The 72,089-nt window shown below is 43.5% G+C and overlaps 1 protein-coding gene across 3 annotated transcripts; it reads right to left on the reverse strand.

Annotated features, from left to right (window-relative positions):
- Positions 1-19,356: 19,356 nt before the first annotated feature.
- LOC114043171 (B-cell CLL/lymphoma 9 protein) lies at positions 19,357-51,741 on the reverse strand. 3 transcript variants are annotated; one of them, XM_027862178.1, is made up of 10 exons: positions 51,673-51,741; positions 47,867-48,010; positions 41,828-41,907; positions 34,805-35,091; positions 33,763-34,076; positions 32,556-32,745; positions 32,068-32,167; positions 26,095-28,336; positions 24,560-24,820; positions 19,357-21,792 (listed from the first exon to the last, which is right to left on the reverse strand). In XM_027862178.1, exons 4-10 carry the CDS (start codon positions 34,855-34,857, stop codon positions 20,675-20,677), a joined length of 4,278 nt encoding a protein of 1,425 aa, XP_027717979.1. In that variant the 5' UTR covers positions 34,858-35,091; positions 41,828-41,907; positions 47,867-48,010; positions 51,673-51,741; the 3' UTR covers positions 19,357-20,674. The 3 variants fall into 3 exon arrangements, with proteins under 3 accessions (XP_027717979.1, XP_027717977.1, XP_027717978.1); XM_027862176.1 differs by having other exon boundaries at positions 33,763-34,079; XM_027862177.1 differs by lacking the exon at positions 51,673-51,741 and adding an exon at positions 51,248-51,297 and having other exon boundaries at positions 33,763-34,079.
- Positions 51,742-72,089: the final 20,348 nt, after the last annotated feature.

Consider the following 72,089-nt stretch of genomic DNA (forward strand, 5'->3'; position numbering starts at 1 on the left):
ACAAACAAGCAAACAAACAAAATAGTTCATAAGCCCCTATTGATGTGTTTGCTTTCTCCCTAATTAGCCAGAGGACATAATTAGTTTAAGTCAATTAATAAGCATTTATCAGGCACCTCCTATGTGTCAGGCACTATGCTAAGCACTGTGGATACAAAAAGAGGCAAAAGACAGTCCCTGCCCTCAAGAAGCTTACAATCTAATGGCTTAAAGGGAAGGTATTTAACAAAGTAGAATAGGAAGCAGATATGCGATAGAACATTTCCTTCATAGATGGCAGAGCGCACTTCCACAGACCAATACACTAACAGATGGGAGAGCGAGCATGCATACAGATCATGCTGGAGGAACTCACTTGTGGGTTTACATGTGGAAGTACAATTCATGCCTCCAATTCTGAACATCACTCGACATTTTAGTTATGGAGGGTTTTTTTTAAAATTTTTTTTGTGAAGCAATTGGGGTTAAGTGATTTGCCCAGAGTCACACAGCTATTTATTTGGTTTTTTTAATCATTATTCTAAATTGTTATAATTAATTATCATTTAATTATTAATAATTAACCATCAATTAATTATCATTAATCATTATTCTAAATTGCTTTTCAGAATTGTTGAACACAGAACCATCGACATCAACAATGTATTTGTGGCCCTCTCTTTAAAGTCAATTACTTTGACTTGTATAGAATTCATATATCCTTTTGACATTATTGTTTTTTTTTCTTCTGCCAATTTTTCTTCCATTTGAGCATTTCCATGTACTGAATCTATTATTCTCTCTATCAGAACTTCTCCTCTTTTTGGAGAGCTTCCCCACTGTGTTCATTAAAAAAAAAAAAATTCTACTATGTGTGTGTTTTAATTCTGCTCAGAGAGCTCTGATTTTTGGTCTAATTTCACTTGTCAGATCTTCTTTTAACCATTTTACGTATTTATATTTTTTTTTGGCAAGGCAATCGGGGTTAATAAAGCCCCAGGGTCATACAGTTAGTAAGTGTCTAGTATCTGGGCTCCTATTTGAACTCAGGTCCTCCTGACTCCAAGACTTGTGCTCTATCTATTGCACCACCTAGTTGCCCTGTAACCATTTCATTGCTCGTTTGAATCACTCGGTTTTTTGTTTTTGTTCCATGATCTCTTGGGAGTCTGTAGAATTCTCTTTTCCAACAAGGAATTTTGGTTCATTTTCCTTCATAATATAATGCTTGTGTGTGATGCTCTGGCTTCTCTTCGAGGTTTAGTCATTCTTCCTGCTGTGCATATTATTCCCTCTCTCCGTTTATCTGCATATGAGCTAGGTTTTTATTCAGGCTTTCTTTCATGAACTTTTGATTCATTCTGCCAGTAACTTGCCGAGATGAGTTTCCGCCTCCCTCACCCAAGGATGCGTAGGACCACCCAACGCTACATCCTCTGCTTCCTCATGGAGCTGGCCTGGCTCCCTGCTCAGAATTTTCCGTGGGCAATGAGTACTGGTGCCTGTTGAGTTTCCAGGTTCCTTTCTTTGGGGCACAGACGCCCTTTGGCCTGCAAATCTGTTTTATGCCCACATCTTCCACCCACCTCTTCCACCCCATCTTCTCTTTTGCTTTGTATGACTGCTATTTGGTGGTGGATGGAAGGGGTTTAGGCGGAGTCACTGACGTGGGATGCCTTCAAGGCTTCCAACAATTTGACGGAATCGAAAACCTTCAAGATTGCTTGGATTCATTGTGTTTGGCCTGCTAAGCGTGATAGGGAAGGGGTGAAAATAAGGATGCTGGGTAGAAGCTTTCATAGGATTACAACTCATAGGGTCATAGATCCAGAGCTGATGCATTTAAGTTCATTGAAATAATTTCATGGGTTTTTTTTTAACCTTGTGTGGTGTTTCTTGCTTATCTGTTGAGTTCTATTTTTGTTCCTCTATATTTATAACAATTCCATTTTTCTGACTAAGAACCCCTCTGGATTCACTCTCCTAACTCTGGGTCACATTGCTGGGCTCAAGCCCCCGAGGGTAGCTGACTGATGCTTTCCTTAGTATTGAAGGGGTAACCTGGGCATTTCTAGCACTCTTGCTCATGGGCCCCTAAATAGTGGCTCCTCCCATTGATTATACAATAAGCAGTCAGAGTTAATTAGCTTTTAGAAAGGTCATATTTACTGAGCTAATATAATAAAAGCAATTAGTACAAAAAGCAGTCCTCCCAAAGTTTGGGACATACTGTCCTCTTCCACAGAGGGTCTGTGGGCAGGGTTGGCTCAAGCATAGAGAGCACATGTGATATATACCTATTTGTGTCTAATGATAGCCATTTCTAGGGCTGGGGAGGTGGGGTGGGAAGAAAAAAAAGAAATTTACGTGATAACTTTGTCATATATTTGGAGGGAATAGCAAGTTGTACGTGGTAGATTTGCAGTTTCATATGCAATAATCTTTTTTATTGTACTGTGTCATGGAAATGCTTCTTTTGTTCCATGAATTGAAAATAAAATACATTAATAATAAAAAATAAAAATAAATAAATTGAAAAAAAACATAACACATGTGGCTCCTGATTATTGGAATTCTTTTCTTCCTTTGTGGAGTCCTCATAAAGTTGCCTTCAAGTAGATGGAGGTCTCTTCTAGATTCCAAGGATTGATGTCCTATAGAGTCTTTGTAGCTGCCTGTCTTTGGTGTGTTTAGACTGTCTTCTATTCCTGATGCAGATACTGACATCAACTACTGCTGTTCTGGAGACCCAGCTACTGATCCCAGCCTCAACTCCTTCTACAATTCAGCATCCCTGCCCTTTCCTTTAGTACTCACCCTCCAAAGCCCCTTATCAGGCGTTCTTAATATTTGGGCTCTATGAACTTTTTTTTTCTAATGTTTTAATAACTATTTCAATAGAATTGGTTTCCTATGTATTTTGTTTTTTGTCTTTAAAAACATTGTTCTGAAAAGGGATAGACTTCCCAGACTCTCAGAGGAGTTGATAGCCCAAAAAAGGTTAAGAACCCCTATTCGAGACGATGATTGAAATCTCCACATGACATCTGTCATCATTCTATTATCCTGTAAATACTGCTCATTCCACTAAACAAAACCCAAAGCCATAGATAGAACACTATTGAAATGTGAGCCCTCATTATCATTATCATTATAAGACACAACACCTTCCTCCAAGGGCCTTATTTTCTAGTCTGGGAAATAGGAGACAACAATATCAGAGAGTATTTGATAATATAAAATTAGCCATATATGGTAGGGGGAGTTTAGAAGAAAGAGATGACCATGGTGGGGGTGGGGGTGGGGGTGGAGATGACTTCAAGGGGGAAGTGACGTCTAAAATCCGACTTAAAAGGCAACGAGAAGGTGAGGAGGGCTTTCGATTGAAGTTGAAGGCATATGAATAGAGGAGGGCATATGAAAGATGTGTTTTGTGCAAAGGTGAAAGGAGCAGGCTGGCTGGAGCCAGGGTTTATACTGGCAAGTGTAAAGGGTGAGAGACGTGAAGGCTGGGAAGGCAGATAGGAAGGTCAGGGATAGGCGAAAGAGTGCTGCGGAAGAGGGTTCAGAGTCCATGTTGAATCAGGATTAGCTGAAGGAACTGGGGATGTTTAGTCTGAAAAACAGAAGGTTGCTCAGGGATGTGATGGGTGTCTGTTACATGAAAGGGGAACTAGGAGAGTTTTGCTTGGTCCCAGAGGGAAGACGTAGAAACAATGGATGGAAGTTGTAAAGGGGCGAATTCATGCCAGTTGGAAGGAAAATCTTCCTGATAATTCAAACTATCCAAAAGTGGAATGGGCTTCCTCGAGGGGTGGAGGACTATGGGAGTGGAACGCTGCAAACATTGAAAGTGTTCGTGCTGAGGCCACTTGACCACCTGTCTGAAACATCAGAGCAAATTCTTCCACCAAGTAGAGAGCTAGAATATATGATCCCTAAGATTTCTTCTAGATGCAGCTAGGTGGTGCGGTGGATAGGAAGCCGAGACTGGAAGACCGGAGTTCAAATCCAGCCTCTGACGTTTATTATCCCTGTGACCCTGGACAAGTCACTTCACCCTGTTTATCTCAGTTTCCTCATCTGTCAGATGAATTGGAGAAGGAAATGGCAAACTACTCCAGTATCTTTTCCAAGAAAATCCCACTCGGGGTCACAGAGTCGGTCCCAACTGAATAACAAGATCCCTTCTAATGCCAGTGTCTAAGATTCAGGATCTCAAATGAAAGGGAGTTTAGGGCAAGGGGGAAAATGAAAGGTTGGGCGGCTTCTCTTCGAACCTAACATTCTGAGGGGAATGATTCCAATGTGAATCAGGCACGCTGGGAGGGCTGGGACAGCTCAGAATTCAGGTTTAGGAACAAACACGGGGCCCTTGACAGGCAGGAACATGGACCGTGATTCCACCACGATTCCAGAAAATCCTCCTCCCGAGACTTTGTTCATTTATTCATTTCGGTCACAGAGTAAATTAGTGAGATAGGCCAGCAGTGGAGAGTGGGAATCTTACCCCCCATTTGTCCTCTCCGATTCGTAGGTGGTGGTGTTGTTATTGCTGTTTGTCCTTCCTTCTGGAAGAGGACCATGTCTTCAGGGAGGTGATGCCATGACTTGCAAGTGAATTGGATTTAAGTGAGGCAGGGCTGTGCAAGGTCACCAGCCTCACTCTCTCCTCCAGAGCCATCTGGGTCTAGTGGTGAGATATAGATCAGGTCAACTAGAGATGGCCCCAGATGCACTGGGAGATTTGGGGAGAAAACATTGGCTTTGGAAGCTGAAGATGCAGCTTTGATCCTAGCCCTTCCCACCCACTTAGCATTGGCCCTCCCGTTACCCCACACCAAGCACTCCCACCTAACTTCGGCCTCTCAGAATCCCGTTTTCTTTCACAACCCTACTTAAATCAAACTTTGTACATGAAGCTTTTCCTGACTTCCATCCCAGCTGTTAGTATCTTCCCCTGAAATTAATTACTCCGAATTCATTGTGTTTGTATTTATTAACGTTTGTGTTGTCTCCTTGAATGGAATGTGAGCTCCTTGAGGACAGGCACTTCTTACTCTCATCTCTGTACCCCTAACACCTGGCGCAGTATCTGGCAAGTTGTAGGTGATTAGTAAATACATATTGACTGATTGATTGATGGCAGCCCACTTAACCTTAGAGGTAACTGGGTGCTACAGTGAATAGAGTGCTGGGCCTGGAGTCAGGAAGACCTGAATTTAAAGTGAGCCTCAGACACTTACTAGCTGTGTGACTCTGGGCAAGTCACTTAACTTTTATCTGCTTCACTTCCTACATCTGGAAAATGGGGATAATAATAGTACCTACTCCCAGGGTTGTTCTGAGGTTAAAATGAGATAATATTTTTGCAAACCTTACAGCACAACATAAATGTCATTTTCGACCTGTTTTCAATTAAATTAGCATTTATTAAGCATGGACAATGTGTAAGACATTCAGCTAGGGAGTTAGGAAGACCTGGGTTCAGATTTCACTTCTCATGCATTTATTAGCTGTATGACTGTCAACAGGTCATTGTACCTCTTTCTGGGGCTCATCTACTAAGTCATGGACAGGTCTGTGGAAAGAATTCCAATACAGGGAGTTCCCTATGCTAACAAAACCATTGATCCTTCAGCACTGGCCTATGTGCAAGGTGATGTTCTTTCCACCTTACTTTTCTCATCTGTAAAATGGAACATGGGCGGCAGCTAGGTGGCGCAGTGGATAGAGCACTGGCCCTGAAGTTAGGAGGAACTGAGTTCAAATCCAGCCTCAGACCAAACACTTGACACATACTAGCTGTATGACCTTGGGCAAGTCACTTAACCCCAATTGCCTCACTTAAAAAAAATGGAGCATGGAAAATGGGGAGAAAATTACACCATCTCTCTTACAGAGAACATCCAATGAGCTATGTAAAGGCTTTTGTAATTTCTTGGAAATTATCTTTAAATCTGTAACCAGATGGGCCTTTCATGAAAGCAACACATTTTGTGTGTTTTTTCCCCTTAAATAATAGTAACCATGATCATAATAATATTATAGCACTATGCCTTAGCACAATATGAAAATACTGTAGCGCTCCATGGGCAAGTACAATGGAACAAATATAATTATTATTAATAATAGCTAGCGCTCACTTGGCATTTTAATGTTTGCAAAGTTCTCCACAAATATTATCATTTTTATCTTATACCAACCCTGGGAGGTAGGGGCTGTTATTATCACTATCACCATTTTACAGATGAGGAAACTGAGGCAGACAGCGCTTAAGCGATTTGCCCAGGGTCCCACAACATTTTGTCTTAGGCAGGATTTGAACTCATCTTCCTGACTCCAATTCCAGCACTCTAACCATTTCGCCACCTATCTGCCTATAAGATGAAATTTAATAGGGATAAATATAAATCTCATACTCGGGTTTTAAAATATCAACTGTACAAATACATGATGGGAGAACCATAGCTGGACAGCAGGATCCTGGGAAGGAAAGAGGACTCACCAAAGAGAGACAAAATTTGACTGGATTTTTTATGAACTCCGATGCATCCTTTGTGCTTTATATGATCCATAGAGTGAAATAAAATCTATTTTGCATTGTGTGTGTGTGTGTGTGTGTGTGTGTGTGTGTGTGTGTTAGCTTGAGTGCTTGCACAGGTACAGAGAATCCTTTTATACACATCTGGACATGAGCAAAATATTCTGTTATTCTCTGGGGAAACTTGCGTTTGAGGGGAAAAAGACAAATTCTGAGATTTGGGAAACCCTCAGGACATGAGTCAAAAAGAAAGCTTTTCAAAGTCTCTGAAGCTTTAACCCACACAGGGTTAAATACCAGCTGCCTGGGCTCTGGAACATGGGCTGCCCTTAAAGAAGTTAGGCAATAGTTCATGTGGAAAAACCTGGGCACGGACAGCTTTAGGACTTAAAACTGAATGTGGCTGATCAGGTTCTATGATAATGACTTTCCCATGGTAGAAGAAAAATAGGTAGAGTTTTCAGCCAGAATGCACTGGAATAAACCAAGAGACAAGTGGTAGAATCGTAGTATGAGCCAGTATAAGTGACCGGAAACTGAGGGCAGATAGTAGCAGTATATGGAGGAGACTCAAAAAGAAGAGAATAACAAAGTCCAGGAAGAAGCAAGAGGTAGAATGAGAAGCTCAGATCTAGACAAGGAAAATTCCATGTCATCCCGCTTAATGGTCTAAGAGCACGTGGGAGTTTTTCAATTCAAAGGGCACTTATTAAAATGCATACTATTGATGCTTGAAATAAAAAGGCAAAAATGAAACAATCCTACCCCTCCAATGAAATGTACACTAGTTAGTAGATGTCAGAGTTATAACTAGAAATCCTGATGCTTAGGGAAAATTCAGAGTAGGTTGGAGGTGGAGATGGGACACCAATGCAGATAGGTGCCAGGAGCTGGAGGGGACAGCTTATCCCCTCAAAATGCATGGCTATTGCTATCCTTGTCTTTCCACCCCAACATTGTAGAAGAGTTTTACCAAAGTTAATGAAAGACTAATTATTATCAAGGCTCTGCTTATACAAAGTGCAATAACTGTGAAGACAAATAAGTTGTGAGGAGGCCCAAAACGAGTGAATCTTCACCACTCTGTTTGTATTGAAAGATCTTAAAATGCGACAGATTTCAGATGTAAAGATACATATACTTTTTTACAGCTCAGTGATTGTCAACAGTACAAGAGAATCCGATGAAAGCCTCAGAGACCCTTTTTCAGAGCAGAGAGCAAACTAAACAGTAGTGATCCATGATTCTCTCTAACCAAGTGGACTTTGGACAGTCTGGCCGAGTGTAACAGTCATGAGTCATCGGGCAGCTGGGGCGCTGGGAACTGGCCCCACCTGCTTCTGAGGGGAGCACGCAGAGAATCGCTCCCCAGGATTCTTAAAGGACAGCTGAAAATCAGAGCCTAGACTGCGGACCTAGTGTGTGAAAGGGACTGGACGGGAGGAGGGGAGGGTCTCACGAGGAATGGAGGCAAGGGTGGGAGCTGTGCAGTCTTTAGGTAGGAAGACCTTGAGTTGTGAAATGTTACTAAGGAGAAATAGGAAATAGCATTAGAGGGGTGGCACTAGAAAAGATTATAGAGGGACTCAAAAACCAGGTAGAATTTCCAGGTTGCTATAAGGAAAATTGGAAAGGCATCTGGAGAGAAATAAGGTCATCAAAGTGGATCTGTAACACTAATATTAAGCTCTGATTAGATTCCTGCTGCTGTTCACTGATATCAGTTAGATCATATGTTGTATCCCCCAGGACAACATCAACTCCTTAGTGTTTGATTTTGTTTCCCTAGTGCCCAGCATATAGCAGGGACTTAATAAATGTTAGTCGAACAGATTGTTGAATGAATAAATGAATGAATGAGTGAGCATGGTCTGAAAGTAACGTTTTACCAATTTTTTAGACCTCTTCTTTAAATGAGTACAGAGAACTTTTTGTAAATTCAATTCTTTTCCATTTATCCTACCTTCTACCAGAGCCCTATAAATTATTTTTTAAAATTTCCCTTTTAAAACTTCAATGCTATTTCAAGAGAATAATACTTTCTTCTCAGGGTTTGGGGAAAATTGTTGCCATATGCTCCTAGTTGATCTATGAGGAAATAATCCCACCACCTACTGGGTGACTAGGATGGTGAGGGCCCTGAACACTCATTAGACGAGGCTATTTAGTCTGGAGAAACAAAGACTGAGGAGGAGACAAGACAGCTTTCTTCAAATGTCTGAAATGTCGTCATATCAAAGATGGCTTAGATTTATTCCACATGACCCCAAAAGGCAGAACTAGAAACGATAGATGGAAGCTACAGACAGGCAGATTTCTGAGTAGAAATGAGGCAAAACTCCCTAACCATTAGAATGATCCCCAAAGGAAATGGGTTGCCTTGTGAGGCAGTGAGTTTCCCAGTATTGAAGGTATTCACAGAACCTGGATGACCACTTGCTGAGGAAGTTGGAAAGGGAATTTGTACTTCAGGTGTGGGTTGAATGATACAATCTCTGAGATCTCTTTTAATTCAGAGATTGTAAGGTTTTTCACTTCTGACTCTGTGTTTGTCACCTTGGACAAGTAGCTGACAGCCTTGGGCCTCTTGAAAACAATTACCCTGTGCCCCTTCAAATTGCCTTATTTGATTCAACTCAGCTCTGATTTGGTCCAACACTAAAATCATTTATCAAGTACCCACTCTGCTGCAAGGCACTGGCAAGGTTCTGGAATCGGATGATATAACACAAAACAATCTTTTCTGTCAACAAGTCTTGATTTTATTGGAAGACATTGACCTTGTTCTGCAAATAAATGTGTGTGTTTGTGTCCGTGCTAAGTGGAGAAGGGAGTGAGTATCACTCTAGGAATCAGGGAAAGCTCCCTAGAGGAAGTGGCACATAGACTGAACCTTGAAGAAAGCTTAGGATTCTCAGAGCAGAAGGGAGGAGGGTGTCTAGACCAGGGATGGGTGAACCATCTCTGCAAAGGCATGGAGTCGGGATATGGGATGCCAAGTGTGGAAAACAGCAAGCCACACAGTTTGGCTGGGCTATAAGATTTGTCAAGGCAAGAACATGAAATGAGCTTAGAAAAGGCTAGAGACAGATCACTAAGGACTTTGAATGCTAGAGATGGGCCATTGTCTGTGATATGGGAAGTCACAATGCTTAGATGAGACCTAGCCATGGACTGTCAGATTCTCAGAGTTGGAAGACCCCCCCAGAGGCTATGGAAGCACAAACAGGACTTGCACAAGAATCCTCTCTTAGTGGCCACTTCGCCCTCCCTAAAAGACCTCCAGTTAGGAGGGATGCACAATCTCCCATTGCAGCTCGTTCCACTTATGGACGGCTCCAATGGTTAGAAAGCTTTCCTTGAATTTGCACAGCTTCCATCCATTCTATTTCTTGCCCTCTGGGCCCTGGAAGAACAAGTCTAATTTACTTTTCCATGTGACAACTTTTGTGGACTTAAAGATAGCTATCATGTCCCTCATACAACTACTTTTCTCTAGGTTAAAGGTCTTGGGTTCCTTCCAGTTATCATTGTATGGCCTATGATTGAAACCCTTCACCGAACTGATTTACTTCAACTGGATACTCTCTGATTTGCTGATGTCCTTACTACAATGTGATGCCCACAACTGAGCATGGTAACTCAAATGTGATTCAACCAAGGCAGAGTGCACATCTATCATCTGCCTAGTCCTGTGTCCTTCTCTTCATGTAGCCTCAGGTCTTGGCTTCCATAATAATTCATATTCAATAATTCAATAATTGGCTTCCAGTTAATTCATATTGAACTTTCAGTTCACTAAGACCTCCAGGGGTTTTTCAGACAAACTACTATTTAACAATGTGTCCCCATTTTCTAATTGTGAAGCTAACTTTTTGAAAACCAAGGGTAAGACTTACACATATGCCATCTTATTAGATCTGGCCCAATGCTCTAACCTATCAAACCTATGTTTCAAGCCTGGGTGACTGGGAAGATGGTGGTATTCTTAATAGTAATAGAAAAGTTTAGAAGAGGAGAGGACTTGAGATGAGAGATAATGAGTTCAGTTTTGAACATTTTGAATTTAAGATATCTGTGGAAAGGTAGAAGAGACCAGGTTATAAAAGAGCTTTAAATGACAAACAGAGATGTTTATATCTGATCCTAGAGGTAAGCAAGAGCCGCTGGTCCTCCTTGAACAGCGGAGTGACATGATGAAACCTACAGTTTAGAAAAATCCTCCTGGCAGTGGTGTGGAGGATAGATGGAGAGAGACTTCAGACAGAGAGACCAGGTAGAATGCTGCTGCAATATTATAGGCATGAATTAAGGGTTGTAGCTATATGTGTGGAGAAAAGGGGATGTACATGAGAGATGCTGTAAAGTAGAAATGATTAGATTTAGCAACTGATTGGATATGTGGAATGAGTAAGGATGAGAAAATGAGGGTGACACCAAGCTTGGGAACTTGGGTGACTAGGATGGTGGTACACCAGGGAAGGTTTTTGGGGAAAGAGAGTGAGTTCTATTTTGGACACGTTCAGTCTGCTATGCTTATGGGACATCCAGTTTGAGACGTCTAAAAGGCAGCTGGTGATGTGTGACTAGCTCCAGAGACAGGCTAAGGCTAGATGAGTAGATCTGAGAATCATTTGCATTAACTGAATCTATGGGACAGTGATGATGGGAATAATAAGGAAAGGCTGGGGCATGTTGTGATGTGGAATCAGCAGAACTTGGTAACTGGATACAAAAGGTGAAGGAGAGGGAAGAGTAAAAAACAATCCCAAGACTTGGTGAAGGGTGGGTGCCACTGGCAGAAATGGTGAAGTCAGAAGGAGTGGGTTTAAGGTGTTAAATAACGAGCTCCATTTTGGACAAGTCGAGTTTGAAATGCTAACAGAACATCCGGGTAGAGATGGCCGATGAGCAGTTCCACCTGCCTGTTTAGCACTCAGAAGAGAGGGCAGAACAGGAGGTTTAGATCTGGGAGTCAGTTGCCAAGAAGTAATAGTTGAAACTATGAAAGTGAATGAGATTGCCAAGGAAGAGGGTAAAGACTGTGAAGGAAAAAAAAACAACAAGCATTATTATGTGCCTACTATGTGTCAGGAACTGTGCCTAGCATTTTACGAATGTTATTTCATTTGATCCTCCCAACAACCCTGTAAGGCAGGAACTATTCTCATCCCCATTTTACAGTTGAGAAAACTGAGGCAGACAAAGGTTAAGTGACTTTCCCAGGGTCACATAGAAAGTAGCTGGATTTAAACTCAGGTCATCTGGACTCTAGATCCAGGACAAGTATTCTAGATGAATGCTTCCAGGGTTAGGGGAACAAGAAAATTATGTTATATTTGAGGCTAAGAGAAGAGAGAATATCCAGTAGGAGGCAGTAGTTGTTCCAATGTCAAATGCTGCAGAGTTCGAGAAGGATGAGGCCTGAAAAAAAAAAGCCATCATATTTATTGATAGATCGGCATTAATGAGATAGTAGTTCGATACAACCGCTTTGTCAGACACCCCATTGCAAAAGGTTGGGAAGAAAGAGCATGGTAAAAAATTGAAAGTGTAGATAATATATGAAGAAGGTTAGCAATAAATATGAAAAGACAGATGAGAGAATAAATGAATGGGGTAGAAAATACAAGAGAAACAGGAGAAAGCTTAAAAAATTCTCTAGGACAAGGGAGGCCAGGCCATGACTGTAGGCAAAAAGGAAAGACAAACAAGAGAAAGGGAAAGGTTGATGGTACAAGGTTTTGGAAGATCCTGGAACACATAGGATCAGAAACTTAAGGAGAGGTGCTAGCCATATTGAGGAACAGGGCTGTTTCTATTACTAATGGGATAGGGGAGAGATTGGCAGATAATGCTGAAAGGTCTTTAGTATGGGAAGGAGTTGGTGAGCTAGCTCCCTGTGAAGGACAGCAATCTTCTCACTGAAGCTAGGACCCTTAGAATTAGAATAGGATCGTCAAGTAGCAGTGAGGACCCTGCTGAAGTGATCAACTGTACACTTTAGGGGTCTCGATCGAAGGTCCCTTCCAGCTTTGACACTCTCAGGATGCTACAAAGACACATTACACTTTCTATCTTGCTCCCAGAGATTTCTTCCGTGACTATGGGCCAGGAAGGTGGTTGTGCCGTCATAGAACCATGTTAATGCAAAGCATATTCAGATTATCTAAGTTATTATAAAATTTAAACTAAATGATCAGTTTTCCTGCATGATACTTAATTTTCAAGACTGTTGTGAGGCTCAAATGAAATAATATTTGTAGGGGCCGCTAGGTGGCACAGTGGATAGAGCTACGTATTTGGAGTCAGGAGGACTTGAGTTCATATCTGCCTTCAGACACTTGACACTTACTAGCTGTGTGACGCTGGGCAAGTCACTTAACCCTGATTGCCTCACCAAAGAGCAAAAAATAAAAATTAAAAAAAAAAATTTGTAAAATGCTTAGCACAGTACCTAATAAATGCTTCTTTCTTTCCTTCCTTTCAATGATTTTAATAAATGTTTTCTTTTTAAAATAATGATAAATATTTTATTTTATAGTTAGAGTAAATTGTGATTTTAATTCTTTTGAACTTAGTAACTCTGAAGTTAGAGGACCTGGGTTCACATCCCACCACTGGTGCTTACTACAGGTGGGACATTAAGCAAGTCCTTTAACATCCCTTGGGCGTCAGTTTCCTTACTTGTTAAATGAGGGGGTTTAATTATGTGGTCTCTGGGGTCTCTTCTCATTGAAGATCTATGACTCTAAGATCCTATGGCCTCTACATGAAACCCAACCTAATTTCAAAATCTCATAATGTTACTACTTGGAGGCACTTAGTCCAAACAATTCATTTTACATTTGAAGTGACCTTCGGGTCATTAGTAGGTGTGGTGATTTTCTCACTAAATCACATTTTCTCTGTTCATTTTAAAGGGCTTAAAATTAAACATTATCATGTAATTCACTATTATTGTCATGTGTAAATAGGGGAAATAGGCAGGTATAATTTTGTGGCAGGATTGATTCCTTCATTTCTCAGATGGTGGAAAATTTGTTTTGAGAATTTGACCAAAGCTGGTTGCACTGCTGCGAGTAGGTCAGCAGGGGGCCTCGGGACCAGAAGCGCCACTTAATGAGTCTCGCCCCAGGTGTGTATTTTGCTGCCCACAGATCTCCTGGATGGAATCTTTGGACCCCGGGGAGGGGGAGGCTCTCCACCCAATCATCTCTTCTCTCAAATGCTGTCTCCCACTATATATTTACAGTGAATAATGTCAGCAGAGTCGTCACTGCTAATTCTTGCAAGTTCCAACCTTGGAACCACTACTCTTAACTACAAAATGGACATTGTAGGAAACTTGAAATACAAGTCTCTAAACTCTTGATGACAAAAGGACTTTGCAAATCCCAAAGCACCACAGAAAGTGGACTATGCTTATTACCATGAATGAGTGAAGAGGAATCTTTATTTCTTTAAAGGGTTAACTATCTCAAACAGGGAACCACCAATTTCCACTGGCCCCAGCCTCTGCGCAGGCTGAAGAATGGCTTAGGTGTTGCTAAGGCTAAAAAGTCATTGGAAGCTATGGGGTGGGTGAAGAAGGGCAAGGAGAGTAGCCACACCTGGAACCACTCTTCCCCAAAGCAGATTAAATTAAAAAAAAAAAGAAAACAGGCATGAAAAAACCTCCCACAAGGGCTACCTTTACTTAGGTTCCTGAGTACCTAAAGCAACCCTTTCTGGTCCCAAGGTGGTCCAATAACTCAATTTGATATTGAGCTATGGGAACATTGAGCTAATGCACACGCCCACGCATATACATTTTTACAAATTTTCAACTGCCTCCACCAGCTGAGCCCTAAATCTATTGATGAATATATGTGTGTATATATATATATATATATATATATATATATATATATATGTATGTATGTATGTATTCAGGGACCAAACTACTCCATTGAAAATGCCTATGAAGATGCCCTCACAGAAATAAATATAAATACTGCTCAATATATATGGACTTCTATTTGCCTCAGTTTCCTCATCTGTAAAATGAGGATAATAATAGCATCTATCTCCCAGGGTTGTTGTAAGGATCAAATGAGACAATATTTGTAAAGCACTTAGCCCTGTGCCTGGCATATAGTGGTACTACACACATCAGTTACTATACTTACTACTATTATTATCTCTTGGCATGGCATAAGTACCAATGGAGCACATGGGCTGCCTATTGATTATCTGTAGGGATGAGGCTCCGGAAGGGGTTCAGAATGTGAGCTCAGCCTGACTCCCAGGAATCTAGTCACCATCTTATTCTTCCTCAGCCACTGGAGTCTCAGAACTCCAAAAGATCTGGACTCTTTGGGACTTAGGATTCATATTGACTTCATCCTTAATCATCACAGGACCCTTTAGTGTAGGTGCTCCCTAACAACTGGGCTTTCTCCAGTCTATGGCAGGCAAACCTCCGTTTTCCATTCCCTTTATCCTTGTGCATCAGAGTTAATGCCTTCTCTCAATTTCCTTCTCTCTCCTGTACTTTTATCCCTATCTACCATAGCCCTACACCTCTATAATTCATATTGTTCTCTGCCCTCCTCTTCCAGAGTACCAGCTATACTGTTAACAAACTCACTTCAGTCCTGGATTCTTTGACTTTGCACTCCTTCTGTTCTCCTAGGATATTAGAAATCTAGCTTTTCCCAGAAGATACCACACCCCTAGCCATCCTCTCAAGTAGTGGGCACCCTTTTTATTCCCACCAAAGCACTGGGTCAGGAGAAGTAGGCACTCTTCACTCCCACTTTCAGATCATCCCTTTATCATCAACACCCAATTATGTCTCTTCTTTTGAATTGAACTCCCTCTTCATCACCCAGCCTCTTTGTTGTAGTCATCTACTCTCCTCTAGGTAATTTCACTGCATTTCTTAAAAGAAATTTTTTTGTGGTATACAAAATCGATTTTTCTTCCTCCCCCACTCACCTTGGGGAAAAAAATAAACAAAACCCTTATAAAAATATTAATAGTTAAGCAAAACAAATTCCTGCATTGGCCAGTCACAAAATATACGCCTCTCATTCTGCACCATCTCCTCTGTCAGAAGGTGTGTAGAATGTTTCATCATCATTCCTCTGCAATCATAATAGGTCATTGCATTGATCAGCATTCTTAAGGTTTTCCATTATTTAGCTTTAGTGGTTATTGTACAAATTATTTTCTTTGTTATATTTACTTTACCTTGCATGAGTTCCTATAAATCTTCCCAGGTTCCACTGAAACTATCCCTTTCATAATTTCTTATGGTACAATAGTACCTACATTACATTTATACACCATAGTTTGTTCAGAAATTCCCTAATTGATAGGCACTCCCTTCGTTTCTAGTTCTTTGTTACTGAAAAAAGAAGAGTAATTATAAATATTTTATACATGTGGGTCCTTTTCCTTTGACCTCTTTGGGGTACAGACCTAGTACTGGTATCACTAATGCACAGGGTATGTAGTTCAGTAACGTCTGGGGCATAATCCCCCATTGGTTTCTAGAATGATTGTACCAATTTGCAGTTCCACCAAATGTGTTACGTTCTTTTTCTTTTCACAAGGAGTTCAACAGCTGACCCAACACCATACAAGTTGTAATACACTGTTTTTTCTTGCTTCTCCTCCCTGTCTTACTCCTCCTCAGTTTTCTTCATGGGACATCCTTCTCCTCTTGGTCACTAGGTTTGGACATCACCTAAGGCCCTCTCCTGGGTCCCATTCATTTCTCTCTAATCTCCCCCTTGGTGACTACACAACCTTCCATGACTTTGTCAACTCCACGCAGATGACCCCCAAGTCTACACATCCGGGCCTAATTACCCTATTGAGCCCCAGTCCTGCATCACCATCTAACTACATGCTCAACATCTCCATCTGGATGCTCTAAAAGCATCTCAAACTCATTATGTTATGTTCAAAATGGAAAGCATATTTCCTCCTATACCCATACTTCCTCTGAACTTCTTTATCTCTATTGATGGCACCATCATCCTTCCAATCACCCAAGTTTAAAACCCTGGAGGAGTCCATGACTCTTCTTTCTCTCTCAACTTCTGTACACGATAAGTCTCCAAGTTTTGCTGATCTGCCTTAGCAATATGTCTCATGTCCATTTCTTTCTCTCTGCTCCTGCAGCTTCTACCACATAACCTTCAAATTGGTCTTCTGCCTCTATTATCTCTCTTTTGCAATCATCCTCCATAAGGTTGTCAAAATTGCTATTCCTAAATCAGATCTGACCACATCATCACACCCTTCTCCTGATCAAAAATCTCCAATGGCTTCCTGTTGGCTCAAGGATAAAATCCAAACACCTCAGGCTGACATTTAACATCCTCCAGAGTTGCTCCCACCCACCTTTCCAGGTGGATTACATATTATTATTTTTTTTTTTTCAGATTCCTTCTTCCATTTAAACTGCTTTGTTACCTAGTGTTCCCTATCTACTACATTCTGTCTCTCACTGCCATGGTGGTACATGTGTGGAATGCACTCTACCCTCTAGAACTCTGTGTCATAGAATGCCTAGCTTCCTTCAAAAGGTGCCGCCTCCTAGATGAGACCTTTCTGGATCACCCTGTCCTGTTCTCTCCTCTCCCCCCAACTACCATCAGTACTCTCTCCTTAAAATGACTTTGTATTAATTCATATTTACTTACTTGTCTGTGTGCTGTATTCCCTCAATAGGATGGAAGCTTCTCGAGGGCAGCTATTACATGTTTCTTTGTATCCCTAGTACCTAGCACACGTAGTTCCTTGCACATAAGCACTTAAGTAAATGTTTATAGAATTCAATTGTTGAATACGTTCTTTCATCAAATCTTTATTTTTCAGCATTAATAGCTTGTAGAAAGAGATCAGGTGGGAACTCTTAAAATTACACATCTTTTCATATTTATCCTGGATTGTTAATGATTCTGGCCTTTGCTTTAACAAGTTGATGGTCTGATGGTATAGAGACAACTGATTTAGAAATGGCTCCCCCATCAAGTAACCAGTTGCTTCTCGTCTATTAAAGTACAATCAATTTCATCACTTGGGCGATGTTTGCTATGTTCAATGCCTCCCAACGCTCTTCGTGGAGAAAATATTCATGTGATTAAGTAGGGAATAACATCTTCTCAATTAGAGCTATTGAGGCATAGAACGGGCTGCCCCCAGGAAACAGACTAACTCTCCCTGGAGGTCTTTAAGCAAAAGCTGGGTGATCCCATGTTAGGTATATGCTTGAGATTTTTCTGCAGTTATGAGTTGGACTAGATGGTCTGAGGTCCTTCCTGTGATTCCATGTTGTATTGGGGTGAGGCTTCCATATAGTCCACAAGGCTTTTGACTTAATTTCTTGCTTCTTAGGCACATTTTCCAACTTATTTTTCACTATTTTCTATATCGACTTTGACAATGAATCCACCAAGTATTGAAGCCTACGTGACTTAATTTAGAGGATCTTATTAAAACTTTAACATAATTTCAATTCCTCTTTATTCACTTTAACAGATGTTTGTAGGAAAGCTGTAATTATTTTCATGGTGATCCTTGCAACAAATGCTCATTAGCACTGTAATACAAGATAACCAAGCATTCCATTAAATGATGCTTCTTGTTGCCTTTGAGTACAAAAATAAAACCAATTCCACCAACTCTTTCATTTTTCCTCTCCAAGGCAGACCTGTAAACTTCTATCCACCTTTTGTCTTGCCCTTTCATTTACAGTATCAATATTAGATGATCCAGTTTCTCTAGTACTTACGGATTGGTCACCAGACAAATGCCAACAATTAGCGTTCATATCGTCCAATGGATTGCCTAGAAATATTTTTTATACCGCTTCCGCTTTTGGCCCTTGCATTTAGTAAATTCTGTCATTCACTCTGACTAGAGCTACAGGACAGTCCCAAACACACTGGACAGACACCCTGTGAAGGATTGACAGGCTATGGACCAGATTAAAATAGAAGTGAAAAACACCTGGATAGGTTTCCATCTCTATCAATAGGAGTACACACACTGATAAAACCACAAGTCAGCAGTATACAGATTTATAACATTCAGTATGCCTTGCACAAAGGTATGCCCAACAGACCTATCCTGTCAGGATAACCAAGGAGGTAGGGCCATACATGGCCACAGTAATGCACATAAAAACATATACTTTCAGGAGAAAGTGGGCAGAAAGGTAAGGATGTTTCACTTGGTATGTGGAGAATAGGTAGGTAGAAAGTGAGTCAGAGTGGGCAGGAGAGAGACCAAGTACTCAGTAAACTCCCTATGGTGCTAGCAGGGGGAGAAAAAAACATGAAACCACAATTTTTGGCCTACAGTAACATATCCCGGATAATTTGTCTTCAAAGCAACAGTAAAAATTTCACAACCTATTCAAATAATCACCGTTACTCATGTAGTCCACCTTGTATCTTGAAGAAAATCCCAGGCAGAAAACTTGCTGGAATAGGCCCTTAGGGCAACACCATAATGTGGAAATATACCTGAAAGGGAGTTTTTAACTCCCAGCTTGGGGCCCAGCTGTATGACGTGGGGCAAATCTCTCTCCCTGTCCAGGCTTCAGTTTCCTCATTTGCAAATGAGGCAGTGGTGGGCGCTGGATCTCTGAGGTCCCAGCCTGGGAGGATGAGTCAAGATGACTCTTCCGCTGTTTGGAACATTTCCCTAGAGAAGACACTTCCTGGAGCTGGTGCTTCACATAGCAACCAACATGACTCTATGCTGAGGCACAGAGTCATTGAAATGGGTGAGAAAGAAAGACAGTTCAGTTTTGTAAGAAACAATATATTTTATTTTTCTGACACCACAGCCCTGGCGAGTGGTTTTGTACCAAATTTAATGGAGGTTACACAGAACGTTTTACGCTTGGGAGGGGGTAGGAAAGGGAAGGAACCACAAATTAAAAAAAAAAAAACAAACCCAAAAAACAAAACAAAAAAAACCCCACACACAAATAAAAATCCTGGATAGCTTTTAGCATCTGTTCCACTCCCATGTTAATAAAAATCACTTGGGGGATTCCTAATCAAAGAACAGAAAAAATACTGGGGTGGGGGGGGAAGGGAAATGGAAGGATGGAAAAGAGAGAGGCAGAGAAGAGAATAAAGAAGATTGTAAAACACCAGAGCATCCCAAGGACAGTCTTTCCCTCATGACACCCAGAGAATTCTAGGCATGGAGGAAAAGGTAAGGCTCTGCTAGATTATTTTTTCCCAAAAAATAACACCAAGTATTGCAGCTGCCAAAGAGAAAAGGAGGGCAGGAAGGCAGAAGCCAATGAGAAGGGAATCAATTTACAGAGGGTGGGCAAGGAAGAGGAGAGGATGACCATGACCATGACCATGACTGTGTGTAGGGAAGAGGCAGAAGGTGCCGACAAGCACCCAAGCTGAAAAGAAAAATAAAGGTCCTAAACTTTATTACTTTAAAAGAAAGCCCCCCCCCCCCGCCCGCCCCCTGCTGAACTTAGTTCCTTTTTTGTGCTTTTCATTAATACTCTGCTCTGAGGTCGTAGTTTGGTTTTTCTATACAATGGAGTTGAAAGAAAACAGTCCAAAGGTCTGCCGATGGGTTCTCCACCTAAAGTAAACAGCCCGGCATTCATTCCCATTCTCCTCTCACCCCAAAGACTAAAGTCTCTGCTAAATTCCCTTTTACAATATAGTACAGTACACAAAAAAATAAAACCCCAAATAAAACAAACAAACAAAAAATAAAACAAGAGTCCTGGGAGAAGCCAGTCCGAAGGACGTAAACATACAGAGAATGGTGCAACTCATGACAAATGGCGATTCTCAAAGTACAGCTACAGAGTCTCAAAAGTAGGTGCCATCATGGGATACCCAAGTCCACAAAAATAATTTTTAAAAAATAAATCTTAAAAAAAACACACCTGTTGATTAAATGAATAATTTGTTTTCAGGTAAATTCATACATTCGAGTTTTTTTTTGTTTTTGTTTTGTTTTTTTTTTTTTTCCCCCAAAGCAGCCCTCGGGTCTCTGTTGTCCTATTGCGTGACCAACTGTACTTCCTGGAGCTCCCTTAAAGCAGCTCTCAGGACCTGGAATCTCAGCTTGAGAAGGGTCAGCACATCCAGTCTTAGCAGCTTAAAACATCATGTTGCCTGGATTTCCAGGTCCTTGGCTAAATCCACCCATGCCCACATCAGCAGCCATGCCTCGAGGCCTCATCTGTGGGGGGATCATGATGTTCTGTTGGGGTCCCATCATGCCCTGCATTGACATCATCATGCCCGGAGAGCCCACAGGCCCCGGGTGGGTGTAGAGGCCAGCAGGGCCCCGATCCTTGCCAGGAATCATGCCTACAGCAGCTGCTGGGTTGCTCATCAGGGTGGGCTGGCCAGGCATTGCAGATTGTGCTGGTGACATCATCCGATGGTGAGGTCCCATCATGCCTTGCTGCAGAAAGGCAGGTGGTCTCATTGGGTTGTGTCCTGGCATGGATGGAGCTGTACCAAGGGGGATATCTGGAGTTCCTACTGGCCCTGGGCCCCCCATGCCAGGCAATGCTAGTCCCATTCTTGGGGCCTGTTCTCCTATCATCCCCTGCATGTGTGAGAACCCAGGCCCAGGACCCTGGGGCTGTTTGCGGCCTGGGACCTCCCCTCTAGGAAAATACTGCAGTGTCTGGCTAGGCTTCTCGGAGGGGATGATCCGGGACAGGTCGAACTCAGGTATTCCAGTGGCTCCAGGCCGAATCACTTCCTGTAGATCTGGATCTGTGAAAACTGAAGGCATGTTGTTTCCCAGGACGGTGAAGGAGTCAGGACCCCCTGGGCCTCCAGGCTTACAAAGTGCTGGATCTGTGGAACTTTGGGGCAGGTTGCTAGGACGGCCCAGGGCTCCTTCCCCGGGGAAACCCATGCCTCCTGGAAAGTTGCCTTGACCCCCACTGGGGCCATTGTGGGGAAATGGCACCTGCTGCGGAGGAGACTGTACTGGAGGGAACCCCTGTGGGAACCCCATTCGTCCTTGAGGTACCATGGGAGGCTCTTGGGACCCGTGCCCCATCATTGGATTATGTGACATCAGACCGGGCCCCACGGGAACCCCATGAGGAGGTATACTGGGTCCCATAGCATTTGGAGAGGGCATCTGGTTGGAGTGAGAGAGTGGCTGGGTCATTCCCATCGGGCTAAGGGTTGGCATCGCAACCCCTGGGTTTGGGCCTGAAATTCGAGGATTCTGGGGGTTAATGCCCATTCCTAGGAAAGAAAGAGAGATGACAGATGAGTCCACAGTCAGATTTAGCCCAGCGAAACAATGATGTTGATCGTTCCTTTCTGTGTGCTGAGGCTCGTGAGGGGGAGCAGTCTAGGGGCCATCCGTACCCTGCTCTTCAAAGCGCTTGCAGCCCAGCCCTGGGGACCGGCTTCGTACCCCAGGAACAGCAGGAAACTATTTAAGAAAAATCTGGTAATCATTTATTAAGCACCCACTGTGTGGAGAGCGTGTTCTAGGTTGGGGGGTGGAAGGATGGAGATACAATTGTTATAAGCCACAGCACCTGCCTTCATGGAGTTTACAGTCTAGATGTAGGTTAAGACACAAAATCAAATAGATATAATAAGCACACAAAATTACAAGATGAAAGTTGAGGGGACAAGGTTACTGACTCGCCATATGGGAAGGATGAAGAAATCATGGAAAGCTCTTGAAGGCAGCATCTGAATGAGTCTTTAAAGGAAAGGCAGAAATTCATCAGGGCAAAGAAGGCAAGGGGGAACATTCCAGACATGGGGTTCGGCACCACCAGAGGCCCAGAGAAAGCAGCGTGACCTCCACCACCGGGGACCAGAGGAAGTCGTCTGGTATGAGTGTACTGAAGAGAGTAACAAAGACGGCTCCCAGACTGCAAGGCCCTGAACCCGAGAAAGGATGCGACTTTTATCTGGTAGGCCACAGGGAGCCCCTGAAGATTTCTGGGCAGACAGTGAGGTGCAGAAGCCTTCCTTGGGCAGCAGTGTGAGAGACTGGTGAGTTGAAAGACAGTAGAGATGGGAAGGCCAGTTAGGAGGCTGTTCCAGCAGTCCAGGCTAGTGGTAAGAAGAGCCCATAATAGGATGGTGTGATGCGGGGAGGGGAATAAAGACGGAAGGGATGCAAGAAAGGTTGAGGTGGAAGAATTGACGGAACTTGGTAACCAAGGGGCTGTGAGAGGCAAAGGAGAAGGAAGAACTAAAGACAACCCCAAGGTTACAAACAGTGGAGCTGGAGGGAGGAGCAGGTTCAGAAGGAGGATGAGCTTGGTTGGGGCTATGTCATTTCTGGAGTGCTGGCAGGATATCCAGCTAGCGCCATCCTGCAGGTAGTAGAAGTTGTAGAGGCTTGACACTGGGGAGAGAAGTCAGGAATATGTGCTGGCATGCACGTATCTATATATGCAAATGTATGTACATAGAAATATGTAGATATGTGTCTATGTGTGTATGTATATATACACATACATATATGTCATCTGCATAGAGGTGGTAGTTGAAGCACTGGCGGGAAAAAACTTACTGAGACTGAAGTGAGAGAAAAAAAGGCTAAAAACCAGGTTAAACTGTATGTTATGCATTATGAATTAGTATAGGAATTCAGAAAAGAAACACATGAAAGTGTGACTTTTTTTTACTCTTGATGTACTTAACTAAGAATTACAGAATTTCTGACACTAGAGAGCTTTAATAATAGAACAGGAACGATTATCTCTGGAATGAGTTAAATACGGAGGCAAAGGGGCAGATCAGATGACCAATCCTAGGATCCAATGAATCAAAAAGAGTGCTGATTAATCCAAACATGATTTTATTATTTTGAATGGTCACATTTAGAATTTGCTTGTTATTGGGTTTAGGGCTTCATAAGCATTCTTTTTTTTTGGAGGAAAGTAGTGTATTAGCAAATTGGGGAATAAAATCTTTTTTCCACAAACAGATGACTGTCCATACAGACTTCCACTGCAGTTTCTATAGCACTTATATTTTTAGCTTTTTCTACTGAGAGTGCCCTTGAGATGAAATCTGTCACGGCAGTGAGGTTTATTATGTCCAGACAGCACGTGCTATGCTGATCTCTAAATAAACGTCATGACTAACGACTGGAATGGAACTGGATGTTTGGCTGCAGTCTTGGTTTGTCTGTACTTAACAGCAAAGTCTCACTCGACACAACCCAGAGCATTTCCTCTCTTAATGGTTTCGTTCATTTTTAGAGAGAAGAGTGAAAGTGTTAGAAAGTGGGAATGGAGATTGGTTTTTGGTCGTTTTTTAGATGATTTCAGTAATTTTTAAAAAGTGCCTTTCCAGATATCATAGCAAAAAGAAAAACTGACGATAGCACACATCTAGTGGGATTTCAGGTCCTAGTCAAGAACTGTCATTTCCTTTGTTCATGTAAGAAATAAGGGCTATCCACTGCCTGAAATCTTGTAACTGTCTTTCAAAGGAAATAACTACATAACTCAGGATGGTCCAGTCAGTGTTTGAAGAAACTTGTTTCACATGTTTCCTACTTGAGGCAAATCCCCAAGTAGACCAAGAAATTAATCCAAGTGCACCTTGGGATTTCTAAGAGCCCCTCTCTTCACAGTCTCAATTTATTGAAGAGATGGCATCTTCCTTCAGTCAAGACATTTTAATTCTTATTTGATGCCAGTTAAGGGAGATCACTCCGAGGATATGTTTCAATATCTCCAACTGTTTAGAGATGACTCAGGCCTATTAATTTCTCACCTTCCCACAAACCAGTTACCAAGAATATACTTTAAGAAACCTCTTTTTTGGGGGTGGGGTCTTTTTAGCAAGGCAATCAGGGTTAAGTGACTTGCCCAGGGTCACACAGCTAGTAAGTGTCATGTGTCTGAGACCAGATTTGAACTCAGGCCCTCCTGACTCCAAGGCTGAAGCTTTATTCACCGCGCCACCTAGCTGCCCCTAGAAACCTCTTTCTTAAGCTGTGACCATACAGCCTTTCTCTCCGATTCCTTACCTGGCATGTTATTCATTGATGGCAAGTTGGGAGATCGGGCTGGAGGGGAGTCATCATCCGAACTGGCCACAGTCTTGATGGCATCATGATAAAGTGGGGTGGAACTGGGCATTGCAAACTTGGACATTCGAGACATCATGATGGAAAGAGGGTTCTGGGAAAGGGTTGGTTCTGGAGGCATTGTGTAAGGGGTGCTAGAGGGAAGACTTCCGGGAATATTCACAGAAGCAGACTGGCCAGCAGTAGGAGGTGGTGGACCACCTATGAGAAGAGAAAACAATACAAAAAAGAGACCAAAAATTAGATCCTGCCTGAAAAAAAGGATGCCGTTGTTTCCAGGATACATGGAATAGGAAGATCAAGAATGAGCTAGATTTCCCTCAAAGAATCCTGGGAACGTAGAGGGAAGGGAGAAGAAAAGAGGAATTTTGGGGGGCACGAATCAAATGTGAAGACAAACACACAAGGTGCTTTGTGTTAGAGATGTTAGTCAAAGCTTCGTCTGAAGGATAAAGCCACCCCATTAAAATATCGAGACACAAACGGGCACACGTTTCTCTATCAATCAGTTTCGAATTCATCTTGTTTTGTGGGTATGAAAGGAGCTTAGATTGAAGTTTCATCCTAGGCACTAAATGATTTTTCTCCATGTTCTCCTCCCTAATTCCTGAAATCAAAGATGATCGAATGGAAAAGGCTGCTCTACCACACTGCTACCATCCTAGGCAGATGCTACCCACTGGCAAGAGACAAACTTTAGCCTGGTGGGAAGAACGTGCTACATTGTTTTGACTCTGATCTCGCTCCAGTGGAGACAGCATAGATCTAGTGAGTACATTATTACTGTCCTCCTCCACTAACCAGCCCTCCACTGGTGACAGCCAATGAATTCAGTCTTACATGTGAAGATAGCAGTCTGCTGAGAAGTCAGAGGCAGTGGTTTCTGTGGTCAACATTCATTCACTGGAGCTCCATGAAGAGCCCTCTCCTCTGATCTGTACTAAGTCTAGGCAGGGCTCTTACTCCCTTCACTGCCAATTTTTCAGTGGGAGGGTGGTGTCTTCAAGTAAGCCACTGGACTCTTACAGAAGCCACATTTATCCACAGCTGAATAATGTTTTGGCATAAATGGGTATTGTCTTAAACATAACCTGGTTCATCTCTATGGGGTCCTCCTGATGAATATAAATTATTTTGTGAACTAAGACACATTCCCCTCTTTCCTCTCCTGTCCTTGCTAAGGCCTCTGATCTAAACAGAAAGGACCCCGTAAGGGCACCCTCTGTTTTGAAGGTGGCACTATAGAGATCATCTTTAAAAAGGGGAGGGAGGGGTCCTGATCATATACATCATGGATATGAAAAAGAATTTTGGGGCCTACCTACCAACATCCACATTGCTGTATTTTCACGTGCACAACTAGTTTCCTCTTGATCCCAGGGTTATTTTTTGGCCTGGCTGCTCAAGATGGTGCTGGAGAAGCTCTATTGATCTTACCCTCTCCACACACTCAGGGGATGGGAAAGTGCACTGACCTGACTCGACACTGCCCATCATGGCTGGGGAAGCCATAGTGAGAGACGTTTTGTGGTTTGGAGGGATCCCGGGACTCTGTAGTGGAGGTTTTGGAGAGGAGGTCCATCCAGGCGAAGGGGCAGGAAGTGATGGAGACTTGAGGTGAACAGGTGAAGCAGCAGCGGACCCCAAGACAGGAGGGGACTTAATGGAAGCAGCAGCGGCTGGACCTGCCAGCATGCCCGCCAGCTGTGATGGAGTCTGGGGTGACTTGAGGTTCCCCGAGGGCGAGCCCAGCATCGGTGACTGGACCTGGCGCATGGTGGGAGACTTCAGAGGATTAATGCCTGGAGAATGCACCTGGCTAGCGGCGACAGAAATATCCACGGGCTTACGTCCCAGACTGCGCTGGACAGGGGGAGCGGTGTTGAGGCTGGCAGGGTTACTGGACGGGTTGAGAGGTAGTGGTGGCATGTGGCTGAGCCGGCTGTTAGTCCTTTGGTCAGGCCCAACTGGGTCTCTGAGATTCCGGAGACCACTACTGCCGCCCGGACCCTGAGACATGGGAAGGAAAGGCCTAGGGCCCATGCCGTACTCCTGCTGAGGGTGGTCCCCAAACGGCAGGGGCACCATCTTTTGTTGGGAGGGGAGCATCTCGGAGCCACCTGGCCGCAGTTTCATCATCTCCTCGGGACCCACCCCAGCCTCCCTCATTTTCTGAGGTATCATCTGTGGGTTGGAGCCCATACTGACGTTCAGATTTACATCCCCCTTCGCGCCGCCGGGAACCATCCCGAACTCCAGCTCCCGGCCAGGGCCAAGTTGTGGCGGCATTCCTTTCGGGAAGTCGGCTCTGGAAGGGCTGAGGGGCCCCTCCACTGGTATGCGAGGGAAAAGGGGATTACTCGCAGGCTCCATGTGTCGCTGAGAGCCTGGGAGCACCCTATTCATCTCAATGTTGGGCCTGATTCCTTCTATACTCATCCCGGGGGGGAGGCCCAACTGCTTCTCTGCCAGCTGTTGTGGAAACATCTCGTCAGACAAACTCGGAGGATTTGGGAAGCGTTCCCCTCGGCCGGGGCCACCGAAGACCCCCTGGCCTGGAGGGAAATTTCGGCCATCCGGAATTTTTGGCACATCATCTGGCCAACTAACTCCAGGAAGACCTGGTCTGGATGCAGGGTTAGGGACGCTCGGCCCCTCCATTTCAGAGTTCATCATTCCTGCAAACCCCGGAAGACGCATCTGACTTCCCGGCATGTTGGGGGGAGGAGCCGCGCCCCTCGGGGGCAGGGAATGAGGCATGTTTATCCCGTCGGTGAAAGGCTCTGGCCCCGTGGGCCCCCAGCCTTCACCGGAGGCCATCTGGTAGGGTGGGGGAGGGCCCCGGACCACTCCTCGGGGCCCGTGCTGATGGACCATCATGTCCTGCAGGGAGCACTGCTGCACAGCCACCTGCTCCTGCTTTCTCCTCTTCTCCTCATAAAACTCCTGCTGCAGCTTCAGCCACGCCATCTGCTCAGGAGTCATGTGATCCAGGTGGTCGGGGCCCATGGGCCCCGGCTGGGAGTTCATGGGGGGTGGGACCATCTCCTCGGGGGAAAAGGGCACCTCTCTGTGTCCCTGAGGGCCAAAGGGAGCTCCCACATCGGTCCTAGGCCCAGGCCCTTTGCCGAGGCTTTGGGACTGGGCCAGCATGGCCTGGATGGGCCCCTCCGGCTTCTTCTGTGGGCCATCAAGCATGCCCGAGCTCTGCTGGGGTCCCCCACTCTGTGCCCCAGAGAACTCCTTCTCGTCGGGGAAGAGCATGCGCTGGATGTCTCTGAGCGTCTGCAGCGAGCGCTCCCGGTGCTCCAGCTGCTCCTGAGACAGCCCGTCGGGGTTCTCTCCCAGGGAGGGTGGCTCCCCACTGGAGACCGGGGCAGGGAGAGGACCTTTGGGATCCGTGGTAGAGCTACTACTCCCCTGGGAAACTGGAGTGATGGCTCGGTTGTTAGGGGTAGAGTTTGGCCCAGAACCTTCTGCGGGCAGTGGCGTAGAATTGGCCGGGCTCCCTGCAGAAGGAATCAGTTTGCTTTCCACTCCAGGACTGTCCTGATCCAGGGGACAGGGAGGAGCGGTGGACTTGGGTGCTGGTGCCGGAATGGGTGGAGTTAATTGTAGTTTGGTATTCTGGGAAGAATTCTGGTCCTGGTTGGCTGAAGCTGGAGGCTGCTGTGGTAGTGATTTGGGATCATTCCGAAGGGTAGAGATCTGTGTGTTCTGAGGATAAAGGAGAGTTTTAAAGATCATTAGTAAATCTAACAACAAGGCAATTAGGAGAGTCAGCTGCGCTGGGGGCTACACACATCTACACTGACCGTGGTCACTTCCAGGAGATGGCCAATGCACAGCATCTAACCCACAGACGACCTAATGGCACTCTGATTTTCTTTAGCCTTCCCCATCAAAGGCAATGAGACTCTTTCCCCTGTGCTAAGGAAGTGGCTTCAATAACTTCACTGGCATGCCACTAGATTTGATGATGTCTAAAGTTCTGCCAGAGCGAATACATTTGAGTATCTATTTCAAGGAACGGGTTTGATATCACATGTCCTTATTTCCCACGACTGTGTTTCCGACTCTGGGAAGGATTAGTTTCCCAGGATGTGGGAGGTTGATCCAAACACTTTCGTTTCTCTCAAAGTTACAGGTAGGTGTTTAGACTGCCACAAAAGTCAATCATATTTCTAACAGAAAGAGAGCACATGCCTCGCAGAGGGCAAAGCACTCTAAGCAGGGGGCAGGGGGTATCGGGCAAGGCAGGCCTCTCAGTTTCCATTTGTCCTCTGTCACGTTGACTACTGGGTGTTCCTCCTTCAGTTTCCAGGGGGCCTTCTATCTCCTGGTTTCTGTTTTCAGTTTGTGATCACTGATTCCATATTTGATAAGAATTTTCACATTAACTGCAGTAAGCTAATCTGTCAGCAGGAAACTTCCGTGGAGAAATCTGCAGCCATCTAGCTCGTGGTGTCTCTCGATCTGTTCTTTCCAATGGGCAGTAGCAGACCAGCTCTTACACCTTGGCCTGCTGCCTCATTATCACTTATTAAATACTGACACTGTATTAAGTCCTGTACAAAGGTAAGGGATCCTGCAATCTACAGAAATGACTAGCATATGCTTTGTTTTGCTTTAAAGGGATGTGGATTTGGGTGTGGTGTTTGTCTAAATGCTAAGTTTGTGGAAAGTTTTAAAAAGCCCTAAGTGCAAGTGGAGAACACATTTAAAGACCCTCTGGTCACTTTGTAGATGAATGGTCATCCTGCCTACTCCTCAGCTATTTGCCAGCTTCATTTCCAACCCATTTAGTTGTACATCCCTTTTGCTCATCTCCTCATCTAATCTTTCAAGTATCTACGTGTCAATGTTTGTACATCAATAATTATAGATATTTTTTATAGGAATTGTTTCTTGAATTTAGACACACACACACAGAGATCAGGCATACATGTACACATCTCTGAATGTTTCTCTTCAGTCTGTGTTCCACAGGGCAGGATCAGGATACAAGATTTCTTTAAAGCAGGAATACTGGATGAATCTAATACAATGAAACTCGGTAGGCACGAATAGAAAGTTCCACACTTAGGGCGAAGTGTGGCTAGATTAAACTGTATCTGAAGAAGATCTGGGTAAGTTTACTGAGGCAGGAGTGTGATGTGTCAGTTGAAGCAGCTAACGCAATCCCAGACCAATCCCAGAGAGTCTAGAACAAGAAAGCTAAGAGCGCCACTGTAGTTTGTCTTAATTAGACCATATGTGAAATACGATGATCAGTTTCAGGTGCCAAATTATAGGAAAGAAATTGGTAAGCTGGCCAGCATGCAGAGGAAGGCAGGCAATAAAACTGGTGAAGGTCCTCAAAGTTGTGTCACATGAGAATCCGCTGAAGGAACTGGGGAGTCTTTACTACAGAGAAGAGAAGATGTAGGGATGACATGATAAATGTCTTTCAAATTTCTGCAGGCAGCTCTCTGGAAGAGTTATTTTCTGCCTGGCCCCAGAGATCAAGGGTAGAGCAAAGAGTCGAAGCTACAGAAGGCAGATGAAGGCTTTAGAGAAGGGCAAACTTCATAGCCCTTGAAGGTCGGGCTCGGAACTTTACCTGGAAGTGATCTGAATGGGCCGCCCCAGTAAGCAGGGGGTGCCCGGTGCCAGCGGTCTTCAAGAAGAGACTAGACAACAACTTTTCAGGGATAGAGTTGAAGGAATTCTAGACTGGACTAACTGGACATAGATCCCTTCCCACTCTGAGACTGCGCAGTACACACCACCCTGTACCTAAATTGGCACGCATGTCAGATTATCCCTTTTCTAAGGTTAGAAGAGATGAACCCATGTAGGTTTGCCCTAGGAACAATGTCCTATATAGTCTATGTTTAGTAAAAATGTTAGCTGTGCTATTGCTTGATCTGAGAGCTCTCCTATCATTATCCTGAAATTGCTGCTTCAATTTTATATTATTATTGATCTTTTCCAATGTCCTGTCCCTCCAACTAGACTGTAAATTCCTCGGGGCAAGGATACTCCCTTGTATCATGAATGCATCCAGCCCAGCGCCTCGTACATCACAGCTCCACAGATGCTCGATTTGATCTGCTACATACTGCAACCCCTGTCCCCCCCACATTGTATTCAGGACAGTAAGACTTCTACCTCATAGCCAGTAAGTAGCAGAACTGACATCTGGACCTAGGTCCTTTCATGAGGAAACTAGTGTTCTTGCTACTATACTAGCTGATAGAATATTAGCTCGAGGGCAGGATGTTTCACTTCTGTCTTTGTATCTATAGCACTTAGCACAGTGCCTGGAACAACAGTAGGTGCTTAATAAATGCTCAACGATCACAATTAGTGCCAAGTTCCAGATAGTGTACCTATAGATGGACAAAGAACAATTTTGGAAGAGTCAAAGGACTTAAAAGTGTCCAATAGGCATTTTTAAAAAACGAAAATAAAATTAAGAACCACATGGGTATGCTTTAAGACTCCTTATTGTGAAGACTGGAAGCCAGTGCGGCCACTGCTTGGCACAGTGGATAAAATACCACACTTGGTTTCAGGAAGACCTGAGTTCAAATTTTGCCACGGACACTTACTAGATGTGTGGCTCAGGAAACTCACTTGACATCTTTTAGCCTCAGTTTCCTTCTCTGTAAAACAGGGACAATTTTAGCACCTACCTTACAGGACTGTTTTGAGGGTCAAATGAGATGATCTAGGTAAAGCACTCTATAAACCTTCAAGTACTATACAAATGCTAATGACAATGATAATGATGAGGATCATGAGGATATAGTTTTTAGCTGTGGCTTTTTTCCTGGTCCTTCAAGTGACCTGAGATTTTAAGCCTTGTTTTGTGCTCAACATGTGACTTGAGATTTATGTGGGCACGCTTCAAGCATGACATGAAGAAAATCTTACAGAGGAAAACAGATTCAGTGAAAGAATGCTTTGTTCCCCAAACATCCTTCCCCCAATATTAACTGTAGTACTTACTCTGCACGCTGGGCACTGAGCTATTTTACAAATATTATTTAATTTTTCCTCACAACCACCCTGTGGTTGTGAGGTAGGTACTGTTATTATCCCCATTTTACAAATGAGTCAAACAGAAATTACATGACTTGCTCAGGAACATACAGCTAGTTAAGTGGAGCTGGATTTAAACTCAGGTCTTCCTAACTCCAGGACTAGTGCTCTATCCACTGCGCCACCTACTGGAAGAAGTGAGCATATGCACACAACAAACTACCCAAATCCCCCCAGAATCAAAGGATCTTGAATTTAGAGATGGAAGTCAGATATCCCCTGATTTACAGATGAAGAGAGAGGGGTCCAGAGAGATGACATCCCTTGCCTGAAGTCACGCGGGTAGTCAGGAGATGGACTGAAATCTGAACACAGGTGACCACTCTTCCCAAGAGTCCCTGCCCGCCCACCGTCCATACCAGAGGTACAGTGCTTCTTTCTGCCTTGCTGTTTGAGATGTTCTGGATGTGGAAGGAGACGATGGTATCAGCCTGGCCCTTCAGCACAGCTTCGGCAGCCCTGTAAAGACGGAGGGGAGATGTCACATCCCCAGTGCATCGGCCTCGGCGGCAGCGTAAGCCACACTTAGAGGGGAAAGAGCAAGTTTTTGTTTTCTGTCATGCCATCCCATCCCAATGCTCTTGTGACAAGAAAGGCTGCTGTTCTGTTCTCAAGAAGATCCCTGTTCCCAGGCTCCCTTCCTGCCAGCACAGGAGAAGGGGAAGGGGCCCCAGAAAGTCCCCTGCCTTTCTATACTGCCGACCCGGGCCGCGTGAACAAGGCATTCTGTGGCACCCAATTACTGCCCTGAGGCTGCTGAGCTGGAGAGCTCGATGCAGAATGGAAATGAGAATGAAGGGCCTCAAGAATCCCAAACCACAGCCAGGTGCACGTGACAACTACTCACTTATTGGCCATCTCAGTAGAAAATACATAAACCACTTTGGATGGCGTCTTCTGGGTAGCAGCTGGCTCCGGCGCAGCCGTCTGGCCATGGGAGGGGGTGGAAGACCTCGGGGCTGAAGCATTTGCAGGAGTCATGGAGTGTGCAGGATGCTGAGAATCCTGGGGCTTTATATGATCCGCAGAATTACACTCTAAAGGAAAGGAGAGATGCATGCGTGTTTCAGGAAGAAGCAGGAAGGGGAAAGAGGGAAAAAGAACAAAACTCTTCCTCCCCTCCCCATTCCCAGAATTTATTGCTTTGTAGCCTAAACCAACTCTGAACATTTCCAGAAATGTCTTGCTAAGATAAACCAATTTCACTCTTATGGAAATATTCAATCATCCTTATGGTTAAATTGCTCATTCCGACTCACATGGATGGGGCCTGATTTTATAGGGAAAGGTCACCCTTTTGCCCCTGAAATCTGAGCTTCACGCCCTGGCTAGTCATTCCTTTCGTTGGCACAGGTCAAGTACCAGAAAAAAAAGGAGCGAATAGGCCTGGGTGTTATCGTGTTGGGGGAGGGGCAAAGAATGAAAAACAACAGGCTCAGCAGCCCTGCCTCCCCCACTCTTCCTGACTCACTCCACCTGGGTTGCCTGCCAATCCTCTGCCACACGTAGTCGCTCATTCCTACCACTCAGAAATCGGCTGTGACTAGCCCGGACTCATGCCAGGGCCATTAAGGCTTCCTCTTGTGCCTACAAGTCTGACAAAGTGGCAACCAGAGGGCACAACTTGCGAGTCCTAGAAGATTAATCTGACGGCAAAGGGGTGGGGGCATCAGAGTAACTACTCTAACGTGGGCTATTTGCATCCACAAACTTGAACTACTGGCTTTCATGCGGTTGTACCAACAGCAGGATGCCAGGAAAACCCAAGGAGAACATTGCAAGGGGAAGGAACCTCCATGAACGTGCTCACTCATTCCCAGCCCATCTGCAGCCCCACTAGAAAATTCTGGAACAAACAACACCTCAAGCTGCTCATTGTATGGGAAAACTATAAGTTTTAACTCCATGAAAAATGAGGAGGAGCACACATTTCTTCTCTGCCAGATTCACCCCAGCAGCTGGGGGAGGCTAGCTGGCACTGACAGACAGGCCAAAGGGCCTTCCCTCGAGGCCTTCCCGCTTCCCTAGGACTCTGGATGGTCTGGCCCACATACCTTTGATTTCAGAGTCATCATTTGGCGTCCCAGCGTCCCTCTGATCAAACGAGTCCGCTGAAATACTTCTCTCCCTTCTCCCCTTTCCCTTGGCACCATTTCCAGCCCCGTTCTTCAGCCCCATGCTCCCACCTGGGCCAGGGAGTGCTTTGGGGGGGTGGCCCCCACTCTTGGAGTCACAGGGGGATGGCTGGGACTGGCTGGCTGAGCCCCCCTGTTTACCCGGATTGGAGAATTTGGAATCCAGCTGGGGGTTTCCAGATGGGGACATCACTGTGGGGGGACGGACCATCACCTCCTGCTTAGATTTGGGGCTACTGAAACAAACACGTAACAGAAGGAGGTCAGACTCCTGATGCAGCTTGTCAACACAAAGCAGGAAGATATAGTCTGTTATGGGATTAAACAGACCCAGGGAAGGATAAGTAACTGTTCCTGTGTTTCACGTTAGCCTCTCTCCCCCGTTCCCCCACCCCTCAGTTGAGTGCTATGAACAGTGAGCAATGAGCAGTATGGCCTGCTGGGTCCTAGGAACTGCAGTCCCCCGAGGCCCCATCTCTAGGGCTTCTGTCAATAAAGGACAACCGTTTCTATGTACATAAAGAAGTGTCTCACACTAGAATGGCTCAAAGCAAACAAACAAAGCATCACAAAGATCACCATGACCAGGCTGAGGGCACAGTTCAACTGTGAGGGGAGTCCACCTTCCCTCCAGGAAGCCAGCCCAAGGAAAGCCCAATGATGAAAGTCAGGTTGGGGAAATGCCCCAGGATGTTAATCCCTCCCCAAACATGCTGGAGGAGACAAGGGGGCTGCCGCCCGCCAGGAAGTGAGACAAAGTTTCTGAGAAAGGAAGGCTAAGGATTCTCTTCCCTCCAGGGATGAATGGTAGGAAGGATAGGAGAGAAGCAGGTGAAAAAGCTGTCACTGAGTTTTGAACCTGCTGTCGCCTTACTGACCTCTAGAGTGTCTCCTTCCCTCTTCCCAATTTAGCTCACAAGCCCTCACCCCATCTCCCTGCTGGGGTACCCTTGGCTCTTACCTCTGTGTGTTTCCTGACGGAGAGTTCCTCACTTTAGGGTTACTGGAATGCATTGATCGGAATCCTGAGCTTACAGTCACAGACGGGGACGGCTCGCCAAGCTCCTCTGGGGGGGGGGGGGGGGCAGTCACAGCTGCGGGGGGGCCCCTCAGCGCTGTCTGTCCCTAGGCCTTTTTTCTTTTTGCTTTTCTCTGCTGTGGTAGTGGGCCCTTTCCACCTGCAGCTCCAGCATCCTCTAGGTGTGTGCTTCCTGCTACCAAGGGAGGATTTCGCATCTCCAGGGCGCACTGTGGAGAAAGCCACCCAGAAGATACAAAACACCTTTAGACGAGATATTAAGATATCACACATTTAAAAGGGCAGGCCAAACAAAAGGAGCTCGTCCTTAGGCTAGAAGAGAAAAGAGAGACTACACACCCCTAAGCCTCCAGCCCCATGCTGCAGAAGGGACTCTATCCAAATAAAGTCGTCCTCCCTCCCCACCTGCATGTACTTGGGTGTCTGGACTCTACAAAAGAATCATGCTTCGGAAGCCCGCTTCTCTGAAGTGTTTCTGCTTTTGTGTGCTAGCCCCACTCAACATTAGGTTGGTCTTTTCCAAAAACAAGGCCTTGATTGGCATTGGGCCCCACATAAAACTATAAGCCCACAGCGACACTCTTTAATTCCTTTTGATGGAATTTTTTGTTTTTTTTTTAACCTCTGGTGACTTACCACACCCTCACAAAAAGTAATAAACTTGGCTCCAATTACTATCCCCATTTCAAGTTAGCATGCATTTTTAACCCATGCCCACAAATATCAGCCCATGAAATTGAGGGGAAAAATAAAATAAAAATCAGTTGAGGCTAAAAAAAAAAAAAGAAAGTTGGGTCAATACAAAATTGAGTGAGTTATACCTCTAATTTCCATGACCCTTATTAAATTTTAATGGGAATCTGTGTCTTAGGAGGAATGCTAAGTATGGGGTGTATACTCTCTTATCCAAAGGACAGGAGGAGGGAACACAGTATTGCATGGATGAGCAAACAGATCCATAATTTTTGCAAGTAGAAGAACATTTCAGAAGGCTGAAACATTTCCTGAGCTTATCTGCAAGGCTAATTCAAAATATAAAGGTCAAAACAATATTAGGGAGTGCACTCGTGGTGCAAGCACAGGCAGTCTGGTCATCTCGTTTAGAAAGCCAAGATGCAGCTTTCAAGCCTCAGCTGAATCCCAGGGTGGCTCCACTGTGCTTCTTCACCATCACCTGTCCCTCCTCTTCATGTCTAACTGACTGGGCAAATTTCAGTGGAGGTGGTGAAGACACCAGGTACAGGGACGATAGCCAGAAACAGCGAGGACTACAGCCTGTCTGGTCTTGTTCTACCACAAAACAGGACTGCAAACAGGAGAATTTGTTCCAGGCTAAGTCAACAATAACTTATTGTGTGGCTGGAGTAAGTCACTCAGATGTCTACTTTCATTTATTTCTCAACTTAGAAAAGCACAATCCTACCCAACTCCTACCTATTTCATGTAGGATTTACAAACAAGGGGTATGAAACATCTGTTGATAAAAATCCCCCAGTTTTCCCTTTCTGTTTTAGGACAAATTTTAGTAGCATTCTGGAGACAGGTGAAGGAACTAAACTAATAAATTAATTATAGGTTTTGTCTGAGAAACTATAGGATACTGAATATATTTTTGGCCTTGATTATATTTAATTTTTATTTTCATTTTCCTCCTATCACCACCACTTTTGTAAGTTTAAACTTCAAAGGTGAAGTGGTAGAAAGAACATGAGGCTTAGAATCAAATGATCTGGGTTTCATCCCAGCTCTGTTTCTAAACTTTGGGTAAATCACTGCCTCTCTCCCTGGGCCTCAGTTTCCTTATCTGTAATGTTAGATTACCTCTACGGTCACAGTATAACTTCATAACTACCAATTTCAGTTATTTTCACACTAAAGGGAGTGTTCGATAAAGCCGAAGTGTCCAACCAATCCACTGAAAAGGATGGTCAAAAAAAGTTATCAATTAAATAGCTGAAGAGACAGTTGGTAGAGAGGAAAGGCCGCTATCTTTGGAACCTGGAGAAAATGGGAATAATAATGTCTGCTCTACCAACCCTACACAATACTCAATAACAAGAAACATTTATTAAGCATCTTCTCTGTGTAAAAGCTCCAGCTCTTACAAATCCTCTATGGAGGATTTCTGGGTTTATGTGCAAGGCACTGGAGATACAAGGAAAAAGACGACTATCCCTGTGCCCGAATTGCTGAGGACTCTGGAAACCTCTAACTATCATACATACATGGGCTGTTGGTCATCATCTCTTTTGACTCTCCTAGAGCAGCCCCGACGTGGGGTCATGACCCACAGTTGAAGAAGTCCTGTCCTACAGCCCTTGTTGTTAGTATTACACAGCTAAGCACATATTACCTTCTGATAAGTTTCTATGCCACGTATCTATACTTTGCCTCCCTAACGAGACTGAGCTCCTTAAGGGTAGGAATCACGGAAGCAGCTAGGTGGTGCAGTGGATAGAGCACCGGCCCTGAAATCTGGAGCACCTGAGTTCAAATCCTGCCTCAGAACAAACATTTGACACTTATTAATTGTGTGACCCTGGGCAAGTCACTTAACCCCAATTGCCTAAAAAAAAGGTAGGAATCATGTTTCTCTCCTATCCCCTACTGCACTTAAACAATGTTAGAAACATGGTAGATACTCCATGAATATTTATGTAAGAGTACATGCAACATACAAAGAAATATTTGACATTTGGGTTACATTTTTCTTTTAAGAGAACTTCAAAGCATTTTATAGAAATCACCACATTAATTGACTCAAATTTTCTGATTGCCACTCCTAACTGCCACTAATACTGTGTAGGTGCTTGACTTCCAAAATGTTTTCATGTTATGTTGCTTAGTTTTAAAACATGCCTTCTTGATGTCCCTAGTGGCAGGTGTAGACAGAGAGAGAAATTCAGCAAGAAGTAGTTAAACACCTAAGGCTGCCCCAGAAGTCACCATCAATGATCTGAAGCCACTACTTTGTCTGAGCCCCATCATCAACCCCTTTTCCTGGCTCTTTCTTTCTCCCTTCTGTTCTTTATTCTTTTGGATACACAAGGGTAGATGTAGTAGGAAATCCACTGGATTTGGAGTCAGAGAAACAGGATTCAAACCTCAGTCTATCTGAGGATTATTAGGATAAAGACACCCCACCTCTTTGGGCCTTAGTTCCTCATCTGTATTAGCAAAAAGTTAGACTAAATGACGAATCAGGTCCTTTCAGTTCTAAATCCTAAAATTCTAATGAAAACCGCTGAGAGAAGTCTGTCTGGCTCATGCCTTGCCTGTCTCCTCTAGACCACACCTCCCTAGTTCTTCCAACCATTCCTCATCAAGCAAAGTTTCTGGTCTTCCTGCCATCCTTGCTGTTCTCTTGTGGAGGGGCTCAAGCTTTTCAATGTCCTTTAAAAAAATATGGTGCCCTGGGGCAACAAGGTGGCGCAGTGGATACAGCACCAGCCCTGGAGTCAGGAGGACCCGAGTTCAAATCCGGTCTCAGACTAGACACTTGATACTTACTAGCTGTATGACCCTGGGCAAGTCACTTAACCCCAACTGCCTCACCAAAATATATGGTACCCTAGGCAAAGTATAGAAGGACCCTCCTTTCTAGACTGTAATGTTACTATTAATGTACTCTTAACTTTTTGGCTCCCATTTCACACTGCTGCCTCCTGTTGACCTTTCAGTACATGACAAAGCCCTGATCTTTTTCAAACTGCTGAAGTTACACTCTCCCAATACTTGTACTGTTAATTTTGTATAGTCAGTTTTCTGAATCCAAGGACAGTCCTTTACATTTATCCCAATTACATTTCAAATTATTAGAGCTATCCTCTCAATCTGACCTGTTGAAAGCTTTTTAGATTCTGGTTCTGTCATTAGATGTATTTGTTAGCCATCCTGTTTTGGGTAATCTGAATATTGGATAAGTACACCTATGCCTTCCTCTAAGTCAATGATAAAAATGTTGAACATAATAGAAGTTAAGATAGATCGCTAGAGTATTCTACTAGAAACTTCCTTCAAGATTGACATCAATCCATTAATCATTTTTATTCCTTGGGTCAAGTCACTGGACCAGCTAAGAATCCACCTAACTATACTATCATCTATCTTCTTCATAAGGGCATCATGAAATACTGTCAAATGTCTTAATGTAATCCAAGTACATTACATCTATGGGATTCCTCTCAATGATCAGTCCGATCATTTTTTTTAAACGGAATGAAATTCATCTGCTAACCTATGTTCCTACCACCCACTCTTTAGTTTAAAGATGCAAATCCAAGCCCAACAAGATGAAATAATTTGTGCAAGACCACACAAAGATAAAATTGAGAATAATCTTTAGTTTTTTAACCAACCATCTCAAGTCCACAGCAAACAAAGGACATCCTAGATTTCTGGCTCAAATAGGTGGTTTTCGTATTTACAAGCTCTTTAACACGCGTCTGTCCAAAGGAGATAACAATGAGACTCTCCAGGCCTCGTGCATCTGGAAGAAGCTTGAGTTTGAAGGCTGTGTGCAGGCTGATGCCCAAGTGCTCATCTGTTTCACTAGCAAACATCTGTCTCAGTGAGATGGCTAGAGCCAAGGAGGGATTTCCCTAATGCAGTTATTGAGATGTTTTCTCAGAGGGCAGAGCTACACCAGGAAAGAGCAGGTTTTAAGACAATGGCCTAACCTGCAATTTCACTGATGTAGGAAGCTCCATGGGAGCGAGCTCCTTTTAGCAATACTGAGCTCTAACTGTTTTTCAGCTTACAGTCTCAGAGACAGGAAGCAGCCGGGATCACAAATCCAGCATGTCAGAGACAGGACTTGAAACCAGGTTTTGTGGGATTGGAGGCTAGTTCTTTATTCCTCACGACACACTGTCCTTTACTCACTGGTGGCTATGCTATCTATTTTTCTGTTTCTACCACAAATGTGTAAATTAGCATTTTAAAGTTTCCAACTGCGTTTTAACTCCCTTAAATGACAAAGATAATCCTCCAGTCAACGGGAAACTACAGCTGTCATAATGTTCCCTCCATCACCCCTACTCTCTCACCAATCCCCAATCGCTCCTTGGCTGAAGGGTACCCCCATGATGCCTACAAACATGCCCCCAAAGCCTCCACCTGCTCTGTCCATCCCCACAGCTACAGTCCCACACCTCTCCTCCCTTTGGTGGCTAAACTCCTTGAGAACAAAAGCTTGTGCACAACAGGTGCCTCCATGGTTTTCCTCTCCCTCTCCTCTCCTCTTTTCGGTGTGGCTCCTGACTTCATCATTCAATCAAAATGGCTTCCTCCTAAATTACTAATAATCTCTTAATTGCCAAATCCACTGGCTTTTTGGGAATACTATTCCTTCCTGACTTTTCCTGCAGCCTTTGACAGGTCTTTATTACGTTGCTCTCTGCTGGTTCTCCTCCTACCTGTCCTACTGCTCTTTCTGTCTCCTTTGCTAGGCCTTCACTCACATCAAGCCTGATAACTGTGGGGTCCCCTAAGACTGTCCTGGGCCTTCTTCTCTTCTCCCTCTACACTACTGAACCTGGTGATCTCATCAGCTCTCATGGCTTCAATTACCATTGGTATGCTGATGAATCTTGGCTCTGATGGTCCAGCCCTAATCTGTCTCCTGACCTCCAGTCTCAGTTTCTAACTGCCTCTTAGATATCTTCAAGATATCTTCAAGATATCTTGAAGAGAATATCTAGGAGATATCTTAAACTCAACATGTCCAAAACTAAACTCACCATCTTTCCCCCAAAACCTTCCCCTCCTCCTAACTTCCCTATTACAGTGGAGGGTAAGACCATCCTTCCAGGCACTCAGGCTCACAACCTAGGAATCACCCTTAACTTTTCTCTTTCTCACCCCCCATTTCTAATAAGGTGTCAAGTCTCGTGAAATCTATTTTCAGAACATCTCTCATAAATGCTCCCTTCTCTCCTCTGACACTGCCCTTGCCCTGGTACAGGCCCTCATCACCTTATACCTGGACTACTGAAATAACCTGCTGGTGGAACTGCCGGACTCTAGTCTCTCCCCACGCTAATCCATCCTCCACTTCACTGTTAATAAATCTTCCTCAGGGCATTCTAACCATATCGCCTTGTCCTTCCCCATTCAATCATGTCCAATGGTTCCCTGTTGTCTCTCGGATTAAATATGAAATGCTGTTTGGCTTTTAAAGCCCTTCCTAACCTGGCCCCCTACTACCTTTCCAGCCTTCTTACACCTTACTCCCCTCCCTTCACTCTCCAGGGACACTGGCCGCTTTGCCATTCTTTTCATAAGATGTCCCATCTCCCAATTCCAGGCCTTCTTCCTGGCTGTCCTCATGCCTGGAATTCTCTCCCTTCTCACTTCCCTGGCTTTATTCAAATCTCAGGGAAATTCCCACATTAGCAAAAAGCCTTTCCCAGTCCTCCTTAATCTTCGTACCTCCCCTGTGAGATTATCCCCAATTTAACCTGTAGGTAGCTTGTTTATACATAGTTGTTTGTTTGCTATCTCCCCCATTAGGCTGTGAGCTCCTTGAGAGGAGGGACGGTTTTTTGCTTTGCTGTATCTCTAGCACTTAGCACAAAGCCTTACACACACTAGGCATTTAATAAATGCTAGCTGATTGGATTAATCCTACTCCTTAGATCTTTGGAGAATTTTTTTTTCGTGAGGCAATTCGGGTTAAGTGACTTGCCCAGAGTCATACAGCTAATAAGTGTTATGTGTCTGAGGGTCGCATTTGAACTCATGTCCTCCTGACTCCAGGGCTGGAGCTCTATCCACTGTGCCACTTAGCTGCCCCAAGAATTTTTTAAAACAATAAACCTATAACTCCATTCTGTCAATGTTTGGAATTGATCGACAAACCCAATCAAATGCTTTCCTGTCATACGTGTTACAAAGCAGGGCTAACTTCTACTTTCAGGGTCATCACTCTTTTAAACCACTCACCCAAACCCCGGGGGTCACGACACAGCTGTGCTCATCCTGGAGACGAGAGCAGAACTTCCTTCCTCAAAAGATGCTCATCCCTAGAAGAGAAAGATGAGAAAGATACCCTGGAGTGGAGAACCAAACTGTTCACAGCACCATTTGGTCACTGAACGTTGCCAGAGAAAGGCACGTCACATTGATTCTGGGACAGCAATTGAAGAGGAATCTCCTATTTGTCCCTCTCCGTTATCAGTGGATTAGCCAAGCCCCTTGCTACTTGTCTCTCCCATGATCATCCTCTCTGGGATGCTTTAAGTTACGGAGGGAAGCCTTCAGCATTTTGGGGCTGGGAGTGGTTCACACTCTTCCACCCAATCCTATTATGCCACAGTGGATGCTCAATAAATACTTGTTAAAAAAGATAAACTAGTGCTTAGGCTATTTCAGTACAACCTGTTGACAGACCTAACATCCCGATTTTGTAATTTCTCAACTTCACTTCAGCTACCAACTGTCTATTTCACTACCATCTCCAAGACCCTGACCTTTGAAAGTCACTTTTCAGATTACGATTTCCTGTTCTTCCCCTTCTCTCATTCTCTCACTCCCACTGAACCTACTATTTTCTTCTGGTTAATACTGAATCCTGGGTAACCTTCACCATCTGCTTCCTCCCTCTTGCTCCTAGGCTACACAGCTAGGGTCAAATGCTTCCCCATCCTCAAAATCCTTTCCTCCACCTTGACGCCCTCTCTCTTCAGTTCCCTTCTCATTGTTTATGCAGTCATAGTCGACACAGAGTAGTTGACAGTCACTCCCTCCGCTCTCTTACCGTCCACTCTACTCAGGCCCTTGCAATCTGGCTTTTCCCCCAACACTCTAAACTGCCATCTCAAAGACCAACGATCTCCCAATGCCAAAACCAATGATCTTTCCTTGGTCTTCATATTCTTTGACCTTTCAGCATGGGAAACTTAACAACTCCCTCTTTCTTTCAGCTGAGTTCACAGATGACCATTTCCTCGTGGGGCACTTTCTCATCCCTCCAGGACACCAAGCTCTCCTGATTCTTTTCCTCTCTCTGACTTCCCTCCCAGGGTTGCTATGAGACTCGCATTTACTGATTAGCACAGTGCCCGGCACAGAGTCGGTGTTTGTTTCCTTCCTCCCTTCCCTGACCACTCCTGCTCTCTTGTCATCATGGTGCTCATTCTTCTTCATACTCCCTAAACAGAAACACTCTCCAAGACCTTGCCCTTGGCCCTCTTTTCTTTTCTCCTGTACTCTCTTAACAATCTCAAGCTCTGTATCACATCTCCATTGATCGCTTCTGTTCAATGGGCCCCAGATTTATATTTCTTAGTGTCTACTCCACATCCTTATCTCTAAGGCCTCTTGGCACCTCAGACTCAACAAGTATTTAACTGAATTTGGCATTTGGCAGAAGATAAAAGCACTGGATTGAGAGCCAAGAGGACCTGGGCTCTGGGTCTGTTTCTGCCACCAACTGGCTATGAGACCTTGGCCAAGTCACTTAATCTCTGAGCCTCAATTCATCAGTAAAACAAAGATAACATCTGACTCCTTAACTTCCCTGGTCTGTTACTGCCCAATGGGATAATGTATTCAAAGCACTTGGTAAACCTGAAATTGCTATACAAATGTAAATAATTATCTTTCCTTCAAAACCTTCTCCTTTAGACCTTTCTGTTGTGGTTCAAAGGTACCTCTGACTATCCAATCACCCATACTAAAAACTTCAGATTTATATTTTAATCATGGGTAGAGGGAAAGTCTGTGAACTATTATCTCTCCCAACATCTTTCCATGAGGGAGGGGACTAAAGCTTACTTAAAAATTCTAGATCTCCTATACTGCCTAATAGTATAACTCACAAATTAGGTACTTAATATCCATGGAACTGAAATCCCCTTCAGGACCAAGTGCACACTTCTGCACATAATAGGTACTTAAAGGTTTATTGAATTCTGAAGGAATGGTGGAATGCAACACCCTGACTTGTCAAGCAAGGACTGATTGAAGCGGTCCTCTCTGGGCCTTCATCTCAGGTATCTGGCTAAGGCTACTCTCTAGCGGTATAGTGATTTGTGTGAAATAGGTATTCCAATTTAATTTGTCTGGTTGACAAGACCATTCAACACAAACTTCTAAAAAAAAGTATATGGAGATGGACTTTTCTGACTGAATTCCTTCTGTCTCACGCAGCTCTGAATGGAGGAGAGAGTCCTAGAGCCATTTCACTTTGGAGATTGCCTTTTGAGGAACTCTAAAAGGTATTTACTTGACTTAAGTCAGAAAACCTCTCAAGAACACTGTCTCTCTCTAGTCACTTCAGTTCATGCTCAGTTACCTGTGCTAATGGAGAATAATAGGTAGAAACCACAAGCTTTCACCCTTTCTTCAACAAAATATTGCTAGGAACTGTTTAAAAAAAAATCCTAGGAACCTGACTTGCTGGCAATGAGCCTCATTTGATTTAAAACTCATTTAGTAAGCACCTACTATATATAAAGTCTGTGTTTAATACTAAAGGAGCTAAAAAAAAGTCAATGAGACAGAGTCCCTACCCACAAGGAGCACAAGAACTAATGGGGCAGATAAAACCAGTATAGTTAGACTATAAACTAGAATAAAAGTACATAAGAATTCCAAATAACATGCTATGATAATTCGAAGAAGGGAGAAACCCTGTCTCAGTAGAGGTTTTAGGGAAGGTTTCACTAAAGAGAATATATTTAAGCTGGGGCTTAAAGGACAGGAGGGATCCTAACAGGCAGAGATGAGGAAGGAGAGCATTCTAGACATAGGGAACAGCACCAGTACAGACAAAGAGTTAGGGAAATGCAGGCCATATTCATTGTGATTAGAGTATAGTCTGCATAAACCAACAAGCAGAGGGGAGGAGTCATGTAAGTTAGGGCCGGAAACAGATTCTGGAAGGGCTGAGATTCCAGGTTGAAGAGTCAGGCCATTATTCTAAAGCATTAGGGTTTTCAAGGTAGAGTGAATCACCAGATAAATAGTGATCTGTTGACAAAACAGTGAAATCAGAAAGACAAACAGATTTCTCCTTGGGGGAAGGGGGGGTGGGTGAGTAGAGAAGGGCTGGGAAAAGGGAAGCCACTGGGTTTTAGACATGCTGAGTTTGAAGATGCTAGCAGAAAACTGAAGGAGACACATCCTGTGGGCAGACAGAAATGAGGGTGGAGAGCTCTGAAGCAAGATCAGGAAGACAGAGAGACTGAGGCACACGTGCACACAGAGCAAGTGTTTTAATTTAGGAGAGTGAATGAGGACACCAAAGAGAAGAGCAGTCAAGGGCAGAACCACGGGGAGTGCCCAACTTAAGGGGCCAGCAGAAGAACCAGGAGACTATGGTATCTCTGAAGCCAAACACTATCCAGGAGGTCATGATCACAGTGTCAAATGGCAAGGAAGTCAAGGATGATGAGGACTGAAATTATGATGAGGCACCTACCTCCAAGAAGCTTATACTCTAATAGGGGTATAGGACATGAACACAAATCAATGCCCTTCACACTGTATTCTGTATGAGACTAGACTTGCTCTTTCGGCTCAAGAAGACAAATCTAAAACCAAGAGGTGGGAATTGCAGGTGGGCAAATTTTAGGTAAGTAAAACTGAAAACAAAACAACAAAAGTTCTTCTAAAAATTAGGTAGAACTATCCAAATGTGGAGTAGGCTACCTGCTGAGATGAATGAATTCCCCATCACAGGATTATTTTCAAATGGAGGGTACATATCCACTTGTTAGAAATGTCCATGGGATTCCTACTTTGGATAGTACTGGGAGTGGGATCCTATAATCTTCTAATTAATAAGTACATAAGAGAAGAAGATGCACTGGGATCAGAAGAAGAGATTACTGGAAAAAGATTTCATGGAGGTGAGAGTACTGGAGCTAGGTAGGATTCCAACAAGCTGAAACTGGGCAAGGAGAAAAGGAGGATGTTCTAGGCATAGGGCATAGCACAACTAAACACAGAGAGTCCATCAAGTACGGGATGTAGCCAGGATACAACAAGTAGTACAGTTTGAGTTGAGCACGGGGTACCTAGAGTGAGGTATTCTAAAGCTGGGAAAGGAACCAGATCATGCAGAGCCTCCAATGCCATGATGCAGAGTTCTGCCTTTGTACAAGAGGCAACGGAGAGCCTCTCGATGGTTTCTGAGGTACAGAATGACTTGGGCATATCTGTAGTTTAAAAAGATTGATCTGTAGGATGAATTAGATTCATCTGTAGGTCAAATTAGAGAGGTTACAGACTGGAGGCAGGGAGATCAGTTAGGCGGCTACTGTAAAAGTCTAGGGAAAAGAAAATAAAGGCTTAAACTAAAGTGGTGATCATGAGGATGTGACTCTACTGGGGTGGTAGAATCCAAAGGATTTGGCAACTAATGGAATCTATAAGATGATGGGGTAAGGTAGGTGCTTCAGTTTGCAGCAGAATAGACTTGGTGCCACAGACAGGGAAATCCGGAAGATGAGAAGATTTACGGGGGCACATGTGATCAGCTGGAAATAAAAGCCCGAAGCCAAGAAGGGTCATGGTTCCATAACTGGAAGTTTTACATATAGGACGACGGCTGAAATGAAATGCTTGTTGAATGAAAGGAGGGGGTAGTTAACCATATCAAATGCTGCAGAGTCTGAGGGGATGGAGACTGAAAGAAAGCCATTTAATCTGGTTTTGGGGGGAGGGGGTTGCCTTTGGCAACCTTTAAGAGAACAGTTTCAGTAGCAAGATAGGGATGGGAGCCAGACTGCAAGGAATTGAAGGGAGCGTGGGTGATGAACAAGTGGAGCCATGCCCAGATCTCGCAAGTTTGGGAAATGAGAATGGGAACTAAGCCTTAGATACTCTTAGGACCCAATTCTTTGCTGTCCTTCTAATTTCTCAAATCACAGGACTCTTATAGCTAGGATATTCCCCTGAATCTTGTACAAACACCCTGCTCAACAAGGTGGCCAATCCACTAGGAACAACATTCGTACATCTGACCAAATTCAAAACCAAGAAAATCAACATCATTCACATGATTTCTGTGTCAACATCCAGCCATCCCTCACCAGGTCACCTGCTCAAATAACCCACTCATCATCAACCCATCACGCTGAACTATTCCCAGTTCTCTGCTATCAGTAAAAGGCACAGCAGCAAAGTCGAGAACGTGATACAGGGATTCAGTCTTCAGGATTCCATTCCCAGCTCATTCTGGACTTCTGATGAGCCAACCACTCAAATGGCTTTCCTCTCTCTAAGAGTACCAGTGGATGGAGCCAATCTTTCCTCAACACTGGTGTAAAAACACCAGGGAGGGAAACCAATATAATAGTTGGGTACAGAAAACCTTGTATTAGGTGAAACAAAAGCTTCAGTGCTCATTGGGGGGAACTGCAGATACTTTATGAGAAAATAGACTTAATGGTATTACTAAAATTCGAGGGCTTCAAAGAATAAATTCTAACTCGTGGTTTAAGATAGAATTATACAAAGTAAATTATACTATTACATTTACTCTATTTCTAGATGCAATTATACAACTCCAGTTTGCTCTTCCTCCTAGAACCTATGTATTCCTCTATCAACCCATGAAAACTACAATCCTCCTACAGAGCAGAGCAATGGAAAGAATGCTGGATGTGAGTCAGAGGTCCTGAGTTCAAATCCAGCTTTTGTCCCGTACTAGATATATGACCTTAGGCAAGTCACTTAACTTCCTAGCCTCCGGTTTCCTTTTCGGTAAAACAAAGTTGGACTAAGATCTCTTCCAGCTCTATCCAAAGCTATAATCCTGGCTTCAGGAATGGTATAATGTCCATTCCTGCTGACATATTTTCCTGCAGTATACTACAGGCACTTTGCCTCCGGCAATATGTTCACTGTGGAGTGAACCAATCCAGTTTACATCTGAAGCTATAATGGAAAAAATTTTTAATTAAAAGCAAGAACAACATGCAACACTTCCCCCACCTAACCCCCAATTTTAAAGATACGTCTCTGGTGCCTTACCTTCAAAGGCTTTCAGTCTGTTTCTTGCTCCACATTGGAACACCGAAGATCTTTCCAGTGATGATCTCAGCCTCCTTCGAGGAGGCCAGGCAAGTCAATTAGAAATACACCAGCTAGTCACACTTTAAAGTCAAGAGGCCAGAACTACAAGGAACAAAAGAAAGCAAAATTTCAAATCCTAATCTGGGTTGGTACCACAGAAGATAACCCTCTTCCCATCACTCGCCTGCCCAATCAGTGTTTGGCAAAGGGAACAAGCATCATGTTTGCACAGGTAAGGCAGTCGGGCCACAAAGAACAAGAAGAAAATCAAGACCCTCTTGGAAAATTTTTGATAACTGAAGACAAACAGAATAAGGAAAACAAAAATATACAGATAATACAAAAGCCTTTTTAGAAAGTTATAACTCCTCCTCAACATATTTAGCAAAGCCGACATTCTTATTTCCTTCTCTTGTGTGCCCCTGGTGCTAATTACCAGCAAAATGTACAGGAGGGAGGAAAGGGGGCAGTAGGGTGCTTGAATAATTCAAACTAAAAAACAGCCCACAAAAAAGCAAGACTAGCTTGTATTTATATACCCCCTATCATCATGGGTACACAGGCATTAAGACAAGTGTGCTCTTCCACCATTATAGAGGTGATAAATGAAATTTAGGCATGAGGATACTACAAACTGATTCTAATTTAGGGCAGAACTTGGATCAGCCCTCCCAGAATCTCTATTGCCACCTACACCAGTCACTGCTACTATCACTGAATGGGTAGAGGGGCCACATTTCCAATACGGAAAAGATATACAAATAATAAAACATAAAACCAAACACTGCTTCCAGGTGGCACCACAGCTGGATAAGGGGTTTTGGCTTTATGGTCTTGAGGGCAATGTTTCAAATCTCTCCCCTGAACACGGTGTATAGCATCATTCTTCTTTCTTTGCCCCTATCTGCCATAATTGCTCCAAAGTTCCGCCCCTGAAAGGCAGGCGAGCTGTAAAGAAGTGAGTGCTGGCTTTGGAGTTGGGAGGGCCTAGGTTCCAATCTTGCCTCTGATACTTACTAGCTGTAGACTGTTCATTTAATCTTTCTAACCTTCAGTTTCCTCATCTGAAAAATGGGGGCAGTAAGAGCCACTTCTTCTATGACCCCATCAGTTGTTAAGGTGCTGCCCTTCCAAAAAATCACTCTGCAAATATTTTTTATTTACTCATCTGTATACCTATGGAGAAGAAGGATTTCTTTTGTCTTAATATCCCCAGGACCTAGCACAAAACAGGCTCTTAAAAAAGTTTGTGAAACTGAATACTAACTACCTCACCCAGATGTCAAGGGACTCAAACGAGATCATCTATGTAAAGAGCTGTATAAATGTCAGCTATTATTATTATTATTATTATTATTATTATTATTATGCTTAACACTGCCAGGTACTTAATGTTAATGATTGATTACTACTATTATTAGTGGTGAGAAAAAGGTTAGGACACCTTAATTCTTCCTCAAAGGAGTTGAAAGATTTCACAGATAGATACTCATTTGTTCACTACTGAGAGACAGGCAGGGAAGGCACATTGGTGTTACATTTCAAAAATGGAAAACTGGGTGATGAAGTGATTTGTTGGTTAAGCGTGTCAATGGCAGAGTTGACATCCTGATCTTAAGTCCAGAGCTCTATGACCTATACTGAGTGGCTTATAGTATAGTGTTTATGGACTCTTCTACACTAAAAAACAACAATCGCCCAACAAATGGAAAACAAATTTGCCTTTACATTCAATTTCACTGGAATCGCCATTTCCACAGGAGCAAGGGGAGGGAAATCCCTCATATAAAGCAAATGTCATATTATATGGAGATCTTATTTTCACCATTTTCAGCTGAGACTCCAAGGTTAGTAAGAAATACAAAATGTGTATTCTTTGCTGTTTTATACAAAGAGGACACCAAGCTTCAAAGTTTAGTCAATTCACACTCCGTATATTTCCCATTTTTCCTCCCCTCCATTCCTCTATAATAAGAAGGGTCAAACTTTCTACCCTGCAGCCCTCAAATCCCTAACAAAGAACCAAAGATTCAAATTTAATTGGGAAATATTTAACAAAATATAGTACAATAGAACACAGGTAATATAAGCTTGTAGTTTTCTTAGTCACTGTGCAGCCCACAGGGGTCCATTTCTATTTGAGGCTGACCCCTCAGCTCCAGACTATCATCTCAGATCCAATATTATCAGGCATCCTTCCACTTGGCCTGAATACTCTCATCCTACTTCTTAAAGCTCATGAAGGTCACCTTTGGCCTCCACTGGACCAAATTATAAACATGACACCCTCAAAGCAGTCTTCTTCCATTTAACAATGCGCCCCTTTTCTAACTCCATTTCCATCCTTGACACTCTATGTGTCCTTTAAAAAAAAAAGACCCTTTTCCGAATTTTTCACCTGGGGTTCGGAATTTAAATTCACTCTTGCTTCTCCCACAACTTCCTAATGGTACTTAGTTCAATGCCGACTAGTTCTTGCACCCATACTCACAATGGTTATCCACCAACATCCACACGGTTCCCCACATGTTTTCACTCCTGTTACATGCTATTTAGTGCCCTTTTACCACCATATAATCACTGAACCAGAGCTTAAATCAATGCCCTGAGCACAAATGCTTTCGTGCTGGGACCATCACGTTCAACAGTTACTGAATGTCCTCCTACAGGCAAGACACTAAAAGATGATTCACTACCGATTAATATTATCATAGAAATAGGTAATAGCATCTTTCACCTATGCACCCAAGAATCAGTACTGCATTTATGAGGCCATTTCAGGTTTTCTATTTGCCCGAAACCAGAACATTCTTCAAAAAAATCTACCTATCTCTAAGTTTCCTCTAACTCTGCAAATCATCTGCCCCATTTGATATATGATCCTTGAGGGCAAGGGCTGTTTCGCCTTTGGTTAGCACACAGCAGGGCTTTAACAAAAGTGCTTAATGACTTACTGATAGTCCAAGACCTTTAGGTTTTTTTTTCCTTCTCGCCTGACAAACCCCCAGTTTAGGATCCAAGTTTCTCTTCCTCACCATCCCTGGGCTCATCTGTCTCCCCTTTCCTTTAGACACTAAGCTCTCCGAAGGCAGTCCAGTCCCGTCTACGCCCGTTGGTAGCGCGGCTAGAAGGGCATCCAGCGATGCCATTACCGAATGGCCCAGGCCTCTCTGTGTCCCTCCGTTCTCCTTTAACCTTGTTTTGCTGTCCCCCGCCTGTGACACCCCCCAACCTGTGGGATCCCCACTTACACCCACCCCCCAATGACTGCCAAAGGAGACTTCGCCTCTCAAGGACTTGAGTTGGCTGGGATTCACTGACCCAAACACACCAACTCACCTGCTGGGGCCATTGGCTTCCCATGCGCTCAATCTCCTGAGCCCGGGTCTCGCGCCTCCGTCGGAGACCCCCGGGAAGGGGTGGCTCTGCGTCCCGAGGAGCCCCGGGGGCTGGCCTCTCCTTCCACTTCATTCCACAGCCGACCTCCCCCCAGGACTCCCTCCCCCAACGCGGCACATTCCGGAGCCCCCCGCCCCGCCTGCGGACCCCGGCCCCCCCCCGCAAGTGTGCCGGAGCCCGGTCCCTCGCCGCCGGCTCCCCCCTCCGACCCCGCCCCCTCCCGCGCCCCCCGAGGCTTCTCGCAGTAGTTGAACTCCCCCTAGGCAGTGCCCTCCCCGGAGCCGGCTCCAGAACACGCGGACCTTCCCCCTCTCCCCGGGCTCTTCCCCTCCCCGCCCCTCCCCCTCCCCGGCCCTGCCACTTACCCCGACACCCAGAAGGGGAGGGGGAGGCGGGGAGGAATGGGGGCGGGGGTCAACGATCGGCGGCCGCTCTCAGCCCCGGGGGGCCGGGGCCGGGGCCGGCGGCAGCGGCGGCGGCGGCAGCGGCGGCGCAGCGTCTCCCCCCGGCGGCGGCGGAGCCGTCCCACTCCCGCAGGCACACATAGACTCCATTGTCCGGCGGCACCTCCCCCTTTCCGGCTCCCCCTCGTGTGGTACCGCCCCTTCCCCCTCCCCTGTGCCCTCCCCCTGCTCCTCCTCCACCGCCGCCCTCCCTCCCGCCGGCCGCCCGCCCCGCCCAAGGCGACGGGAGGGGGTGCTGGGGGGCGGGAAGGGATCCGTCTCTACCTTCTCCCTTCCTCCCGCCGGGCCAGGGAAAGGGGGACACCCCTGCGCCTTCCACGCCTTGTACTCCTAGCCCTTTCCCAGCCCCGCCGCCCAGGAGGGCTGGCTCTAAAGGAATGCCTCCTTCCCCCCACGCCCCCCCACCCAAGCCGTGCAATGGTACCAACCCATCCGCTTCCTCCCTCCCTCTCCCTTTTCCCGCCCCCCCTTTCAGATAGTCCCCGCCCCTCTCGAGTTCCCCGCCTCCCGAATAACTCCGCCTCCTGAACTCCCCTCCCCCTCCCCGCCACCATTTTACTATGGAACCTCCCATCACCGTCATTCCTTCTTCATTTGCATAATCCCGCCCAGCGGATCCCCTCCCCTGTTCGTCACCCCTATCAGGGTGACTCCCACTCCCCCCCTCCTTAAAGGGGCAGACACCCCTCCAAAGTCCCCCCACTCCCCACCAACATCTCCGGCTCAAGCCCGGTTCCCCACTGGGGTGGCGGGGCTCGGGCTGGGCGGAGGTGCCTCTCCTCCCCACCCCCACCCCACTCCCTCCCGGCACTTGACCGTGGGCCCTGAGAAGTGGAAAGTGGTGTGGGAGCCACGAGAAGGTGAAGGGGGGAGGAGAGGGAGTGTGGAATTGAGCCATCTTTGGAGGAAAGGGGACGGGGCCAGCCCCTCCGCCTCCTCCCCGCGCCCCCTGGCCTCGAGTTCCCTCCCCTCCTGCCCCGGGGCCTCCCTCTGCCTCGCTAGCCCCCCTGGACGTTGCAGAGCCCCTTGTGGTCCCCCCGCCATTCACCCCCCACCCCCGGGGCTGCGCTCTCCCCTAGGAACCACCCCCTCAATCAGGTAATTGTCAAGGTGTTCCCCCCTCCTCCCCGCGCCGTGCCCGCAGGTAGGCGATCAGTTTCCTCCGAGTCGAGCCCGGCCCCAGTCTGAACCAGATTAGAGTGGCCACATGGTGCCTCTCCCCAGAATCCTCAATTGCTCCAGGCCCATTGCTATTATTATAGTATTACTACTCGGGATGTTCAGAGCACCTTTCTTCTGACGGCTCAAAGCACAGTCATCCCTGTGAAGTAGGTGGGTGGCCAGGGCGATTATCCTTTTTTTTTTTCCCTTTCCCCCAAATGGAGAAATGAAGGCATCATGGAGAGAACATGTTGCTGAAAGTCATACAATGAGTCAGTGGTTAAAAAAAAAAAAGAAAGAAAGAAAGAGAAAAGAAACAGGCTCCAGAGAGCTCGGTTTTATTTCCTAAGGTCTTCCTTAAAGATACGTCCACCCATCCTTGAGTCCAGATCCCCTTCGGAACACAAGGCTAATTCATCCCTGCTATGAAGATGCTTTTAAAAAATCACTAGCCCCTTGCATTGATATGTCATTTTAACTTCCATTTTCTTTTCATTTGAACCTCACATCACCTTTCTAGGGTAGAGAGTGCAAATATCATAATCTTATTTTACCGTTGAGGTGTAATAATAGGTAGCATTTATAAAGCGGTTTGCAAAGTGCTTTACAAACATTATCTCATTTTATTCTCCTGGGAGGAAGGGTGGGGCTATTATTAGCTCCATTTTACAGAGAAGGAAAACGCATTGCCCACAGGCTAAGTGATTGTCTGAGGTTGAATTTAAACTCAGGTATTCCTGACTCCCAATTCCACCACTCTATACATCGTGCCACCTTGCTGTGTCTGCGTATAGTGACTTGTCCAAGGTCAAACAGCTAGTGAGTGGCAGAGCCTGGCTTGGAACCAGGTCTTCCAAATCCATATCTCCGATTGCTCTCCTCTAAAACTATGTTACCTACAACACAAAATGGAATGCTCTAACTCACTTGCTGGGACATAGCTTGATGGGTTTGGTGGATGAAGTGGTAAACTTGGAATTAAGAAGACCTGTGCTCATAAATCCCCTCAGCCACTTAAAATAGCCATACCACCTTGGGCTTAAAATAGCCACACCCTAACCTGTCAGCCTCAGTTCCCTCATCTGTAAAATGGGGATAATAATAGCACCTACCTTCCAGGGTTGTTGAGATCAACTCAGATAATGTATGTAAAAGTCGTTTGCAAACCCTAAAAGCTTTCTGCTTCTCTTTCTTCGCAGCTCAATTCACTGACCAAAATGACTCTCCAACTCAGGTGGATAAGATGTGGAATATTAGAAACCCAGTAGAAAGAACACTAGACTTTCAGGAAGCTTGATTTCAAGTTCTTGCTGCTCTGGAGTGAGTCACACTCACTGAGCTGAATTTTCTCATCCGTAAAATGAGGGTAATGATACATGTCATTTATATCTCAAAGCCAAATATGATAATAATAGTAACATATACTATAGACATATGATATACACATATATCAACATAAGAGACTATCATTATTACATGTTTCTTATTACAATCACTAAATTGTAAGCTGCTTGAGGGCAGGGACTGTCTTATTTGTATCTCCAATATTAGCACAGTGCCTGGCATATAGTAAGTAGGTGCTTAATAAATGTTTATTGAATTGAATTCTTATTCTCCTTATAGAATATATAGAACAGGGGGCCAAAGGAACTAAAGAAACCTTATAGCTTGTGGCTTTGGGAATATTTTTTTAGCAACCCCATATAATAGTTTCCCTATGTGTAAATTAGAATAATCATGCTAAACCTTATAGCGGTATATTAAAGAATGACTGCAGACTATCAAAAAAAAAACCTAACCTATAGAAATAAAGAGTGGTAAATGATAAAGCTGATTCACTGCTCTGGAAATCCATTTAAAACTGTAACTATTCATGTAAGTTTCTAGACCATGCGCCTCCCCCATTTTGATTCTGTGACAAACAGTAACACATCTTTTCTAGTTAATAAAGCAAGATTTCATTCTTCTTGGCTCATATTATTACTATGGTTAGATGAGGACTAGGGAGGAAAAGGGGGTGGTGATTACAAACAGCATTAAATGAATGAGTGGCAAAGGAAATATTCTAAATTGTAAACAAGAATAGAAATAAGTAAAATGAAAGGTTTTCACTGAATTGAATTATAGTATAGCCAAGGACCTCTGTCACCAAGGAGAGACTGTCAAGTAGCAGCCGCAGAAAAGACAACCAAATCCCAAGATTGTGCAATAAAAATTCTGGATTGCCATTTCAGGTAGTGGGAAGGGTATATAAATTGTATTCATAATAAATGGCTAATGCTAAAACAGGTTTCAGGCAGCCGTGGGCCTGGGATGTTCTAACACACTCCTCACCTCTGCCCAGCATGCCCAAGAACAAACTCATTATAACAATAACGGGTATGTATGGATATATATAGATATATAAAATATCTTGATGCTCTCCCTAGCTGTAACTAACATGAAACCCTATTCAACCAAATGAGTCAAAGTTCAGCATTATTTACTGAACCAGAAAGAAAACTTAAATGAATATTAAATGTGCAACACCGTGGCAAAAGGAACAATAATGTTGGGAATTTAAGCATGGAAAAAGCCAGGAAATTTAAAGATTAAAGTTCCCATAGCAATGCTAATTTATCTGCATGGCACATGGAACAGATGTGGCATTTTGAATGATAATATACTCTATTAAATGGCCTTGCTATTTTCATTAATTTCTCATCCCTGTCTCACTTCTATGCCCTAAAGTCAGACTTGAGGGTTCTATATTCTACAGTATAGTGCCGAGCACATTGTGAATATAAAAACATTAAATCATAAAAAAAAAGCCAAACATTAAAATATATTAAGAAAGAGCTGGCTTTCAAGAAGTTTCTACTCATATATACATTCTAAGATAAGAATGCTATTCTTAAAACAAAAACAAACAAAAAAACTAAATAGCAAACTGTTAAACTGTACTCTTAAAATTGTCAATAAACATTTATTAATCTCCTCCTATATGCCAGGCACTTGGCTAAGTAATGGGGATACTAATACAAATTAAAAAAAAAAAAAAAACGAGTCCTGCCCTCAAGAAGCTTACAATCTAAGGAGGGAAAACAACACACAATGGGAAAATGAAAGCGGGGATTGGGGCTTTTATCTTAGGGGGGTGAGGAGAAATCTTAGGGAGCAGATGTTTGAGTTTTACTTCCCCAAATTTGTTCCTCATAATAGCAGGGGATGAGAGTGATGCATGAATAACATAAGCTCAATTTCTTTAAGATGCAGTGACTTTTCTTGCCCAGGAAGACAGAGCATTGCTGAAGTTTACCCCCGTAGAAACTTCTTTACCCTCTGAAAGCTCTGCATGACCACCTTCCAATAAGATTAGGTGAGTTGTAAACTTTAAAACACCATATAAATTAGGATTATGATTGTTATAAACCACCATCCTCACTTCCGCAAGATTGTCCTGCACCTTCAATTCTTGAAAAATCTTATCTCACCTAGATTCTAGAAGTTTAAGTCAGAGCTAAAAGGAACCTCTAAAATCATCTAACCCAGCCCCCCCCCCAAAAACCAACACCCCATCATTAATAAGTAATCATAATGCCTCTATCTGAAGACCTCCAGTGTAGGGAACTCACTCATTACCCTATGACAGAGCCATCCTCAGCAATTTTGGCAACTAGATTTCTGGGCAGAGAAGCAAAAACCGGAAAGGAAATCACATGGGATGTGGGGGTGTTGTTTGACAACTTCCTATTTTAACTAATGAATCTTGGTAACTAGCTACTGACCCCTGCTGTTTCTATGTGGCTGCAGTTTGGTCACCCACCGTCAGGATGCCCTTTAAATCTGGGAGCTTCGCCTCTTCCAGTTTTAGATGCTGTGAGTATTAGGGTGTTTTCCTTCCTATGGAGCTGAAATCTGCCTCTCTCTCTAACTTCCATCTATTGTTCTTATTTTTGCCAAGTCTAATCAAACTTCCTTTGTTGAGACATCCTTTCAAACACCTGATGACTGTGGTTTTCATGTCACTCCTGCCCCAGCTCCACCCTAGTCTTCTCATCTCCAGCCTAAGCAATCCTGGATCCTTCAACCAGTGTTCATATTGCACACTCGGAGTCTCTTCACTGCCCTGGTTGTCTTCTTCTAAATGAGCTCCTGCTTTTCAATGCCCTTTCTAAAAGGTAGAGCCCAAATGGCTGAACAAGTTGTGGTCTATGAATGTCATGGAATACTATTGTGCTAAAAGAAATGATGAGCAGGCGGACTTCAGAAAAGCTTGCAAAGACTTGTAGGGTCTGATGCTGAGTGAAGCGAGCAGAACCAGGAGAATGTTGTACACAGTAACAGCCACGTTGTGTGATGACTAATATTGATAAACTTAACCCTTCCTGGCAATACAAGGATCTAAGACATCTCCAGAGGCCTTGTGATGGAAAATGCTATCCATATCCAAAGAAAGAACTATGAAGTTTGAATGCAGATCAAAGCATACTATTTGCTATTTTTTTTTCCTGTTGTATTTGGTTTCCTCTTTCTGGTGGTTCCTCCTATTGGTTCTAATTCTTCCTTACAACATCACTAATGTGAAGATATGTTTAACAGGAATGTATATGTAAAGCCTATATCAGATTTTGTGCCATCTTGGGGAGGGAGGGAGGACGAGAGGGGGAGAAAAATTTAAAAATCAAAAGCTTATGGAAGTGATTGTTGATAAATCAAAATAAATTAATAAAGTTAAAAAAAACTGGGAGAAAAAAAAAAGGTGGAGGTCAGACCCGAACCCAGTGCCTCTGGATGCAACCTAACCAGGCAAGAGTACAGCACCATTATAACTTCCATTGTTCTGGATACTCTGTGTCTCTGATACATTGGGGGTTTGGGACTGCCATATCACATTGTTGACTCATATTGAGCTCGCAGTGCTCTAAGACTCTGGGGCATTTTTCTCATACAAATTGTTGTCACATTCCTCTCAGCCTCTACTTATGGAGATGATTTTTTTTTAAACTCACGTGGAAGACTTTACATTTATTCCTATTACATTGCATCTTATTAGATTTTCTTTTCATTGGATTCTAGCTTGTTGAAATTGTTTTGAATACCAACTTTGGCATCCAACTTATTAGCTTTCCCTCTTAGCTTTGTGATAAATACAGATTTGGTGAGCATATGTCTCTTAGCTCTCTCACTCTCTGTCTAATTGATCCTTCTCAATCTATGCTAGATCATCATCTATTACCATACCCCTTAATTGAAGGTGGATGTTGTGGCTCTGTCCTGGACCCATGTCTCATTTTGCTCTATCCTCTCTTACTTAAGGACCTCATCAACTAAATTATCATCTTAATTCAGGTTGACTCCAAGATGACTCTTGTGTGTATGTATGTATGTGTAGTTGTGTATATGTATATATGTGTGTATGTATGTATGTATGTATGTATGTATGTATATCCAGACACAGATACTCTCCTGAGCTCCAATACTGCCTTAGCAACTGCCTCTAAGACATTTTAAAGTATATGTCCCTTAGATACCTGAAACTCAACAGGTTCAAAAAAGAACTCAATATCTTCCTCTTCCCTCAAAAAGAAAAAAAAAAAACACCCAACCTGTTTCCAAATGTCTCTATTTCTGTTGAGGATACCACCTTCCTCCTAGTCACCCAGTTTGCAACCTTGAGGTAATCCTTAATGCCTTACTTTCCTTCTCTCCACGTATTCAATTAGGAGCCAAATCTTGTCCTGTCTTCCTCTGCAGTGTCATACACACACACATATATGTACACATGTATATGTCATATATATGAATGTATAGATATATACATATATATTCTAATGTACATATGCCATGCTATTATTGTTCAATTGTTTTGGTCACGTCTGACTCTTTCTGATTCCATCTGGGGTTTTCTTGGCAAAGATACCAGAGTGGTTCGCCATTTCCTTCTCTAATATTTGTCATACACACACAACATATATCCCCCATCTCTCCACCTACACATTCACCACCCTAGTTCAGGTCTCCACCACTAGAATACTGCAATAGCCTCATAACTGGTCTCCCTCCTTTAAGTCTATCCTCACTCCAATCCACCCACCACACAGCCACCAAAATGATTTTCCTACATCTGTCCATGTCATGGCCCTCCTGAATGAACATTTACTTCTATAATCAAATATAAACTCATCTGTTTGGCCTTTAAATCTCTTCACAATCTAGCCCTAGCCTTCCACATCATTCCTTTCCATATATTCTACGGTCCAGCCACACTGCCCTTCTTGCTTTTCCTCGTACAAGGCAATCTGTCTCCCATCTCTGTGCCCCTGTACTGGTTGTGCTCTGTACATGATATGCACTCTTCAACCTTCACCTTTGGAACCTTAGCTCAAGAACCACCTTCTGCATGAAGTCTTTCCTGCTCCCCTCTGTGTTCACTCTATATGTATTTGTACCTTTCTCTACAAGAGCCTTGTCTCCCCCATTAGAATATAAGCTTCTTGAGGGCAGGGACTATTTAATTTTTCTCTCTGGATCCCCAATGCCTATATATTTGTCTAGTATATATTTTAAAGTACATGGATACATGCATATACATACACACATAAAAATGGGGAGAGAAAGAGAGACAGAGAGAGAGAGAGAGAGAGAGAGAGAGAGAGAGAGTCACTTTCTTTCGGTAAACTGGACTTTTTTATTTTTTACTTGGAACACTCCATACCCTCTTCTCTTCTCTCTCTATATGACTTCACTTGGTGATGTCATCAGCTCCCATGAATTTAATTGCCATCTCTATGCTGATGATTCTCAGATCTACCTTTCCTGCCTGGCCCAAGCTTTCTGCTGACCTTTCATCTTGCATCTCCAACTGCCTTTTAGACATCTCAAACTAGATGTCCAGTAGACATCTTACACTCAATTTGTCCAAAATGGAACTCATTTCAGTCATGTCTGACTCTTCATGACCCCATTTGGAGTTTTCTTGACAGAGACACTGGAGTGATTTGCCATTTCCTTGTCCAGCTCATTTTACAAAGGAGGAACTGAGGCACACAGGGTTAAGTGACTTGCCCACGATCACACAGCTAGTAAGTATCTGAGGCTGGATTTGAACTCAGGTCTTCCTGATTCCAGGCACAGTGCTCTATCCATTGCATCACCTCCCCCTGCCTCCCATCCTACCCTCCAACTTCCTATTGGGAGTACTACCATCTTCTCAGTCCCTCAGACTCACAGTCTCAATTTCTCACTATCTCTCACCCTTCATATCTAATTTGTTGCCAAGGCCTGTCAATTTCACCTTTATAACATCTCTCCAATATGCCTCCTACTACTCAGACCCGCCGCCATTCTAGTGCAGTCCCTCATCCCCTCCTGCCTGGATTATTGAAATCACTGCTAGGGGTTCTGCCTGCCCTAAGTCTCTCCCCACCGCAGTCCATCCTCATTCAGCCCCTAGAGTGATTCATAAAGTACAAGTCTGACTATGCCACCCCGCTACTCGATAAACTCCAGTGGCTCACTATCAATGCCATAATTAAATACATATCCCATTAGGCATTCAAAGCCCTTCATAATCCAACCCCTTCCTACCTTTCCAGTCTTTCTACATCTTACTCCCCAACACATACTCTTTGAACCTGTGACACACATGGCTTTCGGGCTGTTCCTCAAACAAGACACTCCATCTCCTGACTCAAGAGTATTTTCAGTGGCTGGAATGCCTGGAATATTCTCCCTCCTCATCTCTACCTCCTGGCTTCCCTGGCTTCCTTCAAGTCCCAACTAAAAGCCCACCTTCTACAAGAAGCCTTTCTCACTCCCTCTTAATTCTAATGTCTTCCCTCTGTTAATTATTTCCCATTTATCCTCTATAGAGCTTGTCTGTATATATAAGTTTGCTTGTTGTCTCTTCCATTAGATTCTAAGCTCCTTGAGGGCAGGGACTATGTTTTGCCTCTTTTTGTATTGCCAGTGCTTGGCACATAGTAGGTACTTAATAAATGTTTGTTGAACACTACCCAGCACTGCGCTCGGCACACAGTAGATGCTTAATACTTGTATGTTAATTGATGATTGATAATATATAGGAGAAATACCATTGGCCTTGGAAACAGGAGAGCTCAGTTTTAGTCCTGGCCCTGCCACTAACCAGTAGTGTGACTGTGAGCAATGTCACGTCACTACTCTGGCCTTCAGTTTTTTCATCTTTAAAAATGAGATCGGACTATCTGAACTCAAAAATTATATGAATCTATCCAGTTGAGGCATAGAAAGGTTACTTGACTCTTCTTAGGTCACACAGGCAATTAGCTAGTGGCAAAGCTGAGAGGAAATGCCAGGTCTTCTAGTTCTTAGTGCTATTATTTTTTCCTACATCACATTTCTAACATAACCAATAGAATGCAATGTAGTTTTTCCATTTTCTATCTACCAATAGAATGCAAAATAGTTTTGCCATTTATAACTAAACAGTGCTAAATGGGAAATTCTATTCTCTCTATTTTATATATGAAGAAAGTACAGAACCAAATGTAAGTGATGAATTTAACCAAAGCCAGAGCCAGGAGGCTCCTGACAGTCCAGCACTCTATCCACTAGGTCATACCATGTTTCATGCTAATTCATCTACTTCCCTACAGTCCAAAAGGAACCATTTCAACCCCAAAGGAATACCACCAAGAGAGTCATTAATGACTGAAAATGACAGGTTAGACTGGAATGGCATCTCTCAGCTTTAACTATAGTGCTGCTGCTGCCCTGACACTATAATAAAATAGCCAGGAAATTATTTCTTCTTTAGATTGCACGTGAAGGAGAAACAAATCTTCCTATCATAGCTCTCACCAGTCCATTAAAGTCAATGGGCGCCCCACAGCTCCATCCCTGCGGGGAAAATTTAGGGGTAATTGTCTCTTTTGTAAGGCACCAATCAATATCCCCACATCTTTCCCTTCTGTAGCTTCACCTGAGGTCACTGGCACTCAGAAGTGGATCTTGAACCTTGGGTCCTGCTACCATCTTCCTCCTTCCACATTCTAGGGAGTCACCAGAAAGACCTGTTCTGTGTAGCACTAACCATACTGTAATGTGACACTAAGACACTCAGATGGGGGCAGGGCAAACGTTCCTCATTTCTTTGCCCATGCAAAGCCACAGTTACATTGTGCTAACCTCATGGCCTTGCTTCTTATCCTCAACATTCTGCCCTCTGAAAATACCACCTCATGACATGCTATTTTTTAATGCCCCCAAATGCTGATCCTTCTTAATTTATTCAGATTGCTTGTAAGGTCCAAAGTGAGTTTTTGTGGGTGACCACTTGTTTGGTTGTGTTACAGAGGGAACTCTTCAGTTATAGTTAATTGTTAACTAAGGATAGACTAGTGCAGGTTCCCTGTCCCTAGACTAGATTCTAACGCTGAAATTCTGTGTCTGTGACATGTATTCTCTCTGTTTCCCTTGTATACCTCTTATGTCTCATACCCTAAATATTCTGGTTCATCAAAGCTTTCCTTACATCCCCACCTTTCTTATTCTGCTTCTTTACCCCGTCCGTCCTTATGTAAGATCTTATGTTTGTTGCTAGAAGGAAGTTTAGAACTTATCTAGGCCATGGCACCATAGAATTATAGAGAGAGAGTTGAAACAGACCTCAGAGACCTCAGTCCCACCCCCCACCTCTCATTATTGCTGTTGTTCAGTCTTCTAGTTGTTTCTGATTCTTCGTGACTCCATTTGGGTTTTTCTTGGCAGATATACTGGAGTGGTTTCCCATGTCCTCCTCCAGTTCATCTGACAGAAGAGGAAACTGAGGCAAGAAGCATTAAGTGATTTCCCAGGGTTACACAGCTAATAAATGTGTAAGGCTAGAATTGAACTCAGGTCTTCCTGACTTACGGCTGGGCACTCTATCCACTATGCTACCTAGCTGTTCACCCTTCATCATGCAGGTATAGAAATAGGATCTCAAATGTAAACTAGCACATCCAAGGTCTCACAAGTAATGGGTTCAAATCTACATCTTTTGACTCCAAATCCAGTGTTCTTTTCAACATACCTGTGGTTTCTAAATTGTATATAGCAATACCAACCATTTTTAAAAAGTCACAATAAAAAATGTAAGATAAATTTAATTATTGAAAATTTCAAATGATTGTTATTATTGAGTAATTTCAATTTTTAAAATATTTCAAGGTTGTTTTTTGGGGGGAGCATGGGAGAACCAGCTTATTATCTTACATTTACCAAAGTAAGTGACATGGAGACATATAATGTAGTATACAACCCTTTTAACTTCCACTCAAAGATTTGATATTTTCAATTTTATACACCCCATGTTCAAGTGCATCAAGCAGCATGATGGCATGGCCCCTCTGTGTCATGAGCCTGCTTGGACTAAAAGTGGCAGATCAGGCCCACACTGAAAATATGCCAACTCGAATGTGATATCTTTTGTACATATTGTATTAAATAATTGATGCTCACTTTTTGCTGATTTTGATTTAAATTTGGTCTTCATTGGAAAAAAGTAGCTTTATTTATGTGGAACATAATTAATTGATAATTAATAATCAATAATTATTGAACACATCCAATCACTCTGACCATTGCTTTGCTCCCTCCAGGGGGCATGTCCCATACTTTGGAAGGGTCTGCCCCACACTGTACTGCCTCATCATCATTTCCCATTATTAAACTCTTCCTTATCAATAACCTTGGGTTATTCTTTACTCTACAATGCCTGGCACACAGTAGGCACTTAAAATGATCATTGACTAACCCTACTACTTCTTCCGTCCCTACTCTTTTTACTATCTCCTTTCTTGCTCCTGATTTTCACTCTCCAAATATACACATTCTCTGTATCTTCTCTGTGACTTTCTCTGTGTCCCTCATCATAATTTTCGGTTGTTTCATGTGTTCCCCTTCCTTTGTCTTGGCTAGACTCCCTACCCAAATTGAACATCATCATTTGCTGCATCCACATTAAATTCTCTAGCACCTCAGACGCCCTCACCCCCTTGACTTGAATGTTGCCCTGACACTCTCGATCTTTTGCTAACTTGCCATCCCCACTCTCCAAAATCTGGGTCAGCCATAAAGCAAACTGTCTCAGCTTCCATTCCCGAGGGGCTAAGTGTTATTGGACAAAATCACAAACTTATTCTGACTAGGCTGACTTGCTATCTGATCTATTTTGGGCCCTCACCACTGCTTGGCAATATTTTATCATTCATTATTGACTCCTCAAATCACTCTTCATACTGAGTATTCCAAATCCTTCCTACATTTCTCAGACCTCCAAATTCACATCCCTCCTTCTTCCCTACTTTCTATTTTCTGAGAAAGCAGAACATCAAGGGTCAGTTCCCTTATTTACCATTTTGGCCTCCTTTCTTCCTGTCACAGTGGGAAGGGTGGCCCTCCATGGCTAAAGCTGACCCCCTCCACCTGTGCTCCTAATGCCATCCTCCTCCTTTCTCCTCTAGCATCTTGCTGCATCAATTATTCTCTTCTGCCTTAAATCTTCAATCACTCCTTTACTGGCTTCTTACCCTCTGCCTAAAAACATGTTCCAGTCTCCTATCTCTTTAAAAAAAAAACAACCCCAATATCAAAAACATTCCTTAAACCCTACTGCCCTCAAATTATCACTCTATTTTTCACCTTCATTTCGCCACTAACATTTTCTACTTAGTATTTCCAATTCCTCATCACTCTCTTCCTTTTTAATTCCTGCAGTTTGGCTTAGCTCCTGATGAAATTCCTCTCTCCAAGGTTGTTAATGATCTGATCTCCAATGCAACAGCTCTTTTCTTTGGTTCTCCTTTTCTTGAACTTCTCTTAAGTTTTCAGTAAAGCTGGTCACCCATTCCTTCTTAATTTCTTTCCTCTCTTCAATTTCATGATGCTCCGTGTTCTGCTTTTCCTTTCTATCTGTAGCTTTCTATTCACTCCTCTGCCTTCTTCATTAGCTCAGATTCCTTCTTCTGTCTTCTAAAGGTGGACAGTTCTAAGTGCAAGGCTCAGTTCTTGGTCCTCTGCTTTACTCTTAATATGATCTCTCTCGGGAGAATTTAGCTACTGTCATGGCTTTCCTTACTATCTCTATGCAAACAATTCCCAAATCAACATTTCCATCCCTGGCCTCCCTCTTCAGCTTTTTAGTTCTGTATATTTATCTGTCTACTGTGCATTTCAATCTAGATGTATTGATATAAATCCAAATTAAACATATCTATGACTAAATTCAGTATCTTTTCCTCAAAAATCAGTTTCTATTCCTGCAAATGTTTCCATCATCCTCCTAGTCACTGAATCTTGAACCTTATGATCATTCCTGAAGTTTCCTCTCCCTTTCTTCCCATATCTAATTATTCAACAAATACTATTGGTTTTTCCTGGATTTCTCCCTTCCTTTTCCCTCCCTGCCTACTTCCAGCACACTCATCTTCTTGATCTTCATCATCTCAATGTTGGACAATTGCAATCATCTCCTAACCAGACACCCAGACTGTCTTTAATGTAGTACCTTTTGTAAAGTAGGTGCTTAATTAACATTGGTTGAATCTGATTGAACTCAGCCTTGTTAGCCTACAACCCATTCCATAAATGGCTACAAGGATGATTTTCCTAAACCACAGTTTTGCATGTATCACATTTCCTCAAAAACCTTCCACAGCTGCTTACTTATTATAAAATACACCCTGTGCACCCTCACCTAGAATTTCAGGGCTCTCAGGGTCCTTAAGTATCCTCAAGTACAACCTCCTTCCTTTCACAGATAAGAAAACCAAGTATACAAGTGAATCAGTTACCTGCCCCAGGTCACGCAGCTAGGAAGCTCCATGAACCAGAATGCAGCTCTTTAGTTTCCCAATATACTTTCCAGACACCATGCTGTCCTCCCAGTTCTTCTCCCCTGGATGGCCCTCTGCCCATTCCTCAATTTCCTGTAAATCCTACCAGTTCTTCCACACTCAACTCAGAACCCACCTTCCTCAGTTGGCAGATTCCTTAGACATCTTTGTCCTTTGAATTCCAGTAACATTCATTATCTACACTACTCATTTGTCACTTGGTATCATGGCATAATACAATGCAGTGGAAAGAGTATTGGACATGCAGCCAAAAGACCTGGGTTCAAGTCCTATCTCTGTCATTTATTTATTCACTATATAATACTGGACCCTGAGCCTCAGTTTCATCATCTGCAAAAAAAGAAATGATAATGCACTACTGATCTCATAGGGTTATTGTGAGGCTCAATGCACTAAAGTATATTAATCATTTTATACCATAAAGCAAAGGTTCTTAGCTGGTGGGGGAAGGGGGGAGCGGTGGTCTGTGAACTTTTTTTAGTAAAAATATTTTGATAATTGCATTTCAATATTATTGGTATCCTTTATAATCCTATGTATGTTGTTTTTATGGATTTAAAAACAGTTCTGAGAGCAGCTAGGTGGTGCAATGGATAGAGCGCCAGCCCTGAAGTCAGGAGGACCTGAGTTCAAACCCAGCCTCAGATACTTAGTAGCTATGTGACCCTGGGCAAGTCACTTAACCCTGATTGCCTCCAAAAATAAAAATAAAATAATGAAAACATAATTCTGAGAAGGAGTCTGCAGATTTCATTAGGCTTCCTTGATTGCCTCCAAAAAATAAAAATAATAAAAACATAATTCTGAGAAGGAGTCTGTAGGTTTCACTAGACTTCCAAAGGGATCCATGACACAAAACTGTCTAAGAACTCCTGACATAAAGTATTGTTTAAATGTGAGTTGCAACTATGCGTCTTTTTTCTGTGTATATTCAATCACCTCAAAGCTGCCCAAGGGCAGGGACGATATCTAACAAACTCTCCATATTTCCAACACTGAACACAAAATAGGCACTCAGTAGGTGTTTCTTCATTGAAGTTTATGGTACTTGGAGCTGGAAGGGACTTTAAATGTCATCTAATCTAATCCCCTTCATTTTACAAATGAGAAAACGGCATCTCAGAAAGAAGTGATAGTCTAAGGTCATACAAAAGCAGTACAGCTGAGATTTGAGCCTGTGACTTAGGGTTTCAATTTCAATTCTCTTTCCATTTTTGCTGCTACTGTTGATGTTAATGCTACTGCTGATTACAACAATGATGACCCGGGTCTTATTTATAATTATTAATAAACAGCGGCATGGCATAGTAGAGAGCCAGCTTTGGAGTCAGGAAGACCTAAATTAGAGTACCACCTCTTATACATATTGACTACATGGGCAAGTCACCTAAATACTGAGCACCTCCCCAAAATCCTCTAAAACTTTAAGTCAAAGATGAGTTGCTATCTGGCAGTATTGGATGGAGTTTCCACAATGGGACTTCTCTACATAGAAAAAATCATGGTGGTGGAACAAAAACAACAAAATTTTAATATGGATAAAAATAATAGATAAGGTTAATAATAACAAATAGCTCCCACGCATAGAGTGCCTAAGGATATATAAAATACTTTAGGCCAGGGGTGGAGAACCTGTGGCCCTCTAGGTACTCAAGTTCGGCCTTTGACTGAATCCAAACTTCCCCCTGCTTTAGGCTATCAAAACCATCTTAATCTTTGTTTTCCTTCAACTAAGTAAGACAAGACGAAGCTTAGCAGACAGGGTAGAGAAAGAGTTTATTTGGGCCACGGGCTCCCTCCTCTGCCTATTGTGGGGTCAGCTCTTGGCTATCCAGTCTATGACTGGAATAAGGCTTGTGATTTCCTTGATGACGGAACTTTTTCCCTGTTACAAGTCAGCTCCTTCTCTGCAGTTTATGCAGACTCTGAGAGCTCCCTAGAGCAGTGGTGTCCAACCCAAATAGAGGGCCACTAAACTGTACCTAAACTGCGAGATCCCCTCAGGGCAAATATTGACTTAGAAAACCGCCTATTAACATATTAACATTACCTATTGTATTTTGATTTATTTTGTTAAATATTTCCCAGTTAGATTTTAATCCAATTCAGGCCTCACCTGTGTTTATCCTTTGAGCACAAGAGGTTTAAATACCTCGCCCATGGTTATCCAGATAGTTTTTGTCATAGGTGGGTCTTGAACCCAAGCAGTCAGGGTTCCCAGGCCAGTTTTCTATCCACTACATCGCAATGCCTCTCTAAATTTAATAGGCACTTTGAAAAAAATTGTACCTAACAGAACTTTATGGTTTCATATACAATCCTCTTTTTTGTTCTTTGAATGCTGAAATGTTGATGTTTGTTAAGTTCATAATCAACAAGAAAATTTAAATATTAAAAAAGCCTGCCCTGAAATTCTACCATTAATGATTCATTCTTTTGAATCAAGATTATCTCTCATCTTCTACTTTCAAACCCTAAATAGCTCTAGATGTAGGTATGAAGAGACTATGGGTAACTTGTAAAACTGTTATCATACATAGTCATCCCTCAGGATAAATTACTTGATCAGATCACTTCTTTCCCTAATAAGCAGATCAAATGAAGTCACTGAGGGAACAAGAATAGAGTTGGGGGGGAGGGTCGAGAAAGAAACATGGTCTCCTAATTGCTCTCCTTTCTTGTACTTTCTCCTCTTCTAATCCATCTGAGTAAACCTCAGATGCCAAAGTAATCGTCCTAAAGCATGTGTCTGACCATGTCATTTCTCTGCTCAAAAAACTTCAGTGCCTCTGCTGCCTTTAATAGAAAATGAAAACTCTTCAGTCTGGCATTCAATGCCTTTCATAACATGTTTCCAATGTCTCCCCGTCTACTGACTGCTTCCCTACTGCCCACAAACATGCTCATGTCTCTTCTGTCCCTTAAAAACTTCCCCTCTATCTATCCATCTATCTATCCCCATTAGCTGGGGCCCTGCATCTCTCTTCTCCCTTGTGGCTGAACTCCTTAAGAAGATTCTCTATAGTTAGAGCCCCTATTTCCTTTCCGCTTACTCTTCTTAATTCTCTACATCTGGCTTCTGATATATCAACATTCCATTGAAACTTCCCTCTCAAAAGTTACTGGTGATCTCCTAATTACCAAATCGAATGGTCTTTTCTCAATCCTCACCCTTTTTGACCTCCTTGAAGACTTTGACCCTCTTTTCCTGGATATTTCCTTCTCTCTAGGTTCCCATGGCAGTATGCTAGCACAGTTCTCCTCTACCTTGCTGATCACTGCTCTGAGTCTCCTTTGCTGGGTCTTCATCCAGATCAAGTCCCCTAGTTAGCACCCCCAAGGGTGTGTCCTGGACTTTCTCCCCTCAAGCTATACTGTTTCACTTGGGGATCTCATCAGCTCTTGTGGATTCAATTATCATCTCTCTATGCTGATGATTCTCATGTATCTACTTATGCAACCCCCCCCCCCCCCCAACCTCCACACTCTCATCTCCAGCTACTGAACACCTCTAACTGGATGTCCCATAGAAATCTTAAATTCAAAATGTTCAAAACAGCTAATTATCTTTCCTCCTAACCTCTCTCCTCTTCCTAGCTTTCTTATTACCATGGAGGGCCCCGTAATTCTCCCAAGTGACCTCGATGTCATCCTCAATTCTTCACTTTCACCCCCCTATATCCTATCAGTTGTCAAATACTGTCCAGTTTACTTTTGCAACATCTCTAGTCTATGACTCCCTCTCTTTTGGGACACTGCCATTACCTTGGGGTGGACCCTTTTCATCTCATAAGCCTGGACTATTACAACAACAACAATAATAATAATAACACCACCTAACATTCTATAGCACTTACTATAGCACTTACTAGCATAGCTAGGCACTATGCTAAGCGCTTTGCAGTGTTCTCATTTGATCCTTACACAACGCAAGGAGATGGGTGCTGTTATTTCCCTCATTTAGAGATAAGGAAACTGAGGCAAACAGAGATTAAGTGACTTGCCCAGGGTCACACAACTACTAAGTGTCTGAGGCTGGATTTGAACTCAGTTCATCTTGACTTCAGACCCAGTGATCTGTGCACTATGGCTCCACCAAGCTGACCCAATCAGCTGGTTGTTTTCCCTGCCACGAGTCTCTCCCCACTCCAATCCATCTTCCACCTAGCTGTTGAACTGATCTTCCTAAAGCACAGGGCTGACCATATCACCTCCCTCCTCCATTCCATTAACTCCAGTGGCTCACTATTAACTCCAAGATCAAATATGAAATCCTCTGTTTGGCATTCAAAGCTTATTTCCCTTCCTACAATCTGCATTCCTGTCAAACTGCCTCCCTGCAGCCCCTTGAACTGCACAATGAATCTCCGGCCGCAGACCTCTGCACAGGCTCTCTTCCAAGTCTGGGACATCAGACTTTTCCTTGATGCCTGCCCATCAGAATCCTTAGCTACAGTCAGGACCCAGCTCGGGGGACCACCTCCTCCTTAGCAGCATTTCTTGATCCACTAGCTGCAATGGGGGAAAAAAAGACACTCAAAAAAAGGTTAGGGCCATTCTGGGGCATATAGTTCAACGATAACAGACAACTGAGAGAAGGCTTATTTTGCTTCTGTTTTCTTTGGACTGGAAAGAACAGAACACAGATTGCTAATAAGAAGTTGACAGCCAAGAAAAGAAAGGAGATACTAAGATGCCTTGATGGGTTCGAGTCACCAGATCGAAATGCGTATTAGGCAGTAAGATATGACTGCTAAGTCGTGGTCAGTGAACTTTTAAAGATCACACAAACAAGAGATATATAACAAGACAGGAGGAAAGCAAACATTTCCAAGATTTTCAAAAAAGGAAAGAGACTAGGATATGCAAACAACAGGCCAGTGAGTTTTCCTTTGATTCCTGGAAAAATTCTGAGATGTATTTATACTGAGATGGTCAGTGAATAACTAGAAAAAGAAATATTGATCTCAAAGAGTCTGGATGGGTTCATCAAGAACAGATCATATTAGACTAATTGTAGTTCCCTTGTTGACAGGATTACTGACTGGTAGATCAGGTTGTTTGTTGTAAAGTCATTTTTCAGTTGTGTTTGACTCTTGGTGACCCCATTTGGAGTTTTCTTGGCATAGATACTGGAGTGGTTTGCCATTTCCTTCTCCAGCTCATTTGACAGATGAGGAAAATGAGGCAAACAAGGTGAAATAACTTGCCCAGGGTCACACAGCTAGTAAGTATCTGAGGCCAGATTTGAACTCAGGAAGATGAGTCTTCCTGACTCTAGACACAGTGCTCTATCCACTATAACACCTAGCTTTCCAGGGGAAATGCTGTAACTTATCTTGATGTTAACAAAGCATTTGATAAAATATCGCATGCTGTTATGAACTAAAAAAGGTGAAAATGTGGGCTAGATGACAGTGCATTTAGTTGTATTCCAATTTGGTTCAATGATTAGACCCAAAGAGTAGTTTTTATGGTTCAATGTTGATTTGGAAGGAGGTCTCTAGTAGAATACACCAAGGAACTGTTTGGCCTATTGTGTTTAGTATTTCTTATCAATGACTAGGATAAAGGCATACATGACACGGTTATCAAATTTACAGATGACACAGAGCTGGGAGGGAAAGCTGACATATTGGATGGCAGAATCAGGATTTGAAAGGATTTTGATAAGCTGGAACATTAGATAAAATGTATAGAGGGATAAGTGATGAGTCTTATACTTCACTTCCAAAACTCAGTTTCATAAGTATAAGATAGGAGAGGCATAGCTTGACAGGATTTTATCTGAAAAAGATCTGGGGGTTTTAGCAGACTGCAAAATCAATCCAAGTCTAGTATGGGAGATGGCAGCCAGGAAACTCAACATGATCTTAGAGTGCCTTAAAAGAGGCACCACTTCTGGGAATAAGGATGCAAAAGTCCATACATCTGGAGCATTGTGTCCAGTTCAGTGCCAAATGCCACTTTTGGAGAAAGACATTGAGAATGTCCAGAGCAAGCCATTCAGGATGGTGAAGATCAATTGACCATCAGTTGAAGGAACTTGGGGATGTTTAATCTGAACAAGAGAAAGTTTAACAGTGTTCACCCAAGGGGTGACTTTTGCTTTGGGGGAATCAGAGATTAAATGCTGAAGACCTGTGCCACTTGCAGGGTCTCTTTTGAAAGTGTCTCATCCCTTGTCATCTTGGGATGAACCCAGAATGGAAGTAGAGGATGATTTCAACTCAGCACCCAGGGATCTAATCACTACCTGATTCTTCCTCAGCTATCATGTTCTCAAAACCAGGAATG

Source organism: Vombatus ursinus, unplaced genomic scaffold (assembly GCF_900497805.2).
Source record: "Vombatus ursinus unplaced genomic scaffold, bare-nosed wombat genome assembly UNPS02014768.1, whole genome shotgun sequence".
Taxonomy (NCBI): domain Eukaryota; kingdom Metazoa; phylum Chordata; class Mammalia; order Diprotodontia; family Vombatidae; genus Vombatus; species Vombatus ursinus.

Bases quoted from the DNA above. Each gene is read 5' to 3' on its own strand.
- LOC114043171 (XM_027862176.1), bottom strand. From the start codon at position 34,857: ATGCATTCCAGTAACCCTAAAGTGAGGAACTCTCCGTCAGGAAACACA. The intron at 32,168-32,555 runs GTGAGTAGTTGT...CCGTCTTTACAG, and splicing joins TCTACTGAGATGGCCAATAA to GGCTGCCGAAGCTGTGCTGA. The intron at 24,821-26,094 runs GTCAGTGCACTT...CTCTTCTCATAG, and splicing joins GATGGGCAGTGTCGAGTCAG to GTGGTCCACCACCTCCTACT.